The 72,089-nt window shown below is 35.5% G+C and overlaps 1 protein-coding gene, 4 long non-coding RNA genes and 1 pseudogene across 6 annotated transcripts in view; 3 read left to right on the top strand and 3 right to left on the bottom strand.

Moving 5' to 3' along the window:
* LOC149414783 (uncharacterized) overlaps positions 1 to 2,890 on the top strand; it is a 3,019-nt gene extending 129 nt beyond the window's left edge. Inside the window, exons 2-3 of the long non-coding RNA XR_016303880.1 lie at positions 45 to 138; positions 941 to 2,890. This is a non-coding gene — a long non-coding RNA (uncharacterized LOC149414783). The remainder of the gene's footprint in view (positions 1 to 44; positions 139 to 940) is intronic.
* A 4,208-nt stretch (positions 2,891 to 7,098) lies between these two features.
* LOC149414782 (52 kDa repressor of the inhibitor of the protein kinase-like) lies at positions 7,099 to 11,024 on the top strand (annotated as a pseudogene).
* A 34,914-nt stretch (positions 11,025 to 45,938) lies between these two features.
* On the bottom strand, positions 45,939 to 47,196 carry LOC149414781 (uncharacterized). Its single transcript, XR_016303907.1, has 2 exons — positions 47,041 to 47,196; positions 45,939 to 46,541 (listed from the first exon to the last, which is right to left on the bottom strand). It is a non-coding gene; the product is annotated as an uncharacterized LOC149414781 (long non-coding RNA).
* Positions 47,090 to 59,491, bottom strand: LOC149414780 (box C/D snoRNA protein 1-like). The gene is made up of 5 exons (XM_089643309.1): positions 59,329 to 59,491; positions 54,533 to 54,767; positions 52,103 to 52,266; positions 51,633 to 51,750; positions 47,090 to 47,203 (listed from the first exon to the last, which is right to left on the bottom strand). Exons 1-4 carry the CDS (start codon positions 59,334 to 59,336, stop codon positions 51,687 to 51,689), a joined length of 471 nt encoding a protein of 156 aa, XP_089499435.1. The 5' UTR covers positions 59,337 to 59,491; the 3' UTR covers positions 47,090 to 47,203; positions 51,633 to 51,686.
* Positions 59,492 to 62,107: 2,616 nt separating this feature from the next.
* LOC149414779 (uncharacterized) lies at positions 62,108 to 63,751 on the top strand. Of its 2 annotated transcripts, XR_016303856.1 has the most exons (3): positions 62,108 to 62,423; positions 62,567 to 62,638; positions 63,356 to 63,751. It is a non-coding gene; the product is annotated as an uncharacterized LOC149414779 (long non-coding RNA). The 2 variants fall into 2 exon arrangements; XR_016303855.1 differs by lacking the exon at positions 63,356 to 63,751 and having other exon boundaries at positions 62,567 to 62,691.
* On the bottom strand, positions 62,477 to 70,806 carry LOC149414778 (uncharacterized). The gene is made up of 3 exons (XR_016303857.1): positions 70,697 to 70,806; positions 70,161 to 70,452; positions 62,477 to 63,311 (listed from the first exon to the last, which is right to left on the bottom strand). It is a non-coding gene; the product is annotated as an uncharacterized LOC149414778 (long non-coding RNA).
* Between the last annotated feature and the right edge of the window lie 1,283 nt (positions 70,807 to 72,089).

Raw genomic sequence — 72,089 nt, 5'->3', positions numbered from 1 at the left:
AAATTTCACACTCAAACTGGCCGTATATTGATATATGTTCTCAGGAACGGCTGAAAGAGTTAGGCCGGAAGTAAAATGATGCTAGCCCCGAGGAGCAAACGGCCCTGACGCAACAAATGAAGGACCTTATTAAATCTGGTAAATAATTGGCTTCTGATCTTGGGGAGAGATGAATGCGAAAATATGCTAATTAACAGTCATTAATTTGCTTTTCTTAAATGTCGTTTTTTCGAACTACCATGTATTTTATTTTAAATATATATATGTATTACAGTAAAATTATATGTTTACCATTGTAAATTCAAAATCTGCTTATAACCTTTCTTTACATCTTTTTATTTAATTTTTCCTTGTTTTAATTTCTCAACTCTCTTTTAAATTTTAAATAATAATTTCATCTAAATAAAAAGTAAAATTTCAATTTTATAAACTCATATAGTCAAATATTTTTTACTTTATTGCTATTTTTGTATTATCATATTTGAATATTCTTTTAGTCTATTCTCTACGTTTATATTATTTAAAATACAAGTTAGCAACTTCTTATATCAACCAAGAAAACTTTTCATATTATTTATAAAGTGCAATAACTAAGTAAAAGTCAATACACTAGACTAAACGAGAATCGCTTTTAATAAATCTGCCTATTTCTGACTGTCCTAAAACAGGTAATCTCCTAGTTGGACAGCCAAAGATCACTGTAATATGTAATGTTTTTTAAAAAAAATAATAAAAGTAAATAAGGAAAGTTTTTAATTTCAATCAGGATTTAATAAATTAATTATTTTTGGCACTATTTTTAAACATAATTTTCGACGTTGGTGAGTCTGTAAAAAAATAACGTCATAATGGAGGCACGCATACTTTCCTTTTTAAAATTAATCATATTATCTCAGTAGATTCGGGATTTTATATTATTTACGTTTAATTTATTTCTCAGATGTTGAAATCAATCTTCAATAACCCAATTAACGAAGAAGTTGAGGATGACACGATGGACATTTGTGAAAACTACCGAGCGATTGTACTCGGCGTGGCGCTTACACTTATAATTTACGCCATATGGAAAGTGTTCAGATGGTGGAAGGGAATTGTACATAAGGAAAGATTGATGGAGGACCGACGAATAAGAAATAACCTGGCAAAGAGAATGCAACGGGTCGCATTGAGAGCGGCCCGTGAAGGCGGCCGCTAAAATCATAATTTTTTAAATTTAATTTAATATTATATTCTTATATTCACAACAATAACAACAGTGACAACTGTTCGTATTTATATTTATATACTCCGTACAGAAGCAAGTATTGATTTCTCTTTAGCATGACCTTGGATTTTAGAAGTAAAATGGGAGATAGCACAATGGGCCTATGGCCTAAGTGCTCACGGGAACTACGTACTTAATTAAAATAACGGGGTACTTAATTATCCCGTTACAAGGCATCGAGTGGAGTTAATAAAAGTACCAACTTAGGAAAGTTCTTAATTTCAATCAGGATTTAATAAATTAATTATTTTTGGCTCTACTTTTAAACATAATTTTCGACGTTGGTGAGTATTGGTCAGAATCTAAAAAATAACTCCAAAATGGAGGCACACATACTTTCTTAATTCCTTTTTAAAATTAATCATATTATCTCAGTAGATTCGGGATTGTATATTATTTACGTTTAATTTATTTCTCAGATGTGGAAAACAATTATGAATAACCTTTTCAACCAACAAATTGAGGATAATACGGTGGAAATGTGCCAAATCTACCGTGCCATTGTACTCGGCGTGGCGCTAACTGTTATTATATACACCATATGTAGTATATTCAGATGGTGGAAGGCGATTAACCAAATGGAAAGAATGATCCAGGACAGGCGCAACAGAAACAACCTGGCGAGGAGGTTGCGAAGGGCTGCTCTAAGAGCGGCCCGAGACGGCGGCTATCTTTTGTATCAAATCTACCGTGCCATTGTACTCGGCGTGGCGCTAACTGTTATTATATACACCATATGTAGTATATTCGGATGGTGGAAGGCGATTAACCAAATGGAAAGAATGATCCAGGACAGGCGCAACAGAAACAACCTGGCGAGGAGGTTGCGAAGAAGAGCGGCCCGAGACGGCGGCTATCTTTTGTATCAAATCTACCGTGCCATTGTACTCGGCGTGGCGCTAACTGTTATTATATACACCATATGTAGTATATTCGGATGGTGGAAGGCGATTAACCAAATGGAAAGAATGATCCAGGACAGGCGCAACAGAAACAACCTGGCGAGGAGGTTGCGAAGAAGAGCGGCCCGAGACGGCGGCTATCTTTTGTATCAAATCTACCGTGCCATTGTACTCGGCGTGGCGCTAACTGTTATTATATACACCATATGTAGTATATTCGGATGGTGGAAGGCGATTAACCAAATGGAAAGAATGATCCAGGACAGGCGCAACAGAAACAACCTGGCGAGGAGGTTGCGAAGGGCTGCTCTAAGAGCGGCCCGAGACGGCCGTCTTTTGTGATTTTATTATTAATTTTAGTTTTACCAATAAAAAATTATTAGTTGAAATGAGCATAAGTTCCTTATTCAGAATTTTACCAAGGACAATAACCTCACCCTAATACAGATTGTGTTGTCCTTCGATTTGATGGATGCCACCGTCCTAGGTGTGAGATGCATTTAATGTACCATGGAGGTTTTGCTATACATCCGGCAGTAATTCTGCAAAATAAGACCGTTCGTTCTCGGTGAGTACCTTTCCAATGAAATCAATAATGATAGGTATAGATTTGTGGAACTTTCTTAACTGCGTTTTCCCTGCCCCGTTTTCCACATTCTAATACCGGATAACGATTTGCAGACAATTTTTATATTTTATTATCTAATGTCATTTTTGTCTAAGATTCAACTAATTGTGATTCATGTTAAACTTTTTTCAATTCAGTTAAATAGTTTATTCTTTTTATAGACATTAAAAAATACAATTTTACTTTGTTAACAATAATATTAATCAGTAAAGAAAACAATACATATTTTTATAAATAATTCACGGTCATCTTGGTGCGATAGCTAACCAATACTGAACTAAACGTTCCCAATTCCTATTGTTTTTAGACGCCATAGCATCATGTTTCACCGGAATATATTTAAAAATAGTATGGCCTACGACTAGTGTTTTTTTCAGTGAAAAGGGAAAACATAAAAATCTAGGGAAATTCTGAAATGTTAACGAAATGAGGTCAAATAATAGGGGAAATTTTGATATATTCTGTTAAAAATTCAAAATATTCAAATATTTTAGGGAAATTTTAGTCTAAATCTAGGGAAATAAATTTTTTGGGGATACCATCATTGCCAATGTTCCAAATAGGTCGACTATGTAATAAGATACAGTGGCGGATCCAGGGGGGGGGTCACGGTGGTCATGACTACCTAGGTCCTGGGCCCATCCAGGACCTAGGTGGACCACTAATTAAAATTGTTAAACATAATGTTTTTATATATTTTTTGTCACAATATTAATTTTATTTAAGTACTTTCAATATTTAATTAATTTAATATAATACTTTGTTTGACGGCAAACGCATTATTCGGGAACGAACGCATCGAAAATTCGAATGTTACCGCGTCACCGCGCACCGCCACCGGCGCGCGCTTCGGCCGCCACCTTTCATATTATTATGACACATTTCGTGTAACCACGTGTGACGCTTGCGCGCGCTTTGTTTCGACTAACGTCTAGCGTCTAGCAAAACCTAACCTCAATCGGAACGACTAAACTTTATTAATAAAGTGTTTACTTTTATTTGTTTACTAAGTTAAAAAAACTAAGTTCCAATATAAGTAATAGTGTTCTTAAAAATTGTTGCTGCAAATTCAATTCATTACAAGAAATGGTAAGTAATCTAATCAGTTCCTTCATTATGCCAGTGTATGTGTGTTTAAACTCAAATGTTTTTTGTTAATGTTCTAAGGCTGGGGTTAGACTCGTAAGTTTTTTTCTTCTTGAAGGCGAGTTTGGCCAAATTCCCAATGTAAACGACACCAAAAGTCACTTAAGGCGAAATAGGTAGACTTGACCTGAAATTTGGCATTTTTGAGGCCACTTTTAGACGTATGGACACTTTTCTAGAAAAAAACACAAATTGATTTCGAAAGATCGTTATTTTATCTTGTAAAGTAAGATGTAAAATTTTGAAAAATAATATTATTTTCATATCATAATAAAGTGTTACCGTTGGACGATGCGCAGATTTGTTGCATTTTCAAAGGTGAAGTTGTATTATACAGCAAATATTTCAAATCATTGAATAATAATGTATAAACAATCAATAAATTATCTATCATATGTATGTATAAGAATTTTGTTTTTATTTCAAATAAAATTACTAATAAATAAATCCGAGCACGCGTTTTGTGACGAAAATCCCTCAATTGGACTATTTATTTATGGTCTTACAAATTGGTATAGTTCAGATTTTTTTAGAAAAATAATTTACCAAGACATAATTGAAACATTAGAAATAATTTATGACCAAAAAATATATTCTTAAAGTATATAATAGTAATTAATTTCGATTCGCGTTTGTTGTTTGTGTCTTGCCCCGGCGCAAGCCGAAATTTTATCATTCCCCGCTGCGACAGGGCGGCGAGCGGACGTCTATTCCACGCCAGTCTACTTGATAACATTTTAAAGAAATTCCTCGCTTAAAAATGAGGAGGAAAATACCCTCGAAAAAAAGTTTTATTAGATAGCACAAATTACGACATCAAAAACGTACGTGGGAGATATATTTTCAGAAAAAACAAAGGTTAGTGATATTTAATTATCCGTGTACATTGTTCGTACTTATATGCTACAGGGTCGTTCGAAAGAATCAGTCAGAATAAGCACATATTTTTATAACATTTGGCGATAATTTTGTGTTGTTTAATTTCCAGGGAAAAGAATCAACTATGGACAGGAGTTTATGTCTGTTATCGTTTTTTCATGTATAAATGTTAAAACTTATGCCAAAGTACGTGAAACTGTTTGTGATTGGTAGTCAAAAAGTGACACGAACCAAATGAATTTCGATTCGTGATGTGCGATTCAAATCATTTTTTTGTTCATAATTTCTATTTTATTGTCCAATTCACTATTACATTGGTATAATTCAACATATTTAATGTTTTTTGTGTTACTTTTTGTCAGTTTCATAATGTCATATTGTGAATTGAGCTTCTTGTTTTAGGAAAAAAAAACAAGGTTATTTTTGACATACAAACCTATGATTTTTACTCGTGAATTTAATAACATTTCGAAAATTAGACGAGTCAGGTCGCTCCGTTAATCATGAAAACAAATACATGAAAGCGATACAATATTATGCAATCGCATAACTACATATGTAGGTAGGTACCGTAGAAAATAGTTGGAAATAAAACCTAGTTTTAATATATAAACTACTTCAGTTGTAAGGAATAAACCCTCTTTTCAATGTCATACATATCAAATCAAGTAATACTTTGAAGATAAGTATTAGAAATAAAACTTACCGGTAATACCTTTCGGACAAACGAATAAATAAGTAAAACAAAAGATTTTTACTCACCTTTGGAAAACTCGTGTAAAATATTTAAAAAAAAAAACAAATTAAACAAATATTTGAAATTTTTTTAAATGTATATTTATATACCTACATATTTTATATCTACCATGTCAACAAACTGCATTTGTATTTATTTATGTTTACGCACTCCGATGTATAATTTACAAATATGTATGTAACTACTTATAAGGAAGAAAGCTACAACCAAGAATTAAACAACAATAATTGTTATTTCATCGGAACCATGCTGTAGTTTTCACTGCCGCGCGAGTGGACGGCTCGCAGCGGAATGAATTCGGTATTTCTGTCTCGGTCTAAAAAAACGTCCGATCGCGAGATCGTCTTTTAACGAAATTTGAATTCTCGTCCGCTGGTTAAATCGCCTTAACGTAATTTTAGTAAGTTACAGAACTTATTCTTTCGGAAGTTTTTTGACAGGTCTGGACAGGTCTAACGCGCCCGCGCGAATTACCAGCCTTCCTATACTTCCTAAAGCAATTCTTAAGGCGAGACACAACCTCGTTCATCGAGGTTTTGCCCAAGGCTAACATTTTAATTTATTTCGGCGAAATTATAATTGAATTTAAAAAAAATAAAATTATGCCGCACGAGGGATGCAAGTTATTTATATTTTAGATTAATAAAACAATACCTTACAATTAATATATTTTACGTTCAACGATTTTAAAACTTTATAACCCGTGTATAACTATAAAGTTAGCGGACTTAGCGGTAAGTACCAGATTTTATTTTTCTAGATGATGAATTAATAACTTCGGAAGTGGACACATTTTTAATATTTGTAACAAATTCTTCAGAATCAATTAAAATGAAGGCTAAAAGTGTGGATAGATTTTTTTACTAAGATTACGAAAACGTTAGTAATTTTTTTTAGAAATGCATAGTATTATTTTTAATGATGGATTTTGAATGATTTACATGAAAATGTTCCGTCTCCGATTATGTTCCCTTAATTTTGTAAAATTCCACACTGATTATTTTTTTTATACGGCAACACTTTGATATCCGGCGAATTTTTGAATTTGACGTTTAACGTTCACTAGATTTATTGTTTGTTCTCTGCGAACTTAACCACTTAACCTTTGATTTGACTTTTTGCATGAGTAGGTGGTTTGGTATATTTATGCTTTTTGCTAAAGATGGCGGTGTTTTGACAGATGTTATGAACAGAACTCCGTACAATTTCATGCCATTTTTGTGACATTCGTGTGGAAAACGTTCTTTTTTAAATGACTTTCGGCTAGTTAATTACCGTTTTTTTGCACATATAAAATTATGTCCCGTCTTTCCGGTTTATAAAAAATGGTCTGATTTTTCGAGTTGAAATTTTAAAAAAATCACCAGGGTTTCAAAAATACGATTAAAAAAAAATACGGAACGTCTTAGAATATTTGCCTAAACCGGATTTTTTTTTAAATGTGATGCATGTGATAATTGTTTAATTAAAGCCAAAATCTATTTCAACACTTTATTTGGGCCTTTTTGTCTTTCTTAACAAAATGGAGTAAATTTGACAGTAGCAGGTCGTTGTTGAAAGGAAGCCAGATCTTACCGCAAATAAATGTACAGATTGATATAAACGGTCGCAAGAGCATTTACACAGGCACAGGTCGAACCTCCGAACATTAATCTTCCGTGATCATTAATTACCACAAGTCGGATGCATATGTAAACAAACGCTCCTGTGAGCTGTGAGTGACCCCACTCTTAAAGTACCTCGTGGGTAGATAAGTAGGTACCTACCTACTTACTGAAAGAGTTTGACTTATGTACCTACTTAATTATTTTTTTTGGAAGAGGGAGTTTGAAGAGCCTAAGCTTACTAACCTAACTAACCTAACCTAAAATCTTAGATAAATTCACACAATGAATCGCGGGTTCAAGCCCCGTCCGTACCTGCATGGCTAATATTTACGGAATGAACATTTGTTTTGGCTTGAGTCTGGGTGTTTTACGTAGCGTAGGTACTTATAATTAATATGTATTTACAAAAGTCTGTTGTCTGTTGTAGGTGTGAAATTTGCATGGTTTTGCTTGCAGGGTGACTCTAAGGGAAAAGGAGATGGTGGTGGTGGGTTAAAACGTAATATAGGTGGCAGTTCATTTAAAAAAATAGATTCATTTTTCACAAAGAAACCAAGGCTTGAGATTGCTCACTCGAAAAATTTACCTACAACAACTACAGAGGATAATAATTGTACTGCCGATGCTTCTGCTTTGCTTCTACAGCTATAACATTGCCTACATTAACCTTAGACGATGAAAAAACATGCTCTCCTGTTATTAACGATATTCAGCCTATATTATGTACGTCGACTTCTGATTCTGATCAGATAAAGACTTCACTTTCTCAATCAGAGTTTGCTTCAGATATTGCATGTTATATAGGGAAAAATATAGATGATTCATCTACTAAAGCTATGTTGCTTGAAAAGCATTGGCAGCCTCCCCCTAATTACACTTTCCCGCACTGTGTTGTTAATAAAAAAGGAAAACAAACAAAAAAATATGCGAATAAGTCTCACCTTGAAAAGTTTCACTGGCTTGTTTTGTCGCATAAAGACCAGGGACTTTACTGCAAGTACTGTGCTTTGTTTGCCGTAGCTCCTGGAGGTGGTGTACAGAAAAAAACACCCTTATATCGACTCGTAAAAGAACCGTTAAAAGCTTTTGATAATTTGCTTGGTGAAAATGGTGTTCTGCTAACACACCGGCGAAAAAAATACCACGAATCAGCTGTCGAAGCAGGGAAGAACTTTTTGTTGACTTTTCACAAGCCAGAAATTAATATAATGAACCAAGTAAATAGTCAAAGACTGACACAAATAAATGAAAATAGAGATCGTTTGCGACCAATCGTAAAAACTATTATATTTTGTGGCCATCAAAATATACCGTTACGTGGCCATCGCGACGATGGTAAATTGTTGAGCCATGACAGCGTGGTAGCTGATGAAGGGAATTTTAGAGCCCTTTTAAAATTTCGTATAGATTCTGGCGATACTGCATTGCAGCAGCATTTAGAATCTTCAAAATCCAACGCCACGTACATCAGCAAGACTGTACAAAATGAGTTGATAGATATTTGTGCAGAAATCATTCAGGAGAACATTTTACAGAATGTGCGGGAAGCAATTTTTTTTTCAATTTTGTTCGATGAAACAACAGATATATCACATATCTCACAGCTGAGCCTATCATTTCGATATTTTCATAATGGTATTATAAAGGAACATTTTGTGACTTTCTGTGATACTTACGATGCTCTTAGACGTGAAGAAAACAATTCAGGTGATATAGAGCCTCGATTGACAGGTGTGGCATTGGCGAAAATTGTTGAAAATCTGTGTACTAAATTTAATTTAGATTTAACTAGGTGTGTGGGTATTGGAACTGACAGCTGCTCGGTTATGGCATCAGATACGAAAGGTGCAGTGCAAGAATTGAAGAAAATAGCCATTCACGCCAAACGTTGCCCATGCAACAACCATGTACTTAATAACTCGTTGGCTAGATCATCCCAAGTAGTTTCTTGTCGCAATACTTCTGGCACAATGAGAAAAGTTGTAGCTTTTGCCAATGCATCCGCTAAGAGGCATGAAATTTTTAAAAAAGGATTCGGAGTTGCCTTGCAAGGTATCTGTGAGACACGTTGGGTAGAGAGGCATGATGGGCATCTTCAATTTCAAGGAGACAACTTGGTCAAAATTTGTAGCGCTTTGGAGAAGATTTCTACTTGGCAAGATAGTAAAACCGCTACTGATGCGCATTGCTTGCTGCAAGCATTGCGCAGTTCTGACTTTATTATATCCTCCATCTGTTTAAGTGATATATTAGGTGGGTACTTGCCTATATTATTTTGTTTCTTATTGTTTGGATAATGAACTCATTATCACTCTTACATATTATTTGTATTTAATATCAAATGTACGTGTGTGTATGTATGTATGTATGCATGTATGTATGCGTATGTATGTATGCAACTATGTATATGTATGTGTGTACATATGTATTTATATGTGTATATGCATGTGTATGTATATATATGTATGTATGTGTTTATACGTGTATATATATATATATATACATTTTCTCTTATTATTTCCTTGTTTTTAACATTTCATTGTTTTTAACCTTTCTTTGTTTGTTTATTGCTTTTTAACCTTCTTTATCTTTATTGCATGATGTGAACATTGGTTATTGGTTTGTAACCCAATTCTTTTACTTATTTTTTCTCTCTCTCTATGCATGTTATGTTATAAACCTGTTAATGTTCCTAATAAAAATAAAATTAAAATTAAAATGAACATACGTACTATACCTACTTGAATATTATATTGTTATTTTGTTAATTTGTTTGTGTTTCAACAAAAACAATTTTAACTACCATTTATATTAAGTCATAGATCCTTAATTTATTCACCCATAACTCACAAACAGTCACATACTAACTTTTTATTTTTCAGGTACTACTGTATCTTTAAGCAGAATACTGCAATCGAACTCCATTGATTTAAAAAAAGCTGCGGACGCTATTAACGATACTTTAAGTGTTCTACAAAATAAAAGAGAAAATGTGGACATAATTTACCGACAGCTTTTTGAAGAGGCTAAAGAAGTAGCTGAGCAGCTAGATGTAGAAATTAAATGTCCCAGAATAGTGTCAAGACAAATACATAGGGCCAATAATCAACCTGCTCAATCTGCTGAAGAGTATTTCCGCAGATCCATATACATCCCTCTTCTGGATTCAATAATAAGTGACCTACAGGACCGTCTGTCTCCTGAAATCCTTAATTTTTTTCAGCTAAGCGTTTTCATGCCAAAAAGCGAATACAGTAATCAAGACATTGAAACTGTGAAACAACTAGCATCCGATTATACATTGTTATTAGATAATACTCCAGTTTCTATCATTGTAAATGAATATCGGCTGTGGATGATGAAGTGGCAGCGTAGTCAGGACATACCGCAGTCGATTTCTGACATTATTTTAAATTGCGATATTGAGATGTATCCTAATGTAAGAAATTTTTTATGTATTATGGCTACACTACCTGACAGCGGAAAGATCTTTCTCTACGTTACGAAGAATCAAATCGTGGCTAAGAGCTTCAATGGTTGAAGAACGCCTAACCGGACTGGCACTTCTCCACGTTCATAAAAACGTACCAATTGAAGTAGATGAGGTGATAACGCGTTTCGGGAGAAGAAGTAAACGAAAAATTGATTTTGTTATTTAAGATGAAGCTATACGTTTTTTTTATTTTTTTATTTAGTAACTATATTACATTTTTTTAAACATTTTTATAAGAATTATATATATTTATATGATTAATTGATATAGATTTTTATAGTCCTCCTCACTAGGAGATCCTGTGCTGAGGGGGACTAGGTTTTGAATAATTTTTCAGCGACTTCTATGGTTCGACTTCATGTTTTGGGTAGGGTTTTCCAGAAACTTCTACGACGATGTTTTTAATAGGCTAGTGCAGAGGTCGGCAAAGTGCGGCTCCGGAGCCGCATGCGGCTCTTTAGCCTCTTAAGTGCGGCTCCCGCGCAAAAGTTCACGGAAAGGCGCGCAAGACGCGCCGATGGTATCGGCGGGTGACGACTGTGGGGTGGGCGGTGCGAGGGAGACTCTTCTCGCGTTTCAATAAGTCTGGTTGGCGTTGGATAGCAGTCACCTCGCCAGTCGCGTTTGTCGCGCACGTGTTCTACAGGTATTTACATCATTAATTTAATATTTATTTGATATATGTATATGATAATCATTTATATTATAATGTTATTTATTTAGTGTTGGTGTCGGAAAAAAATTATATTATAATATGATAGTTATTTAGTATTGGTGACGGAAAAAAATGTTTTTGGGATTTTTTTATAGGTCCCCTATTTCACATGGCTACCAAAAAGAAGCAAAGAAAAACGGAAGATGAAAACCGTGAATTTAGAGTTGAGTGGACCGAGACTTTCGCGTTTATTCAAAACTTAGATGGCCTTCCGACATGTCTTATATTTGTAAGGAAAAATTGGCGCATAACAAGAAGTGAAATTTGGAGAGACATTTAAAAATAAACACACTTCATTAAGCAATAAATATCCTGTCGGTAATGCAAGGAAGAAAGCAGTTGAGGAACTCCAGAAGACTCAAGAGACATGCAATACATTCTGTATTCAACAACTGAATGCAATCTTTCAGTAATGTTAATATGGCAAGTTTTGTTGTTAGTCGAGAGATTGCTAAGAGAGGGAAACCGTACATAGACGGCGAATACATTAAAAGTTGTTTTGTAAAGGCATCCGAAGAACTATTTCGGGATTTTAAGAACAAGGCAGAAATTTAAAAAAAAATTAAAGAGTTACCGTTGTCTGCCAAAACAATGAAAGATAGAACACTTAAAATGTCTTCGAATATAACCATCCAGCAAATCTAAGATCTAAAATTGGTTTAGGCTTTATCAATAGTAGTTGACGAGTCTTGTGACATAAATGATACAGCGCAAGTTTCGCTTTTTGTAAGATTTATTTCTCATACAGGTCCTAAAGAAGAACTTGTAGGATTATTGCCACTCAAAGGTCAGACGCGTGGAGAGGATATCACAAACGCTGTAATTGGATGTATGGATAAACATCAAATTTCTCTCGAAAAAATTGTGTCGATTTCAACAGACGGGGCCAAAAGTACGACCGGCCACAGAAAGGGGTTTGTTGCTCTTTTGAAAGAAAAAAATAATCACGAGATACTTGCTTACCATTGCATCATTCATCAAGAAGCGCTTTGGGCGCAGACATTTCCAAAAGAAATTTGTAAAGTTAGGTATGGAATTGGTGATTACGATTGTTAACTCCATTTAACTAAAGCTCTTAATCATAGCCAATTCAAAGAATTTTTAGTTGAAATGGAGAGTGAGTACGGTGATCTTCTGATTCATAACAAGGTACGTTGGTTATCAAGAGGGAACGTTTTAAAGCGTTTCGAATTGCTGTTTCCAGAAATCAAAGCATTTCTCCTTGAGAAGGGTGTTAACTATCCAGAACTAACAGACGATAAGTGGATTCAAAACTTTTATTTCATGGTAGACGTTACGTCTCATCTAAATAAACTTAATCATAAACTACAAGGGAAAGGAAATACAATTTTTTCGATGTTAGAAGAAGTCGTTTCATTTGAAAACAAATTATCCCTCTTTGCTGAGATTTTGCAAGGGAAACATTGTTTCACTTTCCGAGTCTGCTGAAGCATCGCCAAGAAAATAATTCTTTCATTGACAAGCACTACTAAATATGGAGCTCTAAATTTGAACGTCTTTGTGTTGATTTATAAATACTGGAGAAGAAAAAATGTGAGCTAAACACAAGTGTTCTACCTTGAAAGACCTAGAGAAGGAAGACATGATCATATTCAACGCTTGGAATAGTATTCCCAACTCTTATGACCAGCTGAAAAAACTCGATTTTTCTGTACTATCCTTTTTCGGTTCTACATATTCATGCGAACAATCTTTTCAAGCATGAACTTCATCAAGAGTAAACTGAGAAGTCGTCTTATTGATGACAACCTGGAATCGTTCCTAAAATTAAGAACAACAACATACAAACCTGACTTACTCAAACTTTCGAAGGAGATGCAAGGGCATGGTTCGCATTAAGTACTTATTATAATTGTCATTGTCATGGTTTAATATATATTATTTTTAATCTGTTTTTTTAATTTTTCTTTGTACAGTATTTTACGTTACTTAAATCTTACAAAACTGATCAATCAGTTTGATTGTAAGAAATTTCTCATTTTTCCTGTTTATTTGTTTGAAATAAAATAATTATATCTCAACTTAATATTTGAATAGGTAATACATCATAATTACGTAATAGTGTAATACTTAATATTAAAATACTTAACTAATTATTATAATACTTTTATAATTGGCTCTTATTTTTTTTTTTAATCGTTGTAATGTACATATTTGGCTCTTTGGCAAATAAGTTTGCCGACCTCTGGGCTAGTGAGTTCTTTTTCCGGTAGTTCCTTAAGCCAAGATTTAATGTCCTTAATGTAGTGATTTTTGGTTTTAATTTGTTTGATACTAAGTGGGAGTTTGTTATATACCTTTATTGCTAAAAAATTAGAACTTTTTTGTCCAAAGGTAGAGTTACACTTTGGTATATTTTGTATCTCTGTTTCTTTGGCTCTGGTTTTATAAGTATGTGAGGTGTTTACTTCTGAATTATTTTTGAGGTGGTGTACCTGAATGTTTTTGGCATAGATTTTCTGTATACTTGGAACGTCAAAATGCTTAAAAATTTCTGTTGTTGACGTCCTTATAGGGACCTTTAGTATATATATACATATTATATTTCACATAATCAAGTTTCTTTTTATTAATATATGTAGCTGGGAGCAGTTCCTTGATAATGTCTAATACTGATATTTGTTTGCCGGGTTTGAACCCGCGATCTCCGGATCGCTAGCTGGCAGCCTTTCCCCTCTACCATGGAGGCCGTCGAAATTTTACTTTTTGTTTTAAAATAATATATATTGTATTCGTTTTAATTATGTTCTTTTTGGAATAAATTCAGCATAGGTAGATGCAAGTTATTTATTTTCACCGTTTTTTTTTTAAGTCTATGTATCCATAAATTGATGTATCTAATGTAGAATATTTTCATTTGAGAAATTTTAGGTTGACGAATATAATGCTTAAATTCAGTATTGGTAGATCAGAGTTAATATTTTATAAGAATAATTTTTAAATATATGTAGCTGTGAGCTGTTCCTTGAAAATGTCTAATACTGAGATTTGTTTGCCGGGGTTCGAACCCGCGATATCTATTGTATTTGTTTTAATTATGCTCTTTTAGGATAAATTCAGAATAGCTAGATGCAAGTTTATTTATTTATTTATTAAACGCCATAAAAGGCTTTTACAGTAATGTGATACATTATATTATAAGTTCACAGTGATACATAGGCGAATATTAGTATTAAATTGAAGAACACAACAATATGTATATAAAACGACATTGAATGTGATACAGCTGAAATTTTCTTAAGGCATAGAATGCTACAATAATAGAAAACACTTCATTTACACAGGATAAAATATACAGTAAAGGTGACTTGCCAACAGATATAATCTAGCAAAGTATTATAGTAGCGCAAATAGTAGTGAGTTTATTGTTACAATCAAATTTATATCTCAACTTGGCCACTATGGCCGGAGTGTATGGCAAAGTAGCTTCAACAATTCAGGGCTGTCAGAGACTTGACAATTAAAAATATTTTTTTATTATTATAATAATACATCCGTTAGCCAACACTGTAAGAAATCTCAAGCAGTTTATATTGATGCTATACATATACATTTCACATATATGTATATATGTGGAATGTATATGTATAAGAACACCATACATATGTTACACATAAAGAAGAACATGTCAGTATGATGCAGTACAAACAGACATTTAACATTTCACAAACATATCAGTTACATTCACAACCAAGTATTTTTGCCTTGATGCAAGACGGTGAGGTTTTGAAAATATCAAAAAGGTCTGTATACGTGTTGGCAGTGCGGTGAAAACGCGCCAACGGTGAATGATACAAATAGTTAGTGCTATGATTGTCACTGTGGAAAAGATGGTGGAGTCTAGTTGATTTAACAGGGACACGAAAATTTATCAGACTTAACATTTGAGGGCAGTCTATGAGATTGTTCAGTAATTTAAAAAGTATAAGAATATCATTAATAGTTCGCCGGGTAGAAAGAAGTGGTAGATTTAGACCAGACATTAATGTTTTGTAGCAGATATCAATTACAGGTTGTCTCAATTTGAATTGAACGTATCGAAGAAATTTTCTTTGTACTTTCTCCAAGCGGTGTAAGTTACAGGTATAAATCGGAGACCATACAGGAGATGCATATTCTAGGTGTGATCTCACAAGAGAGCAGTAGAGTAATTTAAGTGACTCAATGTTTTGAAAAGTCCTTGTGTTACGCATTACAAAACCTAGAATTTGCATGGCCTTATTGGAAATTGTTTCACAGTGACGATCAAAGGTAAGTTTACTGTCAAAAATAACACCAAGGTCTTTGATAAATGGTACTAATGCAATTTCATTATTGTTAATTGAATACGATATGGTTATTGGAGTCCGTGAACGGTAAAAACACATGTGGAAACACTTTTTCACGTTTAGGAATAATTTGTTTATTTCACACCAGCTAGCAAGTCTATCTATATTATGCTGAAGGATAAGTGCATCATTTAAACATTTTATAATCTTAAAAAGCTTTAGGTCATCTGCAAATAGAATGAATTTGACATTTTCGAAACATAAAGATAAATCATTTATAAACAATACGAAGAGAAGTGGGCCCAGATGAGAGCCTTGAGGAACTCCCGATGTTACTTTAAATTTATATGAGACTTTATTATTTAATTTTACCATCAGTTCGCGGTTACAGAGGTAACTATTCAACCATTTTAGGAATGATCCATGTATACCAAGGGCTTGCAGTTTCGCGAGAAGGATATTAATATTTACTTTATCAAAGGCTTTTGAAAAGTCAGTATATATTGAATCTACTTGTGCACGAGACGTGAAAGCTTCACAGATATAGTGTTCATACAATAGAAGATTGGTTGTGGTAGACCGACCGGTAACAAAACCATGCTGTTCTGGAGTAATAATATCTCTAAACTTAACAGCAATTTTATCTAAGACAATACTTTCAAACATTTTCGGGGTGGTAGACAGTATGCAAATTGGTCTATAATTTAAAACACAATTTTTATCACCTGATTTAAATACAGGTGTCAAGTGATTAAGTTTCCAAGGATCAGGATATATTCCAGTTTGAAGTGACAGATTGAATATGTGTTGAAGTGGAGCTGCTATAAACTGAGCGCATTCCTTTATGAATACCGGTGGAATTTTGTCAGAACCTGACCCCTTCTTACAATCAAGAGATCTGATCTTGGTATTAACATCATCCAGAGAAATGTGGCATGTTGATATGTCAGTTACATTGGTGTATTTAAATTCAGGTATAGTTACATTATCATTTTTCTGTTCATAAACACTTGAGAAATGATCAGCAAAGAGGTCAACTATTTCTTGATCACTGTCAGCATGTTTTCGCCCTGAATACATTGATCTAGGACAGCCGTTGTTGTCTTTAAGAGAATTCACATAATTCCAAAAATGTTTTGGATTTGACTTGATAGTCAGCTCTACATCTGTAATATAATCTGAATAGCATTTTTTAGATAGACTTTTACATTTATTTCGTAAAACAGAAAAAATTTTATAGCAGTCAGTGGAGTAATTGCATTTAAAGTTAATGTGGGCAATTTTTTTACATTGAATGAGTTTTTTTAGTTCAGTACTAACCCATTTTGGGTAACAGTCATTATGTTTTACAATAGAAGTTGGTATGCAATTTTCAATAGTATCATAAAGGTTTGAGTTAAACACATTTGTTGCTTCTTCTACGTTTGTAGACATAAAAATGCGGGACCAATTGAGCGAAGAAAGATATAAGCGCACTTGATTATAATCGGCTTTCTTGTAGTTTAGTTCGTGAACGGGAGGTTGGGGAGTAAGGAGTTCAATGGGTGCCAAATAAATGATCGCTTGTAAAGGGGGATGATGAGAGTCAATGGATACTATTGGTTCACGCGATTCGCTGACATTACTATTATTTATGTTTGATATGACAAGGTCAAGAATTCTGTCATTTATATTTTTAACATGATTTAATTGTTTAAGGTTGAGAAAGTTGATGATATCAATGATTAATTGGGCTTTAGCAGAAATGGGATTTGAAGACTCAGTGGGTTGTACCCAGTTTACATTTGGGAGATTAAAATCCCCAAAAATTATTAATTTTGCATCAGGATATTTCAATTTCAAAGATTCAATTTCATCACAATGATTACAATACACATCAGCACTAACTTGGGGGGGGATATACACACACACAATAATTATTTTTGTTGCTTTGAGTTTCACTAATATAGCTATTTGTTCAATGTTTTTATTTTTTAGTTTTAATAGTTTTGAATGGAACATCTTTCTGATCGATATTAAAACCCCGCCGCCAATAATATTTTCACGATCCAGCCGGTAAACATCGTAGTTGGTGAAGCCTAATTCAGGGGAAGATATTTTTTCATGAAGCCAGGTTTCTGTTAGGCAGTACACATCGTTATTTATCGTTGGAATATTACACCTTAGGGTGTTGAGCTTGGTGCGCAAACCTCTAACATTTTGGTAATAAAATGTTAGTTTCGTGGGGAGTTTTTTGTATTTACAATAACAGGTTTATTGTTCTTATATTTGATTGTGAGACCTATTTCACCGTCTTGGGTTCTTTGGTCTAGGGTTAATCGTAAATTGGCGAGATAGTTCCTTTGCGCTGGAGTTTGATCGGAATAAATTTTAATGCCAGGGTACTCTGTTATGCTATTTTTTTTTCGCAAAATATCAATGGCTTGGGTGGGATTGTCAAGCATCACTTTTAGAGGTCTGGGTTTATCTGTTTTTTTTATCCCGAGACGAAAGGTTGTGATGTTGGCTTTAGTGATGGTTGAGTTTATGGCCGTTAGTGTATTTGATATTCTTGTCGTGTCATCGGTAATTTTGTCAATTTGAGAGCAGGTCAAGCTTTCAGGAAAGTTGAAAATAAATTATTTATTTTAACCTTTTTTTTTAAGTGTATGTATCCATAAATTGATGCATCTATTGTAGAATATATTTAAACCTAGCTGTGAGTTGTTCCATCATCATTTCTAATATTGAGATTGGTTTGTTGATTTGTTTCCAAAAAAATTATTTGTAAATAAATTTTACAAAAATTTTAGATGTGGAAATTTGATAAAGTGTATGTAAATTTGATAAAAGTACATATACCTAGTTTTGTAAAAGAACGTATTAGTTACATTTTGTTAATATACATACATATTATATTTAACTTAATCAAGTTTCTTTTTATTAATATTTATATGTACCTATTAATAATTCACTTTCAGAATATTTTTGTTTGGATTGTAAATAAATAAAATCAATTCAAATTTTATAAATATTTACTTTTATTAGCGTTCCCCATAGTTTGAGGATTGTCGATAATATTGACTACGCTGCCGGCTCGGCCGCTGCTGGCAAAATAGAATGGACGGTATTCATCCACCAGGTAACAAGGTATTAACAAGCGTATGGAAGCATCGGCGAACGGAGATCTCGCTGGGCGCTTCTTACGTATTGCAAGCACCGCGTCATGGCAACAATATTTATTTCAAATTACTTGCCTCGTGCAAATCAGGCCAAAATATGACGGTGCAAGGCGCTCGGTTTTAAAATTTATAAAGCACAAGAATCGAAATATTTCCAGCGTTTATATTCCTCTTAAATATGGAAGTACAGTACTTACATTTATTAATAACATTTGCTGCACACGATTGGTCCTAAAGGAGTTCAAATTTTTAATTCATTCGGCCTCACTATTGAGAAGAGCACGCTGGAAGGCATTATTCTACTCTTCGATAGACTGGATAGACACTTCATACCTACAGTGAATATTACAGTGGAACGATTCAAATTCTTTACCAGGAAGCAAAGAAATAACGGTCAACAAGCTGTTATTATTTGTCTATTTTGTCGTGACAAGCAAAGTGTTACAATAATAATGTCGAGTCAAATTCTGCAAATGCAGAATGCTACGGATATGGTTGGCGAGTGGAAACGTTTTAAGCAATCATTTCTTTTATATATGATGGCGAATAACTACAACGAGGAAAAGGAAATTCAAAAAGTTGCAAGATTCCTACACACAATACTATGTTGAAGACACACCTGACACCATGTTATATTGTGGTGAAATAAGAACACGATTAATAATTGTAATCTGTACTGTATTGGTTGACAATTGACATTACACGAGCCTACGCCGCCCGGGCTTGCGGAGCAAAAGACAATCTTAATGATATACCTAGTGTTACCATATCCAACAATACCTACTTTTTACTTGTATATATTATTATCAAAATTAAATTATAACTTCTTGTAACTGTAACTGACCGGACCTAAGTCCTCCATCACAACACAAGCAAGCATTTTCGGCTTTCTGTGGTGGTGGTAGGAGTTATTGTTGGGTTATTCGTAACCCGGGAATGTTTGTCTTTCTTTAAAAAAAAAAAAAAAAAACTTGACCACGACTACGTGACCCCCCCCCCCTGGCGCCAAAGCTGGATCCGCCCTTGATAAGATAGAGTGTGCTGAAGTAGAAATTTTCGTCGATAATTTATGCAGAATCAAACTCCTGCTATTGTTAGTCGGTACTTAACACCTACATACAAAAATGTAAACTGTGTATTTTATGGAGCATTTTTTTATTTATTTCAAATCAGGATTTGTACAATTTACTATCGAAACGTCACTATCTCAATAACAATAAATTTTTCAAAAATTAGTTTTAACAAACGGTAGTTAGGTACCATGATATATATTTTTAAATGCCAATAAGAATTTCCAAATAAACACGACGATTTTCTTCTCCGAACCACTAAAACGGGCACCATCTTGAAACGGAAACGGAACATGCATACAAGTTTACAGATGAGAAAATGCAAACCTATCGATTTAAAACAGAACTTCACTACGCTCAATCAATAAAACGAATATTTTTTTCGATTACTATGATGTTTTCAAATATTGTCAACAAATTCGTAACCCTGCAAAAGTGTAGATTATAATTATCGGTAAAATTATCGTAAAAAAATGATTGTTCACAAAATGACCGTTGCCAAATGATCGCAAGCAAAGTGATCGTAGGCAAATAATACGAACAAATGGTCATTTACAATCAAATGAGCTTACGATGAAATGATAATTAAGTTCTTTTGCCTTACGATCAAAACGTCGGTTAACCTGGTAAAGTAAGTCAACAAAAACGCCATCTGTATTTGTTTCCCCTGATAGAGGTCCCGTGAAAACTTAGCTCACAAACCATCTTATTATCACAGACTCATAGCAAAGTTAATAAAGCGTTCCCTATTTCATTTGCATTTAGATTAGTGACCATTCTTAGGTGTTGTTGAATCATTATCCGATTAGTTCTGTTTGGTGTTATTGTTATGCGTTAACAGTCGTATTTGATCTGGGAGGCTTGTTCGCGACGTCACATTATTCCCGCCGCGCTCTCGTTTAAGGTACCCACCCACTTACTATTTTACATAATAGAGCTAGGCATTGAACCATTACTAGTAAGAAACCGCGAGCACACGTTGACGCGTGTCGTCAACTTGGTTCACCTATTCTACTGCAAATTGCATCCACACACACTAGTGTCTCGCCATTGTTTCTACCTACGCACTAAATGCATACATTTTATTGTATAGCTGCTTTGATAGTCGTTCGGCGACAGTTGGCACGCTTCCATTCCATAACTCATCATTTCAATTATCCAAATGAAATGAAACTACTAATTTTTGTATTTTTAGTTCAAATATGCGACTAAAAATTACAAGATAGTCTTACAACTATTTTTTCCCAAATTTTTGGCAGCTTAAATATTGATGTTCTAAATGGCAGATATCATAGAATCAAAGAGAATTATTTCAGACAGGAACGCTCATTGCAGTAACATTTCTTAAATATTTTCATCGCTATGCTGTATTCTCTACAATTATTCAATCCACGTACTGTTGGTTCTCAATAATATAACTTACTAATCCTTCAAGAATATCAAACAACTTAAGAAACAAACCTTTTAATACAACTCTGTGCTCACAGTCTAAGTTGCATACAAATATTTCGTAAGAATTATACCAAAAAATTACAACACCATTCCTTAGTTTAACCTCATTCCTTAGTTTAACACTCAATAACAAAGTACCAGCTAGAACCGGCCACAATAACACTTGCTCCGTGCAATTCTCAACTCTAAAAATCAAAATAGCGTTTTTCATTAAGAAAATAAGTGCTCAATCGACGTAGAAAGTCAAGGGCTTTCCACCAATATATCAGTTTCATAATATTAAAACTTAAAATCAACGTAATTATACGGTTTAGTGTTTTTGAAAGTGACAGTTCGGCCCGGTCCAACGGACCCGGTCTTTAAGTTAGTGTTTTAGTACTTAAGTCAGTTCTAATCTAGTAAATAAGAGACCACCCAGACGTTAAAAAACATTTCCCATCGAGTGATATCTGGCACGGTCAATTCAGCATAGTTTTAGATTCCTTTTTTGTGTTAATTTTGACGTTTATGTTTGCGGTAGTTTTTGACAGTTGACGTTTCTTTTCGCGGCTGTTCCGAGTGAAGTTTATACTATTATTAACTAGTGCTTAGTAGAGGATAATAGTTATATTTTACAAAGTGAAAAATAACGCAGAGAAGACCACTCCAGAATTACCTTCCATCTATGGATCAACCGGATGATGCGGGCCCCCCGCACTCTCCCACAATCGCCGCCGCCGAGATCCCGGGCACCAGCTGCAGCAGTCCCAGGCTAGAAATAGGTGATATTTCGGACGAGGATTCGGACAATTCTGAAGAATACTTTAGATCTGGGAAAGAAGCTCTAAGCGATGTCCAGATGGCGCTGGAGGAATTGCAGGACACTTTAGCTGAAAAGCAATGTAAGGTAAGCAAGGAGCAGCAACTAAAAATTGCCAGAAACGTAACTTACGTAATTGGTGCTGTATCACAACTTACATTGGACAGAGAAAAACTGAGAGCTGATCTGACTACTGCCCAGGCTGGTTTGAAAGTGGCCCAGGCGGAAAAACGTTCGGTTGAGGACTGCAACCGTCACCTCGCGGAGAAAATTCAGCAGCTAGAGGCGGACCTAGGACCTGTGATGCGACGTGTCGCTGAAGCGACCATGTCATTTGCGGACATCGCCAAAATAAAAACTAAAGATGCGATTCCATTGCCGATCACTCGTACAGGACAAGCAGTAGGACCTACAAAGCCTACTATATGCGTTTTTCCTAAGCTGGATAGCATTAAAGACAGCGAGGAAACAAAACAAAATGTAAGAAAAACTTTAAAGCCTTCAGCTTTAGGTGTCCGAGTAACCGGCATGAGAAACATACGAAATAAGGGAGTAGCGATTCATACTGCCAGTGTTGAAGACCAACAAAAATTATTAATTGCGCTCACTAATACGAATTCAAGTACTTTAAGCGCACGACTACCAGCAAAAAGACATCCCAAGGTAATAGTTTTCAATGTACCTAGAGAGTTATCCGATGAGAGCTTCCTGAATAGCGCTTTGGCTGGAATTCCAAACATGGAGCAAATGGACACTGGAGAGATGATTTCGAATTGCCGACTCAGCCATTTGGCTGGCGCTCGATCTGGCTCAACCTGTCATCGAGTGTATGAGGTTCCGGCTAAGCTACGTCATCTGTTAGTAGAACAGGAACGGGTATTCGTGGATTGGACGGTGTGCCGTGTACGGACGTGAATCGTGCCCAAGCGCTGAAGCCAGCCGGTATGTGCAACATGCACGAGGTTCGGTAAGGCCGCGGAGCACCCGACGGGAGACAAGGAATGCCCAGCTTATCAAGCAGCACTATCCAGGGACTTGGCAACCATCCACTATGGCTTTAAATAATTATATACAAGATGACTGTGAAGTGGACTTTATAAGAACAAACAATTTGAATCAATGGGTAAAAATGAAATGTAAAAGTGAGATAGGAGATTTAATTTGCATCCAAGTTGATATTAGATCAATATGTAAATATTGGGATGTTTTACATGTATACTTAAATAGTTGCTGGGAGTTTGTAGACATTTTAATGCTATGCGAAACTTCCATACAAACTGACCTTATTGATTTATATGAGATACCGGGCTACACATGCTATAACTACTGCCGCACTAACAAGTCAGGTGGGGGCATTCTACTAGATATTCGGAATAATATTGTATTCAAACAAAAACAACTAGAATCGTTTTATTTTGAAAATGTATTCGGTGTAATTACTCTTCCAAATAATGAACATATTAGTATTTTAGCAATATATCGACCGCCGAATCTTAGCAAACAATCATTTATTAGGGAAATAACATCTGTTTTGACAAGTTTCATAGATCCTCTCGATAATGTTTTGTTCTTTGGGGATGTTAATCTAAATTTTATGAATTACCAAAATCCTGCTGTAATCTCATATGAAAATATTCTAGCTAGCAATTACTTAATCAAATGTATAGACGGCGTGACTAGAGAAGCAATTGTAGACGGACGCGTTACACGCTCATCATCGATCACATTTATGTTAGGTACAATAACGGGCATAAACAAGTGGACGCGTTATCAGCGTGCGTATGCGAGATTGCTATAGCAGATCATTTGTAGCAGTTCAATCTAGCCCCGCTACAGAGATTCTAACACCTGTCAAGAATTTGGACTCGTTGACGTGTCGCTAGCGTTTATGGCAACTTCCTGTGGAAGATCTACACTGGATTGCGGACTCACCAACGCCGCCTACTTCAGTATTCAACAGGCTGCGGTTCCGGGACGTTGTGACTTCGGGAGGACTCGAGCCACAACGCGGGTCGATATATTTTTACGAGCTACCACGACGCCGTAGTTAAATTATTCTACCTTGGTCATCCATCGCTCTACTTATTAAATTTAGCAATGCGGATTGCACTGCTTGGCGCCCTTACGTTAAAATTAAATTATTACGTTTTAATTAAATTATTCTACCTTGGTCATCCATCGCTCTACTTATTAAATTTAGCAATGCGGATTGCACTGCTTGGCGCCCTTACGTTTATCAGGTCAGTTAATTTTAATGTCACCAACCTTATTGTCAATTTCTCAATGTAATCTTAAAATTTCCACCGTTGCATTTCAATCCTTCGGATGATGCACACCCCTGAGATATTAAACTAATGATATAAAGAGTTCTCATGTTACTAAAGTTGTAGGAATAAATATAATTTTGGAATCGTTTTACTCTTTCTTTTTATTCGACATACTTTGTCACCTCATAACATGTTACAATGGCGGCAACGTGCCTTGCACCTTAATATTTCCGCTATTCATTACATCGTCGCAGTTAATATTAAATATGACGAGCAAAAGGAACCTTTAAACATTGCGAAAGAGATTATTGTTTTGTCCCAAAAACGTATAGACAGCCAAATACATAAAATAAATTGGAATTCCTTACTTAATGAACAAGACAGTATTACACTGTATCAAAAAATTAAAAACAATTTTATTAACCTATACGAAAGATGCACAGTATCATTCCTGAAAAACCGAATAAAAGACCAAACAGTATCAAAAATTGGATAACTACTGATATTTTAGAAAAAATTAAAAAAAGAGATTTGCTATTTCGAAGGTGGAAGAATTCACTAACCAATAAAAATTACGAAAATGAATACAAGGCCTTTCGAAATAATGTTAACAAACTAATTACTAAACAAAAATTATATTTTTTTAAAGATAAATTTAAAACATGTTTCAATAACACAGTTCAGTTTTAACGTCACGATGACGGAAAAAGTGAAAAAATCGTTATTAATGAACTTCTTACGTTTTTATTCAATAAAGTAGATGTGCTAGATGAAGTGTCAATCGTACAAATCTGTTCCACGCACTTCAGTGAAGACGAGGTGGAACTATCGAAAGATCTCCTGTACTCAGAGGTTGACGACAGAAGAATTACCAGGAAGGGCGATGGAAAAAAGGTAAAGAACCTTTATGATATGATGAAAATTATAAAAGAAACCGATCCAACAGATATGCCAACTTTTGTGGCTAAAAACCTGCACAAATTACCTCCAGTTTGTTTTGATTCAGTTGACATAACCACACTTTTAAAAGATATTGTGTCTTTAAAAACTGAGCTCTTTACAATAAAGGCACAAATGTGCAAACAAAATGATGTAGATGAGCTACGAGAGCAGATGACCCTTTTGAGGACCGAGTTGAAATCAATAAATGTCAATAATCAAAATGATAATCCTAAATGTATCGAAGAAATGCCCTTGGTCAATGTCAAGGTCACGGAGCAGGACAGTATTAGTACGCACACCAAACAAAAGACGTACTCTAATGCACTAGCTAGTAAATCAAACGTAGGAACCCAGAAACCGTTAGACAACGGCCCGCGGTCCGATGCAAAGATATTTCGGAATTATCAAAACAACGATAATACAGGTTTTACAATGGTGAAAAAACGAAAAATTAATAAAAATCACAAGGGAACAGGGCCCATATCTATGATCAAGGCAGCTCCTCTAAGAACGGCAATCTATGCCTCAAGATTTGCAACAGAAACGAGTGCTGATGACCTCAAAAACTATGTTACTTCTAAGAACCAATCTTTTATAGACGTAGAATGGCTCAAACCATTCAAACCGACCCCGTTCAAAACATTTAAAATAACAATCCTCGCGCAGAAAATCAGTGTTTTTATGGAAAAAGATTTTTGGCTCGAAGGAATAGTGTATCGAATCTACAAAGAAAGAAATCACAGCTCAGACAAAAGTTCAAACAATACATAAACAATGGATCCTCTTAAAATTATTAGTATCAATTGCAGATCAGTGAGAAGGACAGTGAAATTTATTCACGAAATATGTGAAGAATATGATGTCATTCTATTACAAGAAACATGGCTATTACCCACTGACATAAATTATCTTTCAGAAATACACCCAAAATTTTCAAGCTTGGGCACATCTGCCATAGATACATCTACCGGCATACTTAGAGGGCGTCCTTACGGCGGAACGGGCCTATTGTGGCGGAGCGCAATAAGGGCCAAGGCTATCGACTGCAATGACAATAGGTTATCGGGAATAGAAATAAAGCTGGATAAAGGATTGTTGTGCATTCTCACAGTTTACATGCCAACTTTCTGCAATGATAACATACCCGAATTTTCAAGATGCCTGGCAAACCTGCATTCACTTATTGAAGATAAACAATATACAAACTGCCTTATTATGGGTGATTTTAATGCCGATCCAAGAACATTATTTGGGAAAGATTTATTATCATTCTGCAAAGAAAACAAATATCACTGCATCGATATTGAAAAAATGCCTGAAAATTCTTACACATATGTTAGTGATGCACATAACACAACAAGCTGGTTAGATCACTGTATAGGGACAGCCACAATTCAAAAGATGACAAAAAATATTTGGGTAAAGTACGATGTTGACTGGACAGATCACCGGCCCATGTCAATTTGTTTAGAAACAACAGGTATAACCGCAACGGAGGAAATTTCCCCGATGGCTTTAGATCCAGTAAAATGGAGAGCACATAATACTTCGCAGATCATGTCCTATTCTGCAACTGCATCATTTTTAACAAACCGAATTAAATGCAGCAGCGGGGTCGAACTCTGTAAAAAGTCAGGATGCAAAAATAAGTTTCATAAAGATGCCATAGACGAACTATATGGGAGGAATGTAGAGTCACTAAGTACTGCCGCTAAAAACGTCTTTGAAAGTGGGCGCAAACATAATAGAACCACATCCAAACATATTCCTGGATGGAACGACAATGAATCGATTCATTATGAAGCATCACGAAATGCACTTATGAAATGGATTGAAAATGGAAAACCCCGGTCGGGTCCCTTGGCAGAAAATAGAAAAATACTGAGAAGAAAATTTAAATATGAATTAAGAAAATGTCAAAAAACAGCGGAACAAATAAAAATGGACAAAATATCAGGTGCAATTGAGAACAAAGACTTTAAAGAATTTTGGCAAAAAACAGGCAACGTTTTAAAAACTAAAGCACAGATATCCACTCATATTGAAGGAGAATCGGACGCAGAAAAGATTGCTAATATTTTCATAACCAACTTTTCAAAAATATCGGAAAGAAACGAATCCACCATCTTAGAAAAACCATGCGAAGATGAGGACGAAAACATAATCGTTACGAAAGATATGGTCAAAACAGCTGTAAAACGAATGAAAGCTGGAAAATCGCCCGGTTATGATAGCCTGAGCATTGAACATGTTAGAAATGCAGGTGAAAAAATATACACGCTTCTAGCAACGCTATTCACACAGATACTTCAACATATGCATATGCCAAGAAACTTCTCACGTACAATTATAGTACCGTTAGTTAAATCCAGACAAGAAGACATATCCAGTGCTTCCAACTATAGGCCGATATCTCTAGCCACAATAATATCCAGAATATTTGAAAGGGTTTTACAAACTTACATAGAACCCAAACTATTTACGTCCGACAACCAATTTGGTTTTAAACCTAAATTGTCAACAGATATGGCGATATTCAGTTTGAAACAAAGTATCGAATATTATAAGGCAAGAAAAACAACAGTGTATGCTTGCTTTCTAGACCTAAGTAAAGCTTTCGACCGAGTATCTCATGCACTGCCTTGGAAAAAACTAAAAGAAAGGAATGTACCCAGTTCAATAATTAACATTCTGGCGATCTGGCATCATCAACAAGAGAACCAAGTTATCTGGAAAAATAAAATGTCAGTACCAGTAAATACGAAATGCGGCGTCAGACAAGGGGGAAGCTTATCACCAATCCTATTTAACGTCTATATGAATGATTTAAGCAATAAACTCACCTCGGCGAATGAAGGTTGTTACCTGGGAAACATTTGCGTAAATAACATTGCGTACGCAGATGACATGGTTATTTTGTCTCCAAGCATTAAAGCATTGAGAAAGCTATTAAAGATATGCGAAGAATATGCCGCTGAACATAACATGGTCTACAACCCAACTAAATCTGTGTTACTAGTACATATTTAAAACGGGCGCAGGCCCTACAAAAGTACTACCCGTCAGCCTAAACGGCACAAAAATAACTGAAAAACCGGAGGTCAAATACTTAGGACACATCGTAACAGCGGAGCTCAATGATGATATGGATATTGAGCGACAGAGAAGATCACTGTGCATCAGAGCAAATATGATTTCTCGACGATTTAACAAGTGTGGCCCGAAAGCAAAAATGCAACTTTTTAACACATACTGCACGAGCCTATATACCTCGGAGCTGTGGACCAACTTCAACAAAGCATCTCTAAAAAGAATGGAAGTACAGTACAACAATTCCTACCGAATAATTTTTGGGCTGTCCTGGTGAAAAAAAGTGATTTCAATGAAACAGTGAACACGTACATCTTTTTAGATAAATTTAAATTAAAAAATGAACTATGTGCTATATACGGGAGAGATGGTGCAGTGGCAATCTTGCAACTATTTTATACAAATAATTTAGTCGAGTCGTTTTCGGAGTGTGTTAAGCTTTTAAAAATAATATGTACAATACCTATGACATCTGTGGAAAGCGAAAGGTGTTTTTCTACCCTAAAACGAATGAAATAATTCTTGCGAAACACGATGAGTCAAGACCGTTTGAAATGTTTGAATGCTTTATCTGTACTTACATAGAATTGAAAAATAATTTTTGCAAACAATCCCAAATTTCACTTCAAAAGTGATAGAAGTTTTTGCTCTTCACAAACAACGTAGAATAGACTACATAATCTACAAATAAGGTAGGTGGAATAATTATTTTTTACTTTTTGTCATATTGTTTTTATTTTGGATTTTCAGTGAACCACCATATTTTTAGGGCAGCGGCCGCCACTGCTCGCATTATAATATCACCATTTACTTCTTAAAAGTAAAATCTGCTTTTGAATGAATAGACATTTTTACATGGGAGCGCAAATTACTCGCCACGTTATGAACAAATTTGCGAAGTCCACAGAGTCGAATATTTCGTTTAAGTATTTAGTTAAGACACTTTTATAAATGTTCATAATTTACTTCCCAGCAACCAACCAGCTTTGTGTTTCGCGTCCAGACGTTTCTCGATGTGATAGTATATGTTTCTAAAACTGATCTATATTATACGATGTGAATATGCTTAAAATAAAGTAAAATAATGCTTATATATGGAATGTAATACGACAATTGGGTTTATTCTATTTTTCAAATCTATTTTTACAAGTTTTCATAGTACAAATCAACATTTTGCCGTGTTATTTCGTAAAATGAACCGATGATGCCTCGACCATAGTTCGCACAAGAATGATGACGTCACGTTTTCAAATTTCACTTGAGGCCATACGCGAGCACAGCCGGCTCCAATGGAACCGGTATGGGGAGTGGGGATAATACGCTTTTAATCACACAGGTCTACTAATATTCATATGTCTATGGCGGTCACCAACTAAAAATGACGTCTTCTTACAAAAATATGTGAAGGAACAAGAAGGTTCTAAAAAAGAATTGGCATTGATATTAGACTGCCGTACTCGCTGGAATAGCCTTTTGAATATGTTAGAACGATTCTACAATTTGAAGAATTGTATTGATAAAGCATTAATCGATATTGAATCTGAGATTAAAATCAGCGATAATGAGTGGTTCATAATTAAAGATCTCATCGCTAACTTGCAAACTTTTAAATTAGGAGTTGAGGCACTTTGTAGGCGAGAGTCAACGCTTATAACTGCGGACACAACAGTTCGATTTATTTTGGATAAATTGCAACAACAAAACACGTGTTGAGTAACCAGTTGTCACAGACTCTACATGAACGTATTCAAGAACACCGCACTGATTTAACAGGAGTTTTGATTTATTTGCAAAATCCGAAAAAGTACGACGAAGAAGCTAAAAATACAGACCGTACTTATACATTCTTCATGCCAAGAAAAGTTGCAATACGCCAAGAAATAAAGAATATAATAGAAAGAGTCGTAGTTCAAGACGATGAAAATGAAACATATACAGATGACTTCGAAAATACATCTGCTACTGATACAGATTCCACTATTCCCACTCTAACGCTAAAAGACGAACTGGAAAAACAACTTCTACAAGAAAAAGAAATATTCAAGAAAAAGCCAGACAGCAAAAAAAAGGACTTTGAGAAAATTTTGAAGAAGGAAATGATTTGACTCCGAAGGTATCAGAGGAGAGTACCTGACGCTCGCCTATGAGTATATCCTGACGGTGCAGCCTACTAGCGTAGAAGCCGAGAGAGCTTTTTCAGCAGCAGGTTATATTTGTAGTTCGCTCAGAAGCAGGCTCGGATATGACACAATTAATGCCATTTGCTTTTTAAGAGCGTACTTTCAAAACTTATACCATAGGTTGAAATTTTTTATAATTTTTTTTTTTATTCTTTTCTTTTTTTCTTTTCTCACTTTAATGAATAATGTTGTTCAAACAATGTTTTGTTATTTTTTTTAATGTTTGTGTTAGAAATGTTAAATAAAAGTTGATTTTTACCCAAAAATCTGTAGTTTAAATTTGATTTTAAACATTATTTCAAAGATGCGGGATCCCGCGGGATTGCAATCCCTAAATGCAATGAATATTATCAGGGAGAGCGATTTTAATCTCTCCAAGTATAAAGTATGGTTAAAGCTCGGATCGGCCGCGTGCACAGATTTGCAAACGGACGAAAATACGTTTTTGTATGTATTTTTTAAAACACTGGAAGCGCGTCAATCTAGCCATTTGTACCAAGAATTAGCTGATTCTCGTGTGACACATGCCGCCGACATAACCCGATCATTGCCGAAGATTACCGATCGATGAACCTTGACCCGAGGTTACACGAATACATCCGAAGTTCGTCGAACTTCGAAATTCATCGATAGTGGACAATAGATCACAGATCAGCTGGCGTCGTTATCGCGAGTCGTGACGGAATTATTATCATTGTTTTGGTATTGATTTATCGAGTAATTTGATCAAGCTAAATACTGAACTTAATCCTTTTAATTTGTAACTTTATAAGAAATAAAAATGAGTGTAATCAGTGTCGAATATATAAGAAATAATAACAGTTTGTTTGAAAATAAATTATTTATTAAAAATTCCGGTCCACCTTGCCCAGTGCTCGTGATTAAGCAAGAGTGTAAATCTAAATCAAGAGCTTTTACTCGAGTGTTTGACAAAAAACTTTATGATAAAGCTTTTTGGTTGTGTGGTTGTGACATAGTTAATCGCTTTTTTTTGTTTTCCGTGTCTTGCGTTTGGTGGAGATGCAACTTGGACGTTGAGTGGGATTAATGATTTAATGTATCTATCAGAGAAGTTGAAAAAGCCCAATTCATCTACTTTACATTTACAAAATGTTATGAGTTTAGCCGTTTTAGATACAGTTGACATTCGTCAACAGTTGGATTCTGGATACCGTGAGCAAACAACATAATGCAATGGTTGACAAAAATAGATATATGTTGTCTAAATTAATAGATTGTGTCATATTTTGTGGAGCATTCGATTTGGCATTGCGCGGTCACGACGAAACCCCTGATTCGATAAACCCTGGTGTATTTCGCGGCTTAATAGATTTCGTAGCAGAATTAGATGCAGTATTAAAACAACATTTAGATTTTAAAGGGACATCAAAGACTATTCAAAATGACATATTGGATTCTATAATGGAAGCACAGAAGTGAAACGACAAATTATGGAATGTGAATTTATTGCGATTCAAGCAGATGAAACTACAGATGTCTCTACGAAATATTTTATTCCAACCTCGCATTGCGCTGACGGTTTGTATACAGCCATCTCTGAAGAACTTCAAGGTTTGAACATCAGTTCAAATAAATTGATAGCTCAATGCTATGATGGAGCCTCATTTATGAGTGGAAGGGTTGGAGGGGTTCAAGCAAAAATTAAGGCTAATTTTCCATTTGCTAATTATGTTCATTGCTATGCTCATCAGCTGAATTTGATAGTCGAAAAAAGTGTTTCACAAAGCAAAGTAATAAAAACGTTCTTCACACATCTTCACGCATTTCCAATTTTTTTTTCGAGGTCTCCTAAACGAATGAATGTTAAACGATGTAATGAAACAGAAAATCCCTTCTGCCCCACCAACAAGATGGAATTACAACATAAAAACTGTGAAAACTGTTTCGGCATACTCAGAATTGTTGATACAATGTATGGAAACTATTTTAGATCAAAATAATAATGATTCGAATACTATAAACCAGGCCAGTATGTTATTGCATTATCTTAAGGATGAACAGTTTATATATTGGTTAGGTTTCTTCAACAAGATTTTACCCCATTGTGACATTTTGTTTCAACAATTACAATCACGCTCTTTGGATACCATCATGATTAAGATATATATATGTATCAATTTGAAAAATGCATTCAGACAGTTCGTGATTCCATAGACCAAACAGGTGAGCCCAAAGCAAATAGAAATAAAACGGTGAACTATGCAACTTGCATCGAAGTATGTGATATTATCTTACAACAGATCAAAGACAGATTCGAGTTTACTAACCATTTATTAGCATCAAAATTATTTGATTGTGAACACTTTACTCAATATAAAGAAAACTTTCCTCAAAGTGATTTCAATGAAACAGTGAACACGTACATCTTTTTAGATAAATTTAAATTGAAAAATGAACTATGTGATATATACGGGAGAAATGATTTCTCTAACGCCGATGGTGCAGTGGCAATCTTGCAACTTTTTTATAAAAATAATTTAGTCGAGTCGTTTTCGGAGTGTGTGAAGCTTTTAAAAATAATATGTACAATACCTATGACATCTGTGGAAAGCGAAAGGTGTTTTTCTACCCTAAAACGAATTAAATCATTCTTGCGAAACACAATGAGACAAGACCGTTTGAATGCTTTATCTGTACATAGTATTGAAAAAAAATTTTTGCAAACAATCCCAAATTTCACTTCAAAGTAATAGAAGTTTTTGCTCTTCACAAACAACGTAGAATAGACCTTATCTACAAATAAGGTAGGTGGAATAATTATTTTTACCCATAATCTTTTTATTTTGGATTGTCAGTGAACCATCACCTTTTTAGGGCAGCGGCCGCCACTGGTCTGAAATGCACATCCAGCGAAGAAACCGAGGTCAGCCACGAAGAAGGCAGTGAAGATGAAGCCACCACAATCTTCTGATGTTTTCAGCGCCCTACATGTTCTCCAGTGGAGCATATCGGTGAGCCCGCAGTTGCCATTTGCCGCGTTTATGCATTTAAATGCCTTCATTAGAATTATTGTTCCTCATAATGACGATACAATGAATAAAACAAAACAAGGCACAATAAAGGATTACTTTAAGAGTGGGTTATAGGGCATAATGGTGATTTGCTGGAAAATGGCTTAATACTACCTTTCGTATGTCATTCTCAGACTTCATATTTTTTTATACCAATTAATGGACTATTATTTTTCAGTCTGCCTATTTTTTTTGTAGTTGTTGTAGGCACTCGACTATAAAAAATAAAAACATTGATACACCATACAACCCACTTTTAAAACTTCGATCCATGATTATCGCATTAAAAACGGTTTTACACAATATTTTTAATTTAAAATATGTATATAATACACACATCTGTAGAAGTACGGCCTCTTATTATCGTTATGATATCTGTGGATATTAACAATTAAATAAATACTTCATCTTGCACCAAATTTTCAACACATTTACACTGTTTTACTTATTACGGGTGAGAAGCCCCCGAGAACGGTAGTGAGACTATACGCTCCTTGTTTTACGGCGTATATATTTCTAAAATGCCATCAAAATGTTTCATTTCTGGGTCTAAAAGTAGAATACCGACTCACTTGAAGCATTGCAATAATTTTAGGAAGCTACAAAAACGCTAAGTACTCACAAATACTCTTTTTTCACGTAAATTTGTCGCATTGTATTTTTTGAACTGTCATATTCTTTGAAACGAATAAAATACAATATTCAATGTGCATTGTGCGTACCTTTTCCTAACGGTTAGCACGAACGTCACGATGTTGATTTGCGTGCCCTTTATGCAAGTGTGAGAATTCATTGTCGCTCTGACTCAGTTGTGAGCGCGTTTGGTAATCAAACCAAAAATTACCATCTCACGCCAAATCATTTTTAGTTTGGTAAAATCGGCAATTTTAAGTGATAACAAGTCAAGTTTTTCACTATTCCGACCTTACATGGTAAGGCGTATTCATATAAGGAGTAAACAAGTTTATTACCGTTTTTTTATCTTTAGATTAAACAGACAAAAAAAACTTTTTAAGTAAATTTACGATTATATCACCTTTCTGCGTATACACACGTAACCATTCACACTTTGTCAAATCAAAGATATTCTATCTATGTATTGTGTTGTAAAGTTCCAAATAATAAGGGTTTTTTAGGAAACAATTTTTTCCCTACCGAGAAAACACAAGGCCTCTAAGTCTATAATAGCCAGGTAACATTTTAAACACCCAAATGAGGCAAAAATTGTGAGGCGCATATGTCGCCATTCTATTTGTATAAAGAACAGTAACTTTAAATTCAGTAAATTTAAAAGATTCACCATTTCATATATTTATTACGCGTCAATACATCTTAAACAATAGGTCGAATCGTGGATTCGTTGAATAATATTTGTATTTAGGTATTATATTTCAACCCATTGACGTAATTTTTTTCAATAGCGTTGGTCGTTAAATGAATATAACTATTATTTCCAACGGCTAGTTATATTTTGATACAGTACTAGTATGCCTTGCACGATACTGCCATGATTAAAACAGATTATTGTTTAGTTAACACTGAACAATTTAACAAATATATAAATTTAAAAAAAACTTTCTTTTATTTTTCGAGGTCAATATTATTAATATGTATAGCTGATATTCTATCAAATATAAAATTTTTAAATCTACCAAATAAATCCGCCTTCGATTTTCTCGAAAACGAAAGCTCAAATAAAAAAAGATCATAACCCAAAATGGACTTTAAATGAAAGGTAGATTCATTCACAAGTTATACCGTATTATAATTATACCAAGAGTTTCCGAATACCTTTCTTTGTATAGGAAATGTTTCTGAAATGCGATTCGTAAAGCCAAAAGCCGTTCAAATCTAATTAGATTTAACAACAGCAAGTGAATGATAAACATTTATAAAAAATGTCAAAGTAAATGCTTTACCAAAATAGTAGGTTCTGCAAATAAGTCATACCTTTTTACTAAGCTGTTTGTTTTACTTAATATTTCCGATTTCCAATTGCGTACGTGATGATGCGCGACATGATCATGACGCACAATTGACGTTGTATTTTGACAAGTTCATTAATGTACAACTACCGCCCTCTAGCGACAAAAAAACGAAGAGATTTTGACAGTTTGAGAAAATCCGCTGGCATATAACAAGCGCTTAAGTGAATCTGTGATGTCTTTTTTGTTGCTGATTTAATTTTGTGTTAAAGGTTTTTTTTAAGTTGTAATTATTGAAAAACAGAAATTATTTTATTCTAATATTATAAAAACAAATGAATTTAAATATTCAATTGTTTTTGAAAATTCTTGTTGTTTTTATTTCATATAATTTGTACACCAATTGCCCATAGTTATTATGTTATGACTTAAATTCTTATTAACATTGAAAAAATAATGTAGGTAAATATTGAAGGTCAACAATAATTAAAATTTAATATGTTAACGACTTCGCAGGAAATTCTAAAGTTGTGGAAGTTGGCCCATCAATATGTACCTACTTGCATTCCCCATAATCTATTGTTTGTGTTATGTCAATACCGAATATAAATCATGGAAAACATTAACAGTTTAAACAAATACTAATGGTATAGACATTAGCGATGATAATTTGAATATTGAAATGCAAGTTAATTTTAAATGTTTTCATAATATATCATGGATTATTCGATATACGTAAATCTCTGTCACGACAACTGTAAAAATAGTTTTTTTTAATAAAATATTAAAAGTATATTTGAGAAGAGCTCTCTGCTAACAAGATAAGTATGTAGTGAGTGGGCTGGCTAGAGCTTCAATTGTCAACAGAGGACAGTTTACCTTTAGTAGGCAGCAGACCTTTGGTCTTCTAATGGATTACATTAAAATATTAAAAGTATATTTGAGAAGAGCTCTCTGCTAACAAGATAAGTATGTAGTGAGTGGGCTAGCTAGAGCTTCAATTGTCAACAGAGGACAGTTTACTTTTAGTAGGCAGCAGACCTTTGGTCTTCTAATGGATTACATTAAAATATTAAAAGTATATTTGAGAAGAGCTCTCTGCTAACAAGATAAGTATGTAGTGAGTGGGCTAGCTAGAGCTTCGATTGTCAACAGAGGACAGTTTACTTTTAGTAGGCAGCAGACCTTTGGTCTTCTAATGGATTACATTAAAATATTAAAAGTATATTTGAGAAGAGCTCTCTGCTAACAAGATAAGTATGTAGTGAGTGGGCTAGCTAGAGCTTCAATTGTCAACAGAGGACAGTTTACTTTTAGTAGGCAGCAGACCTTTGGTCTTCTAATGGATTACATTAAAATATTAAAAGTATATTTGAGAAGAGCTCTCTGCTAACAAGATAAGTATGTAGTGAGTGGGCTAGCTAGAGCTTCAATTGTCAACAGAGGACAGTTTACCTTTAGTAGGCAGCAGACCTTTGGTCTTCTAATGGATTACATTAAAATATTAAAAGTATATTTGAGAAGAGCTCTCTGCTAACAAGATAAGTATGTAGTGAGTGGGCTAGCTAGAGCTTCAATTGTCAACAGAGGACAGTTTACTTTTAGTAGGCAGCAGACCTTTGGTCTTCTAATGGATTACATTAAAATATTAAAAGTATATTTGAGAAGAGCTCTCTGCTAACAAGATAAGTATGTAGTGAGTGGGCTGGCTAGAGCTTCAATTGTCAACAGAGGACAGTTTACCTTTAGTAGGCAGCAGACCTTTGGTCTTCTAATGGATTACATTAAAATATTAAAAGTATATTTGAGAAGAGCTCTCTGCTAACAAGATAAGTATGTAGTGAGTGGGCTAGCTAGAGCTTCGATTGTCAACAGAGGACAGTTTACTTTTAGTAGGCAGCAGACCTTTGGTCTTCTAATGGATTACATTAAAATATTAAAAGTATATTTGAGAAGAGCTCTCTGCTAACAAGATAAGTATGTAGTGAGTGGGCTAGCTAGAGCTTCAATTGTCAACAGAGGACAGTTTACTTTTAGTAGGCAGCAGACCTTTGGTCTTCTAATGGATTACATTAAAATATTAAAAGTATATTTGAGAAGAGCTCTCTGCTAACAAGATAAGTATGTAGTGAGTGGGCTAGCTAGAGCTTCAATTGTCAACAGAGGACAGTTTACTTTTAGTAGGCAGCAGACCTTTGGTCTTCTAATGGATTACATTAAAATATTAAAAGTATATTTGAGAAGAGCTCTCTGCTAACAAGATAAGTATGTAGTGAGTGGGCTAGCTAGAGCTTCAATTGTCAACAGAGGACAGTTTACTTTTAGTAGGCAGCAGACCTTTGGTCTTCTAATGGATTACATTAAAATATTAAAAGTATATTTGAGAAGAGCTCTCTGCTAACAAGATAAGTATGTAGTGAGTGGGCTAGCTCGAGCTTCAATTGTCAACAGAGGACAGTTTACTTTTAGTAGGCAGCAGACCTTTGGTCTTCTAATGGATTACATTAAAATTTGCAGACGAAAATGAACACAAATAATTGAGACAATGCTTTCGAGTAATATTTTCACATTAAAAAGATTGTTTCTACCATCCGCATTTCAACCGTAGGCAAAGGCAATGGTTTACCCCGCTTCCAGGAAATATTTTCGTATTATGTAAAAGGGTTTTTTCCACCCGCCGTATTTCAAGTATAGGCAAAGGCAGCGGTTTACCCTTCTATTCAATATGCAAGTGCTAGCTTTATTTGACAATTCGATGCGAGCAAAGCGCTCGCACCTGTTAGTTTTTTGAAAGGATAGAGTTGTATTCTTCACTCTTCTTCATTTTATGTAGGAGAGATAGAGATACAACTCTATCCAGAATTACACTGTTATGATTTTTCTTTGGTTTTGGTTGCCGCATGTGACAGCAAATAGTGAACAATCTTGATCAATGAATATTGAATGTTGTAGCGCACCGTTTTTACGCTTGCCACTACACCATCTCTTTTCCCCGTACAGCGCCATCCTGCTAACCCAAACCTAGGCGAACCAGGCTGCGCAAACGCCCTCTGCGCATTTCCCACTCTCGAGTTGCCACATAAACCACGCCCCGCCACAAGGAATGGCCTATATAAAGAGCTGCGGACCTTAATTCAGCCAGTTCGTCTGCAGCTCGCCCTTGGCTAGTGCACTCTCGTCCTTTGGCACGACCGTCTAAGCAAAGCACCAACCAGACCCCGACTGCTGCCTTAGTTGCGCTTCGTCCTATGGTACGACCCTCTAAGCAGAACACAGTCGCCGCCGCCCGTTACCATAACGGCACAAGTCAGTTTTGTTGCTCCCAAAGACTAATCGGCAAGGTTCCCTACGATCCCGTGCTCAGTTAATTATTATTGTGATTTGATACATTGTGACTATTTTTACTATATCGTCGCTGCTCTGACTCAACCTCGTATCTACAGTTTTTGCATTTTTAAGATAAAATTATAAACATCTGCGCATTTTTCTTGCGCATTTAATGTACAAACACGTATCTTCCTTAAAAATATTATTTATTAGTTATATTGATAAAACTCAAACTCGTATCTGGTTTGTCGAATGCAGCAAACTCGTATCACAAAATACGAGTTTGCGATCTGTTTTGTCGTGCGAATAGTGTCTGAAGCACTCTGAAGTTAGCGCAGCATTCTCGTATCTACGCGTGACAGGTCGAGTCTTGTAAACATCCACTGTTGATTTTGTGTGTTTATAATAGTTATTTGAAGTTAAACATAGTGAAAGTTTTTTTATTAGTGAATATACATTGTATAGAGTAAGTTGTTTTAATTTTAATCATAATATTTAAAGAGCATTCTGTAATAATGACAATATATTATAGCTAGTACTTAACCTCACATATTATCAAAAATTCAATTGCAAATTTGTGAGAACTTGCTTATTTTAATTGAAATATTTACTAAATATAAGTTTAACTTATACATGCAATCAATTTAACCATGAACTTTCCTACAGAAAATGAAACGAAACAATACAAGGAGTACTCGTTTATTGCAACTAGCGATGAACAATACGAGTATACCACATAATCCGGATTCTATTGAGTGCCTTTCCCTAATGAATCAACCATCTTCGTCAAGACAAGCTGATGAACGGGAGTTGATGATGTATAGCGAAATAATTTTGGATAAAGATTTCTGTGAAACTGTTATGGAGCAGGCAGCCGAGTCAAGACAAAATAATCAACATGAGATGATCGAGGGAGGAATTTTAAACGAAGTTACCGGTTTATTTTATTCATCTGCAGAAACAGACAATGTTTCAATAATGAATCAGTCTTCCAGTGAAGTTGGTCTAGCATTCCTTGCCGACATTGATGAAAACACAATAACTTATTACCTGGACGAAGCATCAGGTTTATTAATTGAAACTCGCAATGAAGTTGAGGTTGAGAAGAGTCGAGCACGAAAAGGTTTAGGAAAACCTGCCGCCTGGAAGCGAAATAAACTAATAAAAGCCAGAGAAATTGGACATGAGTATGAGAGCATTGAAAGGAAAAAGGCAGCCAGAGGAAAACCTTGTAATAAAATAGTCCGTCAAGCTCGTGCTTTAAAACCCAGGTGCGATAGTTTGAAATGCACTCGCAGTAAACATTTAACTCTTTGCACGCGGCCGTATCAACTGTTGTTACGGCAAAAAGTCCATACTCACACGCGGCCGTATCAACAGTTGATACGGAAACTTTGAATGCCGATATTCCAGCGGTCTTTTGACATAAATTTATTTCCCGCTCGCTTGAACATTTGTAGAACTATCACTATGCTGACATCTACAAGAATTTCTCGAAAATAAAATTGTGTTTCATTTAAAAACATCGATAATCAAGTGAGCCTCTTTGCGCCTTCGAGTGCCATAGTTTACAATTTTGTCAACGGATGGCGTTAGTTCAATTTTGTTATTATTTTGTGACATAAAATTTACGTGTCCAGTTTTAGAAAAAGTTTTCATAACAAAAAATGATAAGTGCTCATGGTGTTCCACTTGTGTCTATCAACGCAGTGGCCTAATTACACACACGCCGAGCGAATGGCGGGACCACATTCAAAAGATACGGTACGTCTTTGTATGAAATTTTATGATTTTGTTTTTATAAACATCCAAGAGTGTTGACACACGAGGATTTGTTATCATATTGTGGAGAATAATCTGTTCTGTCTATATAGTCCAATAAATCATGCCAGAATGCTATAATTTGACATTTAATTGCGTGCATAGGTATTTGAAAATATGTACCGCGTACGGGTATAGATAAAACGGAGCAAATTAACGCGTTCAAAAGGTTAAGGCGGTGTGATGTTATCAGTAACAGTGAAAGGCAGAGTATTTTTAATTCCTTCTGGGAGTTCATGACGTGGCCACAAAGAAAAGCGTATGTGAACGCACTGGTAGAAAAAGTTCCAGTTCAACGAAAAACTAACAAAGTACTATCACGACGGGAAAACACCCAAATACTATTTAAAAAATGAAAATGCACGTGTGCCTGTCTGCAAACGGATGTTTTTGTCTACTTTGTCGCTAGGAGAGTGGACTGTTCTTAACTGGGTAAAAAAAGGAAACAGTCATGGTATAATTTCTGAAGTTAAAAGTGTTGAACGCATTAATAAAAAGAAGGCTTCGAAGGTAGAGCATATCAAATACTTTTTAAGTAAGCTGCCAAAACTGCCTTCTCACTATTGCAGAGAGAGCTCTTCGAAGCAATATTTAGAGATGATGTATGCATCAGTTAAAGATGTATACAGAGCATTTGAAATGTATTTTTCTGATAATGATAAACCTTCTGAGGAGAAAGGAGGATATAATTTATTCCGGAAACAAGTCGATGCCATGCAACTTGGAATATTTCAGCCACGTAAGGACCAGTGCGACACGTGTTTTTCACATAAATTAGGATTTGTTTCTTCTGAAGCTTTTGCACAACACATTGCAGAAAAGAACTTGGCCAGAGATGAAAAACGAAGGAACAAGGAAATGGCGATTGCCGGACTTCAGAACATGTTTACTGTCGATGTTCAAGCTGTCCAGCTTGTACCATCCTTACCTGCAGGATCTTTATATTTTAAACAGAAACTGGCTTGTCACCAGTTTACAATTTATGTTGTTGTAACATCAAATGTCACCTGCTATGTTTGGCATGAAGGAGAAGGAGGAATGGATGCCAACATATTCTCTTTGTGCATACTAGATTACGTTGAGAACCCTATTACTAACAAAAATGTACCGATAGTATTTTTTAGTGATGGTTGTGCAGCGCAGAATCGCAATGTTATACTGTCTAATGCTCTTTTACATTATTCCAAAAATAATAATGTCACTATCTTACAAAAATACCTCGTGAGAGGACATACACAAATGGAATGCGATTCTGTACACGCTACCATTGAAACCCGCAAAAAAAAACAAAGAATTACATGCACCATCCAATTTTGTCCAAATTATTAAGGAATCTAGGATTAATAAGCCGTATCAGGTGAAATATGCTGACCATAAATTCTTTAAAGATTATTCCAATATAACCTATTACAAATCTCTAAGACCTGGAGCAAGAGTAGGAGAGCCGCGTGTTGTGGACATACGAGCTATAAAATACAGTCTTGCTGACGGTCTTCAATTTAAATTGTCATTTAAAGAAGATTGGCAATGTCTCTCGCGTCGTCAAAGCTATGTTCCTGAAGAAGTATTAGTAAAGCCCTTGTTATCGGGGCCAGTACCAATTAAACTGAGAAAATTCAGAGATCTACAATCCCTCAAAGATGTTATACACAGAGATTATCATACATTTTATGATAATTTGGTTCATTCAAATGATTAAGGGTGAACAATTTTAACCCAAGATTTCTTTTGTTGAACAAATTTATTGTTATATTAAAATCTATTTTTTTACTTTTATATTCTTCAAGGTCTTATGTGAAATCTTTTATACCTTATTCACTAATAAATGTTTTTAAAAATATCTAACACTCTGTTTTTGTAGATACGAGGTTGAGTCAGAACAGCGACGATATGTGATCTGTGAACTTACCTTAAGGCGATCTCATATTCCAGGTGACCTTCGAATTCGGAAGGGGCGCGGCCTATTGGTGTTGGTTATAGAAAACTTGAGAACCAATCAGAGAAAGCCGAACGCCAGATTTATATCTACCCAGTTACGCCCATAAACGCACACTGGTAAAATTTATCAAAAATCCGGTATAATATAATATCTGTCTGTACAGATATATATATATTTATATTGCCATTGGTTGGGCAAGGTTGCGGGGCGGATTAAGGAAGAGGTTGAAGGAAGGGTTTTATTAATGCGGGTTTTGAAGAGAGAAATGTACTTAAAATTTGTAGTTTTCGTAATAAAATTTTGCAACAATTTTTAAATCATTTTTTATTAAGTAAATTTTTAGGTGGGTCCAAATATATAAGGTAGGTTATTTATTCCAACAAAATAGGAATAACATTCCAATAACATGGTCTTTTTTAAGCCTTATAAATGAACTCACTCGAAAAATGAACAATTCCAAAACCTGCATTGACCATTTAGAATAAAACATAAAACACAAGCAATCTGTAATGCGTGAATTGACAATAAATGACCACTTTTTAACAATCCTAGTAATAAACTTAACCCTTGGAACCTTTTAAGACCAAATACGTCCCAAATTTCGTTAAATTTTACCACTGTGCGTCGCTTCGGTACGCAAAAGCGCGCGTAATTTGAAATTGGTTTTACACTCTACACTCTTTACTCGTTGTTTTGTTCAGCTGCGTTATTTACATATTTTTGGCAAAGAAATTATTGCATGGTTGTTTTTCAAATATTATCATTTAAATCGACTAAATTAAATAAATTACAATACCTAATTATAGTTAGGAATTATTGAAACAGTAGTATTTTTTAAATTTTTTTAAGGAAAGATTACGTAGAGGCCTGTAAAAAACATTTAGATAAATTACATTACAAAAGACATTGCATGCATCAAAAAAAATAAAAATTAATTCCTACTCCATGAGTATATCTTAGCTAAAAGTCTAATTGTGTTCGATAATCGATGATGACCGATTTATAATAATTTTTTTGTAAATTTAAATAATGATTGTAACTTATTTTATCGTGCATTCACTTTGCAATGTATATTTGTTATTATTCTTTATGTATATCTGTTTGATTTCCAAACATAATAACATAAAATAAACAAATATTCTTGCGTTATTGTTTCTAGGTACCTAATTATGAAAAAAATTATTTGAACTAAGGGGCCGTTCAAGTATTACGTAAGCAGATTTATTACAATTATTTACCCCCTCTTCCCCCTTGTCACCAAAAGTAAGCAAAGCTCTTACCCCCCCCCTCCCATGCTTACGTAAAAATTTGGTACCTATTTGCATTTTTCTGTTAGTGTATTCTGTTTTTTTATTGATTCATAAGCAGCACTTATAAAATAGACTTAGGATAGAGGACTTTTGCACAAAATATTCATTTAAGCAAACTATTGACACAATGGGAATCCCCGAATATGTATTCGGTTTTCAAACATAGACAATGTGTGGGTTGCCAATGTGTAAAAAAAAAACTACTGCCGAGCAGTGCTGACGTAATAACTATCTCGACCCCCCCACCCCCCATGTCATCAAAAATAAGCAAAGCAAAGACCCCCCTGCCCCCCTATAGTGCTTACATAATACTTGAACGGCCCCTAACCCAAATATGCCAGCATGTTTTTTATTTTGTTTTAGGCCACTGAGCGTACTTAGTTTTTTATTATCTTTCCTCCCCATTGTATAAAACTAGGTATGTATTAAAAAAAAAAAACGATTACACGTAAACTGATTTTAGTTGAAAAAATTTCACAGAACAGAGCGGCACTAAGATAAAGAACGTCTTCATACCGCCAGCGCTAGGCGGTAACTAAATACAAAAGCGTGAAACCCTTACGTAGACGGCATAGAGTTTATTTCATAATGGCAAATTCAATGTTTACCTCCCCGAAAATCGATCAATATTCGTGTAAAAATAAACAACGCGAAAATGCATATTTTGTTTTATTTTGTGAAGTTCTGGTATATATATGAAAATTTCCTCTAATAATCGAATAAAAAAATGAATTTCCCACATTATACAATAAAAAAAATATCCGAAAATAGGTTTGTAAATGGGATATTTTGCACTAGACAGTTTTTTTTTAGACCTGATACTTTATTTTTTTCTAGGCTTATAAAAGGTCTTATCAAAAAAATGATCGTTTGCTGACAAGCCCAAGATGTGTTCTACTTGCAGTATTTAATTAAAGCATCTGTAGTATTTCTAAACAATCAAATTTTCAAACCAAAAACATCTGATTTTGCTTTACTTGGTATTGGATCGCCTTAAATAAATAACATTTAACCAACAATTGTGTTATAATGTAAGTATTTGCAATTCGCGATCTTTGTTTTGTGATGTTGTATATCGGTTTCGAATGTAATTAATATATTTACTAGAGGTCTAAAAGAGAGAGCTAAAACAGCGGAAAATTGGATACATAAATTCTTTATAAAAATTAGTTTTACTGTTACATATTATTATCACGAAGACGTAAACCAATATTTTTTCATTCTCTATTCAAAATTTAATAGGAAAATCGATAAATTAAAATTACATCCACCCTTTATTTGTTGCCAAAATTTCGTATTACATACATGGGAATTCGTTAATTCGAAATTTGATTTTTTATGTCCCGTGGATTTCGAATTAATAAGGTAATTATTAATTACTGTATTTATTTTGAAAGAAATTTTATTTTTTTAAATTTATTTGTTTTTTCATCAAGAATTCAGGAATATCTCAGGTGAAATGGCCAGGCGATTGCCTGCACATATCCCAGTGCTTCGTCACCGTGGAAGAAGCCAAGAAAGGAATATCTCCTCAGGTAGGGAAATAAATGCACCGCAAACGACACGGGGTAACCCGGCGAGCGTACTAGCTACTAGTACTATTTACTTCTACCCATTATGTTGATTTCAATAGTAAACCTAATGATTTAATATTACTCATATTCAGACATAAAATAGAATTATACGATTCTGTAACGAAAGACACTCACTACCAATCAAACTGGCAACAATGCATGTCATTGATAATCGCAGACATGGATGCCATAGTTGCACTCCAGACGGTTGTTATCAGTTGGGACTCTAGTGCAGTATTCTGTAACGAAAGACACTCACTACCAATCAAACTGGCAACAATGCATGTCATTGATAATCGCAGACATGGATGCCATAGTTGCACTCCAGACGGTTGTTATCAGTTGGGACTCTAGTGCAGTATTCTGTAACGAAAGACACTCACTACCAATCAAACTGGCAACAATGCATGTCATTGATAATCGCAGACATGGATGCCATAGTTGCACTCCAGACGGTTGTTATCAGTTGGGACTCTAGTGCAGTATTCTGTAACGAAAGACACTCACTACCAATCAAACTGGCAACAATGCATGTCATTGATAATCGCAGACATGGATGCCATAGTTGCACTCCAGACGGTTGTTATCAGTTGGGACTCTAGTGCAGTATTCACAAAAATTAAAGGCGGCTATATTCACATAACAAAAATGGAAAATATTTTTAAAAACATAGTACATATCAGGACTAGACCAGAAATAAAGTCAGCATTGAACCTTAGTTTGAGGTGTTGTCTTCTTCACCAGAGAGCTCATCTGATGAGTAGCCAGTGACGAAGAGCAGGTTCCGAGGCTTTTGCTTCAGCTCTTGCTCCACCTGCTGCTGGATCTTGTAGCGCTCCTCGCGCGCCACTCGCACCGTTGTCAACTCCTTGTGTCTCTTAGTGTCCACAGCACCCTCTTCTTCCGTGTGACTTCTCTTGAGAGGATCCGAGGTGTGGCAGATCAGCTCATCCTTATTATCCAATTCATCATCTGTAGAAGTTATACAATTAGAATACACTTGATAAACTGTCAATTTTAACATCAACCAACCAATCTCCGATAGGAGAGGGCACTACAGAAGGAATATTAGGATAAAAAATTAGGGAGATAGTGCTCACGGAAACTGTAAATCGTCTCCGTTTTATTGATAAAAAATATTTTTAAAAAAAACTACAAACTCCATCTATCCATATTCAGTTTCCGATAATCATCTGTGTAGAGTGAATATTCAAATAATTCACTAATAATACATATTGGGATTGTCATAGTTTCACAGAATTCCGGAAAGCTGGACTTTAATATGAATTTAATAAAAATAGTATTGCTACCGCAGATAATAGAAGCACAGGGAGATACGGCATGGAGCTATGACCAAACTATGAAAGTTGTCCATTTAGTGTGTAGGAAGAAAGGCTGGTGGGCCGCCGTTATGCGAAGATGTGATTTGCAGTAGAATTGGTTTCATACTTATCTATTGTATTAAGCTCACCCGAGTTGACAAGGTCCAGGGCATACGCATGGTCCATGGTCCATGGTACGCGGGACGTGCACCGTTGGGTACTCCACAAGGCACTTGCCTGTCAGGTTCTGCTGGATGGTCATCTCCGGGTCCAGCTCCTTATATTTGCCGCAGCAGCCTGGGATGCGCTCAGCTAAATAAAATAAATACAGCATATGGTCAATTAATTCTATTTTAACACAGGGAAAACGATAAATACATATAAAATAACTTATTGAGTAAAACGTCAAACTGTAATATTTAACCATTAAAGACAATATTATTAACCATTCAAAAATTAACAAAATGTAAAAGAGAAAAAGATTCGGTGGCATCTGCGATTTTCGTTAATAAAATGAAGATAATGTTGGTAGTTTTCAATCGAAGTATGATACAGTTAAAAATGATGGAAATTGGTATGGTTGAATTAGCTCAGTGGTTAGAACAATGCCCCGGCAAGGCAGAGGTTCTGGTTTCAATTCCCAGATGCGACTGAATCACATTTTTTGATTGAGAGTGGTTAATGTTGCCTTCAATGTGAAACAATAAATAGTGTTGATTTTTATCAATCTGAACCTCCCTTGATCTAACACCGGACATGTTACAAATAATATGGAATCAAATAAAGGAACTAAAATAAGGAAGTTGAGTCCATTTTTTTTAATCAATGTTCGCATTCAATTTTAAATACTGGTTTTTTTTTTTTTTTTTTTAAGTTTGTTTTCATAATTAAATTAATTCTCAAAGTTTAAATTTTATTAAGCCCGCCAAAACGAGCGGAATCCGAGCGGTAAGAGGCGGGGTGTGGGTGTGACGTCATTCGAACTGTGAAAACCACGTCGCTTAAGCATTTTGTATGGAAAAAATTTTAATTCTTCAACAAGGAATTCCAGTAATTTTTTTACCAATGTTAACCGTCTATTAGAATTGATGTTATTAAAAAAAAAAAGAAAATTGATTAAGATTTCATAGTTAAATTAATATTTTAAGTTAGAATATTTGCTTTTCCCGCCCGGTACGGTACTTGTACGGTATTGCCTCGCTATTTGTTGACTTGCCCCGCGCGAATTCAGGACCACCGCGCAGAAAAGTAAAGACCAAAAGTATAATAACGGTTTACAGCCCAGTTCACTGTGAGACTTTTCTGGGCGGCCGGCGGCCTGAAGTGTATCACATGTTATGTGACATGTATAATAATAAAAACTTCTAAGTTATGCAATAAACAACATATTATTATAAAGCACTATACGAATATGTATCTTTAGAAATCCATTTCATATAATAATAACAACAAATACGTACATATATTTGACAAATCCAAATAAACGTTTGGCCTATACACCTCTCTCATCTAAACCGACCATCTCTCATGTAATAGAAAGAGATGCACCATAGGTGACCCTGTACAAATCGCAAGTGCGCCCTACTGTCGAATTTGGCAGCTATCTCTGGTCCGGAGCCCCTAAATACCTGAAAAAAACCCTTGACTCTGTGCAAAAACGGGCGGTCCGTTTGATAGATCCCCCAATCTTAACAAACGGACTGCAAACTTTAGAGCACAGGCGTCAGGTAGGTATGCTGTCCTTGTTCTATCGGTATTACAATGGAAGATGCTCTGAGGAACTAGCGTCACTGATCCCTTCGGCACCGGTGCGTAGTCGGGATACACGCCAAACGCGCACCCAACATTTGTACACGGTTGACATTTGTCACATGAGAACGGGTCGCTTCTACGATTCGTTCTTAAGTTCAACAGCTCGGCTGTAGAACGAACTGCCGGCCTCTGTGTTTCCTCCCTCCTACAACATGGGACTCTTCAAGACCCATGTTCACTCCTTCCTCTCCACAAAAATACCCTCCACACAGCATCCCCAAAGATGACATAGGCCCTGAGGGAAATTATTTTCTTCAGGGCCTCCTGTGTGGAGTTAATATAAATAAAAAAAATTAAAAATCCGTTTTCCCAAAGACAAGTTTTTAATCATTGGCGATTATAACATGCCCAATATCGAATGGAATAATCAACAAATGCCAAGTAATAGAGATCAATGAGCACTCGCGTTACTTAACTGCTTATCTTTTGCAAATTTAACCATTTAGCTAACAAATAAGGTCGAATTTTGGACCTCGTCTTCTGTAACACTTCAGTTAATGTGTCGCTTGCCGACCAACCATTAGTTAAAGAAGATGCTCCATTGATTGTAGAACTAGAATTTCCATCCACTATTGCAACCATCTCAACTCCTCCAACAATAAAATTATTTTTTCAAAAGAAGCAAACACATTGTGACTTAACATTTTAAATAATAAAAAGGAAAACACTTTGTTTAAAGTCACTTTATTGTAATTTTTAAAGTCTACCGGTTTCGGTACCTCCGTACCATCATCAGGACTGTTATAAAAATACTAACAAATACAGAATAAAATTATTCCATAAAGCAGATTATGCAGAGATCAATGAGAGACTGAAAGAAACCGACTGGTCAACCGTTATAAATGCACCGGATGTAAATACAGCGTTAAATTCGTTTTATGTTATAATTGAACAGATTATCGAAGAGTTTATTCCTAAGTTGTGAAATCTGGAAAATACCCACTATGGTACACGGCAGCCTTAATAAAAATAAGAAACGTAAAATTAAAATTCTATAGAAAATGGAAGCGCCATCGGAACCCCCTTGATTATCTCACATTTTCATTGCTTCGCAAAAGGCAGACAACAGTCGCTTCAGCAGCTTACAAAACCTACATTTCTACGCTAGAATCCGGTATACAGCATAATGTTAAAAAAAATATGGTCCTACGTCAATTCTCAAAGAAAATCTCCTGCCATCCCTGATCATATGATTTACGGTGAAAAAACTGCTAATGACAGTAGAGGAGTAGCCGGAATGCTCAACCTGCACATACAAGCAATGCCAGTCTTTGCTCTAATTCAAATAGCATAATCAACTCAATCGAGATCAATGAAGACATCACATTCAAATACCTTAAGTCCATTGATATCAAAAAGGGACCAGGGGATGATCAACTTCCAGGGATCTTCATAAATTATTGTAGTAAACAATTGACACCCCCCATTTTTGTTATTTTCAAACTATCGCTATCTGAAGGAACATTTCCCGACAAGTGGAAAACAACCTTGATTACCCCAATATATAAAAATGGCAGTAAAAATGACGTCTCAAACTATCGACCTATATCCAAATTACCGATAATCAGGCGAAATTACGTAATGATATTTTATGGACATACGTAATAGGTACTTAACTATGTAATAACTAAAAATATCTAACTGTATCTTATTGTACTGTGTATGTCTTAACAAATAAATAAATAAAATAAATGATGTTGAAGACAGCAGCTAAAAAGAGCTTGGATAAATTGTTGGTACACATGGGGCCGAATCCAACAAATGAGTGCTACAAGCACATTGTTGGTACACATGGGGCCGAATCCAACAAATGAGTGCTACAAGCACATTGTTGGTACACATGGGGCCGAATCCAACAAATGAGTGCTACAAGCACATTGTTGGTACACATGGGGCCGAATCCAACAAATGAGTGCTACAAGCACATTGGCAGATTATTTTGTCCATCGGAAGCAGCAAATGTGCCCTCTTCTTCTGTCAATTCAAATTCAATAGTGGAAAGCTTCGCAAAAATTCAGTTTTTCAAAAGTGTACCACAAGAAGAACTAATTGATGGGTACTCTCATTTTCAAAAGTGTACCACAAGAAGAACTAATTGATGGGTACTCTCATTTTCAAAAGTGTACCACAAGAAGAACTAATTGATGGGTACTCTCATTTTCGCAGACAATTACTTGGATTGGTCGGCCAAGAAGCTCTGTGGATGTAATGCAACTTTTAGTTGCATCAAAATCTTGCTACCCTGGATTTGCAAAAGCAACTATTCAATTGCCCTGTCAATAGTGTTGATGCCGAGAGGTACTTTAGTATCTACAACATTGTCGTAACTGATCGCAGGCAAACAATGAAAGATGAAAATGTAGAAATTACAACAATGCTAGCCTTTAATTGAGTTTTTAACACTGTATTTTTTTTGCGAAATAAATGCGTAATTTTCTATTTTGAGTTTTTTTAAATGCGAAATCACGATTTTTTATTTGCGAAATTTACGTACCCCTAATCATAAGATATGAATATTTTGAGGAAAGTCTAATTTTGGCGCTAAAATTTAAAAAAACATCCGCGCTACACCGTGATTTGGCGTGAAAATGCCCAACCATATAGTGTTAAATGAAAGAAGAAAAGGGAAGTTTTGATTCAGACTTTCAAAATTTTATCTGGACGTTATAATTGTCCTGTATTCAAGAAATTTTTCACCACCAACACAAATATAAATCTGTGGATACAAAAAAATTAACAATACAAATTTTGTATCCAATCCTAGGATCACTTCCTTGCAAACAGAGTGGTGGAAGCAAGGCACAAACTTCCACAACATGTCATCGATGCCACAAATATAAATCAATTTAAAGCTCAAGATTGGATTCTCATTTGGAGAGAGGAAAGGATGGACTTCCTGCTCATTAACTAATAATACATATATAATTACCTTTAAGAAATAATGTAACATTTGGCACGGTACTGCAGCCCGGTAGCAATCCAGCTAATCCAGTCCTTTTCCTCCAGTCGTTCCTGGAGCACCCGTCGTCTCCGCCAATGGACCACCCCTGAAAAAGGTTAAAGCGTAACACTTAGGTCATGCACAAAGTAAGTTAAGTTCAAACTCTAGTATTTCAACTGATGAAAATAATTTATTTTATGGGCAAAGGGCGCCTGACGGATGCATTTGGGACTGCCAGGTGACATTGGCGGGAAATTTAAACTAAGAATTACACACGAAATTGGTAAGAAACGTCGATTTGGCTGCAAAATGGTAATGTTTATCTCACTTTATAGGTTTTAATTAAATAAAGCCTACGCTACATAATGTCACCTATTACATATTCATTTGATATTGTCTTTGTAATCTTAACTGCTTTAAGTATTTGGCGGATGGAAAGGCATTGAGTTTAGACCTACTTGTTTGGTAGTAGGTAGTCTGCAAACAGCCAGTCGACTCTCCACAATATCTGCTGACCCTTGGCTATGCGGCTAGTGTTGTTCTTCCGGCAAACGAAATGTTCCGGAAGGAACAGCAACACAGTTCCTCTCTCCCGAGCGGCCCGTTTCAATCTGTTTAGGTACTGAAAAATACAAAAAGGTATTACAATGTTATCTTGTGAGTTCAAACTTGGGGAAAGCAAACTCAGAGGCTATATGAGGTGACCATGAAACCCAACATGGACACCATTAAAGTCTTAATATTAGTGATTAGTCCGCATATGGTCATGCAAGGCCCGCTGGATACGCCTTTTCCAGGGTCCTCCACTCCAATGGAACGAGGGGATAAACTAATTAAGTACCCGATTGTTGCTCCATTATTTAATAATACTAATAATATATCTTTATTGTAAGAAATTATGCAACTATAACCAAGTATACATGTTAATTGTGCATAGTGATGTATAAATTCCCCGGAATTTATTTCTGGGGAATATTCTTGGGAATCAATTATTTTTACAAGCAATAATTGTTCACCTGAAACACACATCCACATTGAAAAATCTCCTGATAAAAGATACATGACCCTTTGTGCTATGCATAAAAAAATCTTGTCTTAAAAACATTAGTTTACCAAAAAATAATTCTTGGGAATATTCCCCTGGACGGGGAATTTTGATTTTAACAACATAATACCTCAAAAAGAATAATATTTATTAAATAAAATATACACACATATGGTACATATAGAGCAGGATAGATCCATAAAAACTATTCCCATATATATAGGAATAGGATCCAAGAGAAAAATAACAAAAAAAACACCGATCTAATTGTACACTGTACAGTATTAGTAGCCTATATACACTTTATGCTAGTAAACGGTACATATAAAAAATCAATCGTAAAACTGTAAAAATGACACAACTTCACAGATCGTTACTGTTCATCTGATGATACCGATTGGACACTGACACTATCAACTTCGCTTCCACTTTCACCTTCATATTCTTCTTCTTCTTCATCCGACCCGGACGAAGTTGTTGCCGACTCAGGATTATCTACGTTTTCTTCTTCCTCAGCACAATCAATTGGATGTTTGCGTTTGCGAGTACCAGATAGGTTTGAAACGTTATGATGCGAAGCAATCTGCTCATCCGTGGAAGAAAGGGTTTTCTTGGGAGCAACTTGAGAGCCTCTTTCAGAGGAAAGAAGTTTCGAATTGTGTGCCACAAATGTTATTTTCCCTGCTCTTTGAGTTGTTAGACCGTTAGACGATTCCTCCGTGTTGTATGAATGCGACTAAACGTGCTAAAAGATCTCTCAGTGGCTGCTGAAGTAATGGGAGCAGGAGCATAAGTGGTAGGAAAGTCCCTAGATCAGGGGATGTCGTCTTAGATAACTGCTAACACTCAATAAAGCATCCAACAGAAGTGTAGAAACCATTTTATTAAAAATAAAATAAATTCCCCGTTTTCGGGAATTTATTTCAGGTGGGGGAATATTCCCGGAAATATTCCTGTTCCCGGGAATATTCCCCGGGGAATATTCCCGTCTACATCACGCGCCTAGCCTGTATTGAGGTCCTCATTTTAAAGGCCTTTGTATAGCTTAAGTCATTTGTTAAAAGTCTTAGTTGTAAATCACTCGACATTAATCTTAGTTATAAGTCTCTCTCTGTCTATGAAACTTAGTTATAAACCAAAAGTAATTAAGTCTAAGTGATCAATGCATAAATTAAGTTGTTAAGCGCCCTTGAGGTGATTTTCTCACGAAAACGGCGCTATATAAATAATCCAATCATTATTAATAGGCGAATCAAGAGTAGACTGTAAAATATTAATGTTGAACTTTGAAGTTGACACAACTGTGGTTGGAGATGGTTAACATGGAGTAAGGAAGGAATCCGACTTAACCCTTTGATGTTCTTCAAAGATGATGATGGTATGATTTCACTCACAGGAGATATGATTTCGCGCACAAGCTTCCATTACATCCAGGTTGAATACGAAACACACTGAGTCGATACTAATAACAGCACTGATAACACGAGATGTTCATCAAACAGGCTCCATCAATAAACTGGTTTGACAGTCACTTTATTGTTGTAAAATCACAGACACACACGCAACGTGGGTATAGTCAGATAATGATAGGTACTTGTGGGTAGGGTGGGAAATGAAAGGACAATGTTAAAGGAAGATTGATAGTTTGGTGTTTCGCAGAATTGAATTCTGCGAAACAAGCCATCCAGACTTAGACAGTGACCTTCCTCTTGTTTTGAAGTTCGCGTGAGCTCATACCATTTGTATAAAACAAGCACCACCTGCCCCCACAGAATTTAATTATCATGATTTGAAAGATTGTTTATTTTTACGTTAAATCATATAATATATTGTTATTACTCACGTGTGGCAGAGGCTTGTCGATGTGTGTATAACGCTTGGCAACATTCCTTTGTTTGCCGTAGACGAATCTGGAGCACTCTTCAAGAAACACATAGTCGCTGTACCGATCTCGAATTCCATTACATTGGAGTTCCTGTTTGTGTATATTTACACAATTCAAACTGCATGTCTTGACTTCACACTTGGGACAGGTATATTTGGCATCCGTGGCGTTGCACACTTCGCATGATGACAATCTGATCAATATTCAAACATATTATAATTTTACCAAATTGTCCATTAATAAAAAGTGCTGAATGATGATGGAAGAAGAGCACAAATACATAAATGGGGCAATAACAAAAATGTACTAAATAAAATAATGTCAAGTCAACAAGGATTCGAAGGAGAGTTCAAGAATTGAGACTAATTATAGAAAAAAATATATCATTATTTGTATAGCGACTGACAAAATTCATTTAGACTAATGCAGAGTTCCCACAAGGACACCACAGAAGATAGGACAATACTGTCCCAATTTCACCTCCTCTCAACCAGCCACCAAACGAACTTTCACACAAACAGCATCAGCGTTCCCAAGTCAGCTATTTTTGCTTTTAAAGCTACTTTTGGACCTAAATACAGGTAATCGGCTCCTAAAAGGTGGTTTAGCTTCTTGGCCTCATTTTTTTCAGATATTCTAGCTATTTATTTAATACATAACTCATTCACGTAAAATGATAATTAAGTTATTTCTGTGGTGAATCTAGCCAGCCCGCCCTATTTGTAACTTTACTCTCGGATGCTATTTTACCATCAAATGTTAGTCTGTCTAGGGGCTATGTTCAGTCTCAGTCTAACGTCTAGCTCGTTTAGACGTTTATGAATTGTTGTTGCAAAGTGTACCTGTTAACCAGTAATAAAATATTAACACCTTAATAACCGAGGTTAAAATTAGGGGCGACCAAAAACATTGCTCCAAAAAATGAACGAACCTGGTGGGTCTTTAAATATTGAATTGAACGAAAGACGACTCAAAAAACTGAAAATGGAAATAAATAAGAAAACAAATATCATCGACATAACAGCAGAAGACGTAAGAAGAAAAAAAACGGTGTATTATTTTTAAAGGAGTTGAAAATGAAATGGCAAATAAACGCACAAAAAGATATAAAAAATGCTCACGAAATGGACGATGCTAACAGGATGAAGGTAAAAAAAATAATATCGAGGAAAACAACTGAATTTTCTAACGTCATAGTGGATACTAGTGGGAAAATGAGAAAAATCATCATACTGTTAATCTTGGATATTATAAAGTAAAGGTAGAAGACTGCAGTCCAACTGCACAATGCTACCATTGCCTTAAATTTAACCATACGAGCCTAAAGGTGCGTCCACACCAGTAACAAAACGTGTTACAAAGAGTTATATAACCAATGTTATGTAACTTGTTAGAAATTCAACTGAAAAATGTTGTATAACACGATGTTGTGTAACTTTTTTTCTGTTTTTATAGCAGGTTACATGTTACCCAGAGGTTGTCGGTAAAGATCAAAGGAATTAGATAACTTGGTTGTATAACAAGTTGCAAGCTCGTCCACACACACAACAAAACAAAAAAAAAAAACACAAAAAACAAACAACCCACCTTTCAGTGTCCTCCCATCAGTTGATGGAGAACTATCTGTAAGTGAGTGTGTCTGAGTGCGTGGAGTTTTTTTTAATTTGACTGGCGTTCTTTGTTTTGTGTATTTTGTGAGGTATTTTTTGAGGTCTTTTGGAGATGGAGTGGACGAAGGAGAATACCGAAAGATTGATTGAGCAGTATCGTGAGAAAGCAGTACTTTGGGATCCACAACACAATGAATACAAAAACCGTAATAAAAAGCAAGATGGTTGGGCTGATCTAGCTTCCGATTTTGAAGGAAACGTGGATGAGGTGGAGAAGAAAGTTCGGATGCTAATTGGACAATTCCAGCGCGAATTGAAAAAAGGGAAGAGTGGAGACGGAGCTGATGCCCCTTACAAGACCAAATGGATATATTTCCACTCTCTGCTTTTTCTAAAAGATAAAAACACACCGAGGCACCAACAAGAAGTCGGACAGCAGCTCACGGGTGAACTGCAGCAACCAGATGAGTCCACACAGGCGTCAGATCAGGCACAGGTAAACACACTTCAGTTTTAATTAAACTTTAATTAATTTTAATTACATTTTATACAGTTTAATTTTTCAACTTTAATTTAGTAGTTAACTACCTATTTAGTAGGTACCTACATAATAATTATTTGTCACTAAGAAGAAAGTGGGAGGAGAAAAACAATGTAGGTAGGTACCTACTTAATCCCTCGCATTCAGTATCTGTTTTGCCACGGCACTGATCCCTCTTCAGATTGAAAAAAAGCGCTGATTTCATTACGAACCATTCTGCCGACGTCGGAGGGTTTTCTCGGGATCCTTCTGAGCCGCAGAAAGGTATCTGTTGGTTCACCCACGATTCTCCAATGTCCAGGTGTAACTTCACCGGAGGAGGTATCTTCATCATCGAAGGTCCCAGGGGGGGTGTACGATGATGCTGATTGACTTTTTCGAAGAAAGTTGTGGAGGAGGCAACAAGTTAGGACAACATTTTCTGCAGTTAGGGGCTCAAGAAGCAGGGGTTTTCTGAGGACTCTGAATACAGCTGACATTATACCAAATACATTTTCCACAGTGCGCCTTGCTCTGCTATGTCTGCCATTATATATTCTCTGTGGCGAACCTTTTGCTTGTGCCCCCGGATACGGTTTCATCATGTTTGGCAGTAACTGAAAAGCGTCGTCACACACAAAAACGTAAGGAGTTGGCAGTGTTCTCCCAGGCAGAGGTGTTGCCGCTGGCAAATGTAAATGTGATGTTTCAAGAAGCCTCTTGAACTCTGTACTGCCAAACACGCCACCATCAGATATTCGCCCTTGGCATCCAATGCTGACATAAGTAAAACAGTAGTTTGCGTTGACGATGGCCATAAGTACAATACTGAAATACCCTTTGTAGTTGAAATAATCACTACCGCTGTGTTTGGGAGCTTGCAACGTAATATGTTTCCCATCAATGCTGCCACAGCAGTGAGGATAATTCCATTTTTGGTCAAAGTCAGCAGCTAAATCAAGCCATTCTCCTTGACTGCTTGGGGTCTGCAAAAAAAGAAAATATTTCATCATATACTTATTGTTGACAACCCACTTCATTTCTTTGAATTAATGAAATTTGTTTTTCTTTATAGGGGCCAGAAGAGACACAGACAGAGCAAGAACAGTCTACTTTCCTTCCGCCATCTCAAATGAAAAGACCCAGCAAAAAGAGATCCCACAACGACAGTATGGCCAGGGAAGCATACGATGTAATGAAAAAGCTTAGCGCCAGGACCAGGGACGAGTTTGATGTATTTGGGGAACAAGTAGCTATTGCCCTGAGAAATTTGAAAGATAAAATGTTGGTGGTGGACACGAAACATCAACTTACTAACATTTTGTACCACGCAGAAAGGCAAGATCTACGCGGAAGACCACAAGTCTACGGTCATGGAAGCCCACAAGTCTACGGTCAAGGAAGCCCACAAGTCTACGGTCAAGGAAGCCCACAATTCTACGGTGACGTAAGCCCACAGTTGCACCCTAGTACCCAGCAAGTCTACTCTGCTGTCAGCCCAGATGCTTACTCTGCAGCTAGCACATCTGCCGAACCTAGCCCCGTTGACCAAGCAACGACTGACTCGTTGAATTTACTGGATATGTAATTGGCTTTTTAATTGTTTTTTTTTTCTTCATTTTATTTAGCATTATTGAAAGTAATAGTATATAAGTTTGCATAATATATATTAAAGTTTGCATAATAAAATATTTGTTTGAATATAATTATTGATATACATACCTTGATTACATCCTTCAAGAAGACAATAAGGGCCCTACAGACTTCAGGAACAATCTTGGAAATACTCTGCTTTGAGATCTTGAATAAGTAACTCAAGCTTTGATAGGAATCACCACTCGCCAAAAATCTCAGAGTAACTGCAAGCCTTTCTCTTGCAGGTATAGCCCATCGATAATTGGTGTCCTGCTTTGCAATAGTTGGGGCAACATTGATCAAGAGATATTCAAAGTCAGAACTGCTCATTCGAGCGAAATTCCGAAAACTCCCATCATCCCTGATTTCCCCACTAAGGGGATCTCTACCGTCTTCCATCAGATCCTCCATCAGGTGAGTTCCACTGTAACGATGTCGAGCTTCCAGCGAAGGTCGCACCCACCATCTGCGCTGAGTTGGTTGACGGTGAGTTGATATAATTACACAGGCCGCGGCGGCCAGCAAAACCTCTTCCTCCGAAGCCATGATTACTACTGAATCCTCAAATGATTGAAAGTGTTGCATTTCTTGTTTCATGAGGTGTGGACGCGTTTGCTAGTTGTAACTTGTTATATAACAAAATTATAAAAGTTGTACAACAAAGTTTATACAACATATATACATGTTTTAAAACAATTGTTATACAACTTTGCTATTTCGTTACCGGTGTGGACGTACCTTAAGATGTCTAAACAAAACAAAAGAACTACAAACATATATATATAGAAAACAAAATCTTGCTCACATTGTGCAGGCGATCATACATTTCAAGAATGCACAAAAAACAAGATCTGCCGAAATCCAAAAATTGCTTTTTAAACAATTTCATTAGATCACTTAACAAACCAACTAACCACAGTGCGAATAGTGACAATTGCGAGTACAAACAACTGCTAAAGATTTTAATCTATTTGTATTTTAGTATTTACCTGTGCATCGGGAGATTGTCAACTCTGTCGGTACATCCTTTCAGACAACACGTTTTAAGGACTTTATCGGTAGGCAATTTCACACATAAATCAACTGTTTCACACAACCAGATATTTAAAAATGTTTTGATGACAAACAATGGCGTCCGTCAAACATTGTTGTTTGCGTCGTAGATTATGTGAAATGGCGGGAATATAAATCGTGCCATGATCGTGCCCATCATAGATTTCCATAGACTATAAACTATCTATAAACAAAAATAAACTAGAGGTGAGGCATATTTATCGTACCTATCGTATTTTCATGCGGTACTTTGTTTAGCCAAAAGAGCACCTACTAGTATTTGCATAGAGTAAAGGCCCGTTTATAATAGGAATAAGCGGTAAGAATAAGCCGTAAAGCCCTAGGCCGTAGAAGTTGGAAGATAGGAAACCTGTGTATCCGTTTATAATAGATGGCAATAATCTCTTATTTTTTTCCATAACCGAAAAGATGGTCCAACTTTATCTTTTGCGGTTACGGATTACAGAAAGCTGAGATAAATACCGAGATTTATGTATTTTCGATCGATACTCTATGGTATCTATTATTTGACAAGAGTGGTTTATTTATGTATTTGACAATCGAACAATAATATTTGCGTTGTAGAAGTCCTAACAATTTATAGAAATTGGTCTGCGACATTCTTGTATATTTCTTAAATCGATGGTTGTCTACTGTCGCCATGTCTTTAAACAAATTATGGAAATGTTCTGTTTTCTTCCTTTTATGATTAATAGGAGGCACACTCCAACGTCGTTTTTTCCTTATTTTTTTCGTCAACTGTGTGTCTCCTATTGCAGCGTATGCTAGCCCCAGAATTGACAAAAACATTCCACATACAACAATATCTGATGAATCCATCGTTTCAATATCTTTATTTATATAAAACAATATTACTTTTATAAGATGGAGGAAGAATATACTCTCGGTTGACAGCTGTTGACATAGACAAGTGACAGCGGCATAGTCACTTCTGTGGACGTATTCTATTCTATTCCTATTTCAATTATAAACGACGATCTAAAATATTACGGATAACGGATTACGGCACCGGCCTATTCCTATTATAAACGGGCCTTTTTCCTATCTTCCAACTTCTACGGCCTAGGGCTTTACGGCTTATTCTTACCGCTTATTCCTATTATAAACGGGCCTTAAATGGTTAAAATTCTAGCCACTCATATCAGAAATACTAACAAAAGAAAATGTCATCAACAGAAATCATTGCAGCTGTCATCCCATACAACGAAAGTGAATTTTCGATTTACGTAATTAAAAATTAAAATTAATAATTTCCCAAAATCAATCAGATTCCTTTTATAGTTTATTGAGGTAAATCAGAAGGTTTTATTTAAAAATATTTCGTATAATCCGTTTCCAGCGATTCCGAATAATTACCAAACTTTTTATTCATATTTTAAATATAAAAAGCAAAACTTTAACGTAAAACAGTTGAGTAAAACAATAATAGATGGCACAAACAAAATGTCAATCATCAAAAACTGCCATTAGGGTCGATTTTTGTCTAGATCAGTGTTTTTCAATGTTTTTGAACACGCGACCACTTTACAGGTTGAAAAAATCTGGAGACCCCTTTGGCCATAGATACAAACAAAAAGTTAGCAATTTAAATGCGTTAATTATGCTCTCTATTTTGGTACCCATATTCATTATTACGGCCTACACTCTGCAAGGAAGCCATCATGCGACATTGTTTGTGCAAACAATATCGCATGAGATACAACATTAAAGTGAAGGAACTCGACTTTCCAAAATTATTAAGTTCTTATATGTACGCATCCATATGCATCTCCTTTTATATACATTCCCCAATGACTAAATAAAATAGATATTCCCCCGCCCAACCCATTACTCAATTACCTGTACAGTATTAAAATACGTACCTGAGGAACCTTGCAACGTTTGTACCGCTCAGTGCTACAATATCGATTCTCAATAAAAACGTTTAGTATTAAAAATAAAGTATGTCAGATTCCTTCCGAATTTCACTGTTCTCCACGATATTCCCATAGTTACAGGAAGTGTCACTTTTTTATAACACTCCACCTGACTAACCTCATGTACAAAAAATTGGAAAAATTACTTACTTTTTTATTGTTTGTAGTCTTCTAAACACCTGCTAGCATAGCCAGCCTCCTCAGATCCGCCATGATAGATCGACCGGTTCGTCATGCCAACTGCACCTCACGAATTCTTCATGCACACACCAACGCATTTCTTACTGCGTCGCCGTTTCTTTTGTTTTCTGCACTTTTGTATACAGCAAAGGCAGGTCGGGCAGGTCCAGGTCCCTCCATGAGCATCGGTATGATCGACGATACATCTGTTATTTCCTTTAATTAAAAAAAGAAGCTCAATTTTGATGAGCCATTGTATGATGTCGCCCTCGCCATCAAAACACTGTTACAAATTCCCGAGTTTAATATTCGACAATAATGTGACGAAATAGCTTGTAGTCTGTAGTCTAAACTGTCGTTCTGTGCACCGAGTGACGCTCTACCGTAGCTCTCTTGTTTTATGTGCCTCTGCGGTTGCGTACACCGCTTTTGCAGTGGTACCTGCTTATCACCACATTGTTACTGGCAGCCTTTTTGTACTGGCAAGTCTCTGCAATCATAACAAAAGTGACATTTGCGTATAAGTGACGTTTACGTATTATCTTTTTCGCGCCAATCCGTTGAAACATAATGGCAGAGTGGAGTAACGATTCAATATTGTTCTTTTTGGAACTGTATGAAGCAAAACCAGTGCCATGGAACCCAAAGCATCGTCTGCATAAAAATAAAGTTTCATTAAACGATGCTTGGTTGAAAATCGCGGCTACTATGAATAAGCAAGTGGGTGATTTAAAAAAAGAAAAGAATCGTTAATGGCGGCATTCCGCAAACATGCCAAGAAGAAAGACTCTTTGGCTTCAGGTGCTAGCATTAATGATGTGTATCAACCCTCGTGGTTTGCGTTCTCCTACATGGAACGATTTTTACATTCAGTTTACGAACCTGAAATCACAATTCACACAGAGGGAAATGAAGTAAGTAGAATCATTTGTTGTATGTTAATTTATTAATAGCTTCAAAGAGTTACTATAATATTACAATCATGTGTACCTTGCATATACAAAAATACACAAAATAAATATAAGTATTTTCTACGTTTGCATATTGTTCCTTTCAGAAAAGTATTCAGCAACAGCTAGCCTAGTCTGTACTGCATTGTTGGGTGGTCGACGAGCCACAGCAGGAAGAGGTACAAATCCAGTACATCCTTCTGGATCATTCCGCCATGTCCCGGGGTGAACTATTACTCCATCAACTACTGTATCAAATGATCCCTGGGGAGTGTAACTATGGCGGGAAGTCGTACTATTTCTCAAGAAATTGTGAAGCCTAACGCAGGTCATTGTAATTAAAGAAGTCTTTTCAACATCAAGTGCTATTGGTTTCCTAAAAACTCTAAAAACAGCACTCATGATTCCAAAAACATTTTCCACTTTCACCCGTGCTCGCGAAAATTCTTCATTAAATATACGCTGTGGGGTACCAAACTCATGGTTTCCTGGGAATGGTTTCATTACGTGTGTACTGAGAGGAAACGCCCCATCAGCTACAAACACGTAAGGCATTTCAATATTCCCTCCAGGTAGTGGGTGTTCAAACACAACTTTTGCCACAGCGTACTTTGCCTGTAAACTCCACCATCACTTATACGACCCTGGCAGCCTACATCAGCATACATAAAACAGTAATTGCTGTCTACCAATGCTAATAACACAACACTAAAAGTTTTGTTTATAGTTGAAATATTGTTTACCGCTATTAGCGGGACTTTGCATCACAATATGCTTCCCATCCATGGCTCCTAAACAATGCGGAAAACTAAAATTGTTTTTTACCAGCCATTGCACAGCAGTCGCAGGCATCTGCAACAAAAAAGTAAATTAATTAAGTTTCTTTTTAATTTCAGGAAAATGAAGCACTATACAGCATTGGTATTTAAGTCACTTAACGGAATGGCTCCGGCTTATTTATCAGAATTGTGTATTCCAGAAGATTCCAATTCCCGACAGTCAACCCTTAGGTCAGCAACGTCATCAGCTATCGGAAGGTTGAAGGAACCAAAGCGCACACCAGATACTAAGTTCGGTGAGCGTGCTTTTGCCGTGTCAGGACCTAAAGCCTGGAATGGACTGCCACATGATTTGAGAATGATCGCAGACTCGACAGAATTTAGGTCTAAACTTAAAACGCACCTTTTCAGACAGTCGTATCCATAATTTCAGAAACCTCCACTTTCACAGTTGACGGCAATTTAAATTTAAATTAACAAAATGTAAAAAATACTAAAAATAAAATAAAATAAACATAAATAATAATTAAAAATTAATAAATAAAAATGATAACAACTAACAATTTGTAGGCTTTTAAGACAGTTAAAATACATTTAAATTAAAATAAAAACTATAGCAGACTTAAGATCATGCGACGACCAGTGTTTTTTGATATAGTGTCCTCTGCGTGCAGTTCTATCTTTTATAAGCATAAACTTTTTAATATAAGTGTGTTTGTTGGAAGTGACTTGCCAGGTAAGTATGTTTTGGTATCTTTTCTAAATAACAAATGTAGATCCTAAGAAATAAATTGTACAGCGCCCTTGAGGTGATTTTTCACAAAAATGGCGCTCTACAAATTATCCAATTATTATTATTATTATTATCATTGATGAAGAGTTTTCGGATGACAATCCTAGCAATGTAAACCACAGCACACCAAACCCACAATGGAGCCATCTTCGGGAGTCACGACGTCGGCGCTCACAAAATCCGCCCGAACTGCAAGACGCCCAAGTCCACATGAACTCAGCCTTAACTACTCTTAATAATGTTTTAAGTAAGAGCGTAGAACAGGACGACTGCGATATGTTTGCAAAATTTATTGCAAACAAATTAAGAAAAATACCTGAACAGGAGAGAGAGGACATCATGCATGAAATCCACGATCTAGTGCATGACAAGATACGCTCCCGCCGTTTGCATGGCGGAGTGGTTCGAAATCCATCAATATCGCCAATAGAAGCTAGTTTCTCAAGATCGGTCGACGCAACTCCCTCTCCACAATATATTGTACCCACTCCTCTTCAGGATATGAATTATACTTTTCCATCGCCACAACACTCTTCACCACAGTCTCCATACGCACAAACTACGCAACAAACCTTGGTTGAGCCCGGACCTTCCGGAAGTCACATTATTCCTTCCATGGGCAAACCAAGAATTAATTTATCTCCAAATCCAAAGCGCATAAAAATCCAACAAAGAATTCCACGTTTACCTGTAAATCAAAACTTACCAAATAGTAAACGCATAAACATCATAAAGACTGAAAAAATTCCAGTACTTCGCTATAAAGCTATATCAGACACAGATTTGAATGATATTTTAAATATACCATGTTCACCCCAGTCTTCACAGGCCGTTCCAGCACGATTCTGTTTCCAATCTCAAGAAGAATGTTTATCCGACGAGGAATTATAGATTCATATCAGTATAGTATGTACATATTATATTAAGCCTAGCGTCCTAGCGTTGAGGAACTAGCGTCATTGATCCCTTCGGCACCGGTGCGTAGTCGGGATACACGCCAAACGCGCGCCCAACATTTGTACACGGTTGACATTTGTCACATGAGAACGGGTCGCTTCTACGATTCGTTCTTAAGTTCAACAGCTCGGCTGTGGAACGAACTGCCGGCCTCTGTGTTTCCTCCCTCCTACAACATGGGACTCTTCAAGACCCATGTTCACTTCTTCCTCTCCACAAAAGACCCTCCACACAGCATCCCCAAAGATGACATAGGCCCTGAGGGAAATTATTTTCTTCAGGGCCTCCTGTGTGGAGTTAATATAAAAAAAGCCTAATTTTGTGTCTACTCTTCAAATGATATTGTATATTGTAACTAACTAAGCATCCCGCTGCTTCTAAGCAGGGGTAGGCAGAGAGGACGGACTGCCAAACAACTCGGTCTTGGCACACACCCCTTGCCTCGTTTACATTCATACATGCTATTCTATTATTCTGACTCTTGACATAGTCCGACTCATGTATCTGATTCACTTGGTCGTGCCATGTCTTCCTCGGGCATCCCCGATTTCTTCTACCATTCACATTTGCGTCATCTATTCTTCTTAGACTACTTTCTTCGTTCATTCACTCTACGTGATACATGATTTTACCACACTTACGCCACAGGGATCTCATTTATATTGTATCTATTGTACATAAACAAATTTTATTAATGTGAAAGTCTTCGTTGATCTTAAAAAGTTAAGTTTATAGTAAATAGTTTTTATTTCTTTTGAACAGAGTGGGTATCTAATATTGTTTTGAGAGGTATCAATGCCTATTCCTAATTAATGTTTTCTGTCTTTTCAATTTCTAAACAAGAGTAGTTGTATTTCCCTTTTTATTTTATACTACATGGGTATGTGATGTGAATTTTATTTTAGTAATGTTCAGTGTGTGTTTCATCAAGCCATTTTTTAAACATGTTTATTGCATTTTCAGATTTCAAATTTGCTGTTTTCCAGTCATTACGTTCAATGTTCTTTTTTGTTTTACTTTTAACTTTATTTTACTTATACAGGGTGTCCGGAAACTCGTAGTACAAGCGGGAAACTGGTGAATCTACATCATATTTGGAGTCGATTTTGTAGTATATTTTTTTTTTATTTGAGCTTTCGTTATCGAGTAAATCGAGTTTGAAGTTGATTTTTTTTTTTTTTTTTTTTTAATCAAATTCTTATAAATTATTACTGAAGATCAAAGTACCCAACTAATTAAAACTATTTGAAAGTAAAACAAATGAAGAAACTCGGATTTGAAGCATTATTTTGAAATCACCCTTCATTTAACCCGGTGTAATCATAAAATATTTCTGCTCTGCAGGGTTAAAACATCTGTTATTCAACCCTAAACACCAGAAAAAACTTTAACCCTAAAATAGCCGAAAAATATTTTTTTTTGGTTTTTTTTTTTTTTTGAAAATGCTCAAATCAAAAAACTTTATGTTTTTTTGGGTTTCCCATGTGGTGTAGATTCTCCAGTTTTCCGCTTGTACTACGAGTTTCCGGACACCGTGTATAGTGTATTATTTAAAAAGAAAATTAATATCTTACATATGTATGTTAGGGCGTCCCTTATATGGTTGAAAAATTTTTTTTTTTTGATATCAAAATGCATACCCACTATTTCTTTTTGAACTACCCAGACTTACTTAAATACAAAATTTTATCTTCCTACGTCAACATTAACCCGTGCCGACAGGGCTCTGAAGATTTTGAAAATTGCTGTTTTTAACCCTTTCCGTTATGTATTGAAATCAATTGAAATAATGATAATAATAATAAACTTTTATTACACACAGGGAGTACACAGAAGGAATAAATCATGAACAGTACAAAATAAGCAGTTTAAATATTTATATTTAAAAGAATATTTATTAAAAGAAGATAAAATTACAGATCAGGCAGGATATTTTCCTTTGAGGGTCTCTCTTTTACAATCTGGATACAGATTTCTATTCTTGCACACAGCCAGCGTAGTTGCATTGCTTTTGCACACAGCGTAGTTGCATTTCTATGCTCTTGCACACAGCGTAGTTGCATTTCTATGCTCTTGCACACAGCGTAGTTGCATTGCTTTTGTTCTTCATTTGCAGTGATCAAACCATGGAAATGTTTTACAGCTCTTTCAGCTGTATCATTAACTGCCCTTAAAGAATAAACTTTTCGTTTTGCCTCTATATAGGCAACATCTTCGTCCCACGTAGAAACGGGTCTCTGGAGGAAGTTCTCATCAATTTTTAATCGAGAAAATAAATTTGTGCTTTTGACAGACACAAAATCACTTAATAATTTTCCTGCAATAATAAATAAGTTTTATTATCAGTTTAGTGAAAACAGTATAAAAAATAAAACTATGTATTCCTACTTACCATACAAAAAATAAGACATATCTTCTTTCGATGGAATGTATCTCTTCCCAGAATCATACAAACTCTCTCTTTGTAAGTTCACTACAATGTTTCCCTTGGTTTGTGTATTAACTTCATCATCAAAGAGTGACAAAACGGCAATTTCTTCTGACAAGTACCAAAGATGTTGACTAAACTTGCTCAGGGCTGCTTTGGAGATCAATTTGTCAACAGTTTCATATTCCTTAAGCCTCTTTAAAAAGCACAAATCTTGATTTGGTGCCTTTACCGCCAGACTACATCCAAGCCATGGTTTCACATATATAACCGCAATGAATAAACAAACGTCTTGAAGTGCTCGTTTATCCTTGGCGCTAATTTTGAACTGGGATTGCAACAAACATATCTTTAAAGAGTAAATAGCTCTAGCCATCCACCTTGCTTGATGCATCGCTCCAGGAGGTCTGATATTAATTTTTTTCTCATTATCTCCTCCTAAGAAAATAATAGATAGTTCAATCAGCTCACGATAATCGTCACGTACAATGGTTTTTTGCAGTTTTTGATTATAAAATGTCAACAGTTCTTCTATTGTTGTATTACAAAAATGTTGTGTGACGATATCGGTGTATGTTTCAATAGCAGCAGGATTAATAGTTTTCCAGTTGTCTCTAAACTTTTTGAACATTGGTATATCAGGGCTACTAGTAACTTGTTGGATTTTTGTTTCAAACACACATTTCAAAACCAGTTCGTAAACGTGATGGTGGCAAGCAAAGAGTAGTAATTCCCTGTCTAGTCTTTGTTCCAAAAGTACACAGGCTCCTTTCAATCGCCCTGTATTAGACGCAGTTGTGTCACAACACATTATTTGAACTTTGTCATCGATGTTCCAGTCATGAAGTGCGTTTAACACAGCTTTAGCTTGATCCTGACCGGAAGAGCTCTCCAGTTTGGGTACAGCCAGCAGTTGTTCCTTTTCTCCAAATGAAATTAGAATTGGCAGGCGTTCTTCTTTAGAACTTCTCACGTCCAGTCCAGGTAATAATTTCCCATCCCAGTGAACGGTCACCATTTCAGGCATATTATCCTGAAAATCTGATTTTATAGATTCCGCTCTATCTTTTCTACTCTGTGTGCGAATGCGTTGAATGGACGATTTGTTTATCGGAAAATCATCACAGCTAAAGTCTAGCGCTTCTACTACAGCATGAAGAATATAGACAGAATCCCTTATGCTTAATTGACATCTATCTAAAGCTGCAACTAACTTAGGCGTGATAAAGTTTTTCCGTCCTCTTTTTGTAGTAGTTTCAGAAACCGTTTGAGAGGTGGTTGGCAAGGGTTCCTCGAGGCTTTCTTCAGAGCTGGTGTGTTGATCGGTATGTCCTTGTGTTTGTATAAAATCTTGTGTAGTAAGAGATGACGATAAACTCGCGAAACACATTTGCTCATGTCTTTTCTTCTCTTTTAATTTTCTCTCTCTTGTCCTTTCTTCTTTTTCGGCTAACTTTTTGTCTACACCCGCTAAGTATCCTGGACGGCCTGGTTCTCTTTGTTTTTGTAAAAATATTTTGTCTTCTTCTATTTTCATCCGTTCCAAAGCATCAACGTGTGCTATATCGAATATATTGTTTAAATTGTTTTGAAAGTCCTCCTCACGGCGCTTGTAAACAAGTGTTTTTTTTTTGGAATTTTTTTGCAACTCCCTCCAAGCATGGTGAAGATCCACAAGTTTTTTTACACAGTTAGGTATAGCTCTGGTAGGGATTCTAGCTTTTTCCCAAAATATAATACACTCTCGAATGACGAGATTCGCGCTTTCACTAACAGTCAATTTAACTTCGCAAATGTTAAAAAAAAGTACTGCAAGAACTTGCCGGTTAGACGGTAACTTTGCGCCTGTTATTTGATAATTTACGTCACCAACTATGAAAATACTTTTTTTATTGCTTCTTAATTCCACTGCCATCTTTTAAATGTAAAACAATACGTGATAATCACGAGAATAACTGAACACAAATGACAGATACCGCGAGTGCGCGCCGCTACTTCCGCGCAACTTGTATGAACATGATTCGGTGCCAGTCGGCACGGGTTATCGTGCTCCGAATAAGGTAAAAAAAAAATCCGAGTGTTTTAGAAGCAAAGGAACAAAACTAAGACCTATGCATTAGAAAATAAAAACTTTGAAATATAAGGGACACCTGTATGTATCAAAAAGTTACAACGAATAAAAATAAAGATTTTTTCAAAATGAATACCTGACTACCTACCTCTATTTATGAATCTATTGATGTACTTGTTGATAATACTAATTTGTTCATACATTTATTTTTACTTGCTTATTTTATAAGGCTTTTATGTTTTATGTTGATAATACTAATTTGTTCGTACATTTATTTTTACTTGCTTATTATTTAAGGCTTTTATGCTGCTATTTAAACTTTTCTGCAATGTAACCAATTTATGTAATTATGTACCGTTCAAATTGTATCTTATGAGTGTATAAATGTTGTCTCTATGTCCCTGCTGACAAACTACATAAGTAGTTTAGCGGGTTTAAATGTGAATAAAAAAAAAAAATAAAAAAAAATAAAAATCGGCCTTGTATATATTACCTGCGTACAAACTAGGTAACATTCTCCTCATCTGTTGATAAAATTGAATATCTAGGAAAAAGTTTCCATTCACAATTGAATTTCCAATCACATACAAATATAATTTTAAAAATCGGTTAATTTTTTGATTCCTACATATATATAACATAATAGAATGAATAAATAAAGTGTTGTTTTCACCTTTATTGTTTCCTTTAAAGCTTCATTTATTGCCAGACAAACTTCAGGTACAATTAGTGAAATCACTTGGCTTGATATTTTGAATAAAAAATGTAGACTTCTGTAGCTGTCTCCAGTTGCCAGAAATCTTAAAGTCACAGCCAGGCGCACTTTGGCAGGTATTGACATTCTCCAGTTTGTGTCTTCTTTTGAAATGGAAGGTCCTAAATATTCGAAATCAGTGAATGACATTCGACAGAATTCTCCAGAGGGTTCTGCTAGCAGTTCAGAAAAGTTTTGCTCCATGGTTTCCCTGAAAATATTTTAACAGATTTTTTAGTTCCGAGGCAAATAACACTGACCCATTATCATAAAACAACAATTTTGGGAGGTATTCTTCACAGACATCAAACCTCTATAAAGTCTTTTGGGAAAATATGTCTCCCAGACTGACAGTCTCGTAAAAGTTATGTTATCTCATTTTGTATTACAGTGAGAAATATGTTGAGAACAGCGTAAGAAAGAGAAAACATCTTTATGTATATTTACACACTAACTTTATAATATTTACTGGGTTAGCTGTAAGAAATAGGATTTTACTGGTTATTTTAGTTTAAAAAAAGCCCTTTCAGTTTATATAATTTTTATATAGACTTTCAGTCTATATAAAAATGAAATTTATCATAGACTCTCTCGAAAACTTTGAAATAATTTAAACAGCATTAAGCATTAGTAAAATATTTGATATGATTGGCAAATTTTTTAATAATTTAATATAAAACGAAGAAAGTGAATTGACAATAACTTTTATTATACCTTTGTCTAATTAAATATGTTTTTTAGTTTCGTATAAAGTAGTAATTACAGTCTACTCGATAAGTAGGTAAGCTACTTTAAAAACTGTATCGAAGTTTTTATTATAAATTTTAGTTTTTTAGTTGCATAATATGTTATTGTTATACTAAAATCAGAAACAGTACTTCATCTGCTTTCAATGACAGTATTTTTTTAAGTATTTTCAAAAACAGCGAATTTATCTGGAATCGAATGTAAAGCGAAAATGTTTTTCAGACATGTCTGACAGTTCACATATTTAGGGGTTAAAATTAATGTTTCAACCTGAATATACAGATTTATTGCACCTTGTTCTGTTACGATGGATAGCTAGCATCCACCATCTTCGTTTCCGGCATTTTTTAATTTTTTTTTGCGTCTTTTATTTACCTGTAGGCCCATAAGTAGGCCCGTGATAAAATACAGGGTAGCCCATAAATATACCACTCTCTAGATCGATATCTTCGGGCTTTTTGTATACAACAGAATTATACAGTACTTAACCACAGATATACAAGCAGTACCTACCGTGCGGAAAAGAGCAGTAGACAAGATAGAAAAAACTCAAGGTCATTTAAAAGTAAGATGCAACCATAGACAATATAATTGCTCTCGGCCTACTCCATTCATTCACTAGCCCAAAAAAAATATTTTAAAAATAAAAATGTCCTTGAAGCAGAAAAATGTCGAAATGTTTTCCAAGGGCCTGACTAAGAAAATAAACTTTTACAGTGCATTTCCTTGAGATGAAACTTGTAAATCTGAGAAGAAGAAACCCAAAATGACAAGAAATTTGCAAAAACACTGAAGAAAATTTCCAAAACATGATTGTCCGACAGTATGACGAAGAATTCCGACATTTTTCAGCCTCATGAACTCATGATTACATATGTTAAAAAATCTTTAATTTCACCAAAACAATAAGATAATACAGGATAACACTAATCAATAACATGAATAAGTTTATCGATATAATAAATAACATTTATACGTTGTGGAGGAAGACATAATGTCAAGTATGAAGCATTGTTCAAAAAACCGAACGAATAACCTAAAACTGTTAATTCACTTTAAACTTGAACTTACGTAGGTAGGTTGAATATAATATGTTTGTAA

Source organism: Hesperophylax consimilis, chromosome 19 (assembly GCF_061612785.1).
Source record: "Hesperophylax consimilis isolate HC1 chromosome 19, BYU_Hcon_1.0, whole genome shotgun sequence".
Taxonomy (NCBI): Eukaryota; Metazoa; Arthropoda; class Insecta; order Trichoptera; family Limnephilidae; genus Hesperophylax; species Hesperophylax consimilis.
Note: the sequence above shows the minus strand (reverse complement) of the source record. Positions and strands in the feature narration are given on the sequence as shown.

What these genes read in the sequence shown, in the direction of transcription:
- LOC149414780 (XM_089643309.1), bottom strand. An exon ending in TCGACAAGCCTCTGCCACAC is followed by an intron (nt 52,267 to 54,532) that starts GTGAGTAATAAC and finishes TGTATTTTTCAG; the next exon opens with TACCTAAACAGATTGAAACG. An exon ending in GACTACCTACTACCAAACAA is followed by an intron (nt 51,751 to 52,102) that starts GTAGGTCTAAAC and finishes AACCTTTTTCAG; the next exon opens with GGGTGGTCCATTGGCGGAGA.